The sequence below is a fragment of the Budorcas taxicolor genome, chromosome 7, assembly GCF_023091745.1.
Source record: "Budorcas taxicolor isolate Tak-1 chromosome 7, Takin1.1, whole genome shotgun sequence".
Classification (NCBI taxonomy): domain Eukaryota; kingdom Metazoa; phylum Chordata; class Mammalia; order Artiodactyla; family Bovidae; genus Budorcas; species Budorcas taxicolor.
In genome coordinates, this window is record NC_068916.1 from 16,403,208 (window position 1) to 16,463,327 (window position 60,120).

At 54.2% G+C, this 60,120-nt stretch overlaps 4 protein-coding genes across 10 annotated transcripts; all 4 read left to right on the forward strand.

Moving 5' to 3' along the window:
* The first annotated feature begins 367 nt into the window (after positions 1-367).
* TEX45 (testis expressed 45) lies at positions 368-5,440 on the forward strand. Its single transcript, XM_052642794.1, has 8 exons — positions 368-1,016; positions 2,457-2,563; positions 2,664-2,764; positions 3,035-3,147; positions 3,230-3,339; positions 3,690-3,891; positions 4,464-4,549; positions 5,213-5,440. Exons 1-8 carry the CDS (start codon positions 368-370, stop codon positions 5,438-5,440), a joined length of 1,596 nt encoding a protein of 531 aa, XP_052498754.1.
* A 6,968-nt stretch (positions 5,441-12,408) lies between these two features.
* Positions 12,409-16,499, forward strand: ZNF358 (zinc finger protein 358). 3 transcript variants are annotated; one of them, XM_052642527.1, is made up of 3 exons: positions 12,463-12,487; positions 14,362-14,467; positions 14,707-16,499. In XM_052642527.1, the coding sequence occupies exons 2-3, from the start codon at positions 14,395-14,397 to the stop codon at positions 16,422-16,424; spliced, it is 1,791 nt and encodes a 596-aa protein (XP_052498487.1). In that variant the 5' UTR covers positions 12,463-12,487; positions 14,362-14,394; the 3' UTR covers positions 16,425-16,499. The 3 variants fall into 3 exon arrangements, with proteins under 3 accessions (XP_052498488.1, XP_052498487.1, XP_052498486.1); XM_052642526.1 differs by lacking the exon at positions 12,463-12,487 and adding an exon at positions 12,914-13,010; XM_052642528.1 differs by lacking the exon at positions 14,362-14,467 and having other exon boundaries at positions 12,409-12,487.
* A 1,940-nt stretch (positions 16,500-18,439) lies between these two features.
* On the forward strand, positions 18,440-27,032 carry MCOLN1 (mucolipin TRP cation channel 1). Of its 3 annotated transcripts, none has more exons than XM_052642529.1 (14): positions 18,440-18,595; positions 20,342-20,547; positions 21,600-21,767; positions 21,854-22,019; positions 22,410-22,518; positions 22,744-22,840; positions 23,070-23,169; positions 23,372-23,478; positions 23,586-23,735; positions 23,862-23,963; positions 24,325-24,447; positions 24,792-25,007; positions 26,587-26,717; positions 26,820-27,032. In XM_052642529.1, exons 1-14 carry the CDS (start codon positions 18,565-18,567, stop codon positions 26,854-26,856), a joined length of 1,743 nt encoding a protein of 580 aa, XP_052498489.1. In that variant the 5' UTR covers positions 18,440-18,564; the 3' UTR covers positions 26,857-27,032. The 3 variants fall into 3 exon arrangements, with proteins under 3 accessions (XP_052498489.1, XP_052498490.1, XP_052498491.1); XM_052642531.1 differs by having other exon boundaries at positions 18,459-18,595; positions 20,236-20,547; XM_052642530.1 differs by lacking the exon at positions 23,862-23,963.
* Positions 27,033-28,597: 1,565 nt separating this feature from the next.
* Positions 28,598-51,303, forward strand: PNPLA6 (patatin like phospholipase domain containing 6). Of its 3 annotated transcripts, none has more exons than XR_008199727.1 (32): positions 28,598-28,875; positions 29,049-29,131; positions 29,318-29,415; positions 31,398-31,538; positions 31,627-31,786; positions 32,274-32,354; positions 32,569-32,697; positions 33,047-33,127; positions 33,216-33,387; positions 33,940-34,023; positions 34,581-34,690; positions 34,826-34,993; positions 35,081-35,158; positions 40,299-40,504; positions 40,744-40,875; positions 40,951-41,074; positions 41,442-41,555; positions 41,820-41,895; positions 44,031-44,171; positions 44,387-44,450; positions 44,729-44,897; positions 45,092-45,274; positions 45,444-45,562; positions 45,754-45,910; positions 46,213-46,329; positions 46,417-46,486; positions 46,920-47,036; positions 48,838-49,139; positions 50,322-50,438; positions 50,599-50,687; positions 50,779-50,888; positions 51,021-51,039. XR_008199727.1 is itself a non-coding variant. In XM_052644212.1 (32 exons), exons 1-32 carry the CDS (start codon positions 28,647-28,649, stop codon positions 51,093-51,095), a joined length of 4,143 nt encoding a protein of 1,380 aa, XP_052500172.1. In that variant the 5' UTR covers positions 28,598-28,646; the 3' UTR covers positions 51,096-51,303. The 3 variants fall into 3 exon arrangements, 2 of the variants coding, with proteins under 2 accessions (XP_052500172.1, XP_052500171.1); XM_052644212.1 differs by lacking the exon at positions 46,920-47,036 and adding an exon at positions 46,717-46,833 and having other exon boundaries at positions 50,582-50,687; positions 50,991-51,303; XM_052644211.1 differs by having other exon boundaries at positions 50,582-50,687; positions 50,991-51,303.
* The last annotated feature ends 8,817 nt before the right edge of the window (positions 51,304-60,120 follow it).

The following is a 60,120-nucleotide window of genomic DNA, read 5'->3' on the forward strand; positions in this document are numbered from 1 at the left end:
GAAAGTGAAAAGTGAAAGTGAAGTCGCTCAGTCGTGTCTAACTAGTAGAGACCCCATGGACTGCAGCCTACCAAGCTCTTCCGTTTGTGAGATTTTCTAGGCAAGAGTACTGGAGTGGCTTGCCATTGCCTTCTCCGAGAACCGTGCCTGGCACACTCTAAATGCCAAACAAGTGGTTATTTCTATCTCTATTTTCCCTGCGGGCAGGCAAAGGGGCTACACCTGTTTCTTTTCGGCGGGGGTGAGGGCCACACCACAGGGCTTGCGGGATCTCAGTTCCCCGATCAGGGTTGAACCCTGGTCCCTGGAAGTGAAAGCTAGGAGTCCTGACCACTGGACCGCCAGTAGAATCCTTAAACCTGTTACGATGTCTCCAACCCCGAGCCCACCTTGCGACCCGCTCATTCCTGTCTCCGCCTCCTCGCAGGTGGCACCTCCCCCCGCTACGGCCGCGGGCGCCCTCCTGCCGTGCCCAGTGTCCCGGCTGGACTTCCTCAAGGCCTCGCACTTCGCGCTGGGGCCGGACCCGCGGCTGCACGCGGACGCCAAGCAGCCCACATCGCACCGGGACTTCCCCGCCTACTCGGGCTCTATCCGTGGGCCACTGTGCCCGCCGCCGTCCTGCTCATCCCTCTTCCAAAAGGATGCGCGCTGGGCGGGCCAGGAGCGCCTGTCGGAGACGCGCTGCGCCTATGAGCCCCCGCCACCTGTGCTGTTGAGGGAGCAGGAGCGGGAACTGGCGCGGAAGCGCACACTCGCCACGCAAGCCGGTCACCTGCACGTGCACGCGGAAGCGCGCGCGCGCACCGGCCTCTCCACCGCGCGCGGCGACTACAGCTGGCCAGAGCCGTCGGAGCGCGCTCGCGAACACACCCGCGGAGCGCGCCTCATCTTCGACCGCGACTCGCTGCCGTCCGGCGACCGAGCCAAGCTGCGCATCCCGCCCACCACGTACCGGGAGTTCTTCCCGCTCCACGACCTTTGCCTGAAGCCCCGAGAGCCTGCCTGCCGCCTCTGTGAGTGCGCGCCCGGGCACCCTAGGCAATTTCACCGACACACTTATTCTCGCGGCAAACAGGGATTCTGCTCCTCGCCCCCAGTGGACACATGGCAGTGTCTGATGATCGTCTTTTTGTCTTTACGACGGGAAGGAGAGAATACTACTGTCAGGGAGTTGATGGAAGCCAGGGATGCTACTAAACATCTTACCTCGCATAGGGGAGCTCCCCACAGTAAAGAATTATCCGGATGTTGGCTTCCCTGGTGGCTCAGTTGGTTAAGAATCTGCCTGCCAATCCAGGAGACCCGGGTTCAATCCCTGGGTCAGAAAGATACCCTAGAGAAGGGAATTGCAACCCACTCCAGGATTCTTGCCTGGAAAACCCTATGGACAGAGGAGCCTGGCGGGCTACTGTCCATGGAGTCGCAAAGAGTGGGACACAACCAAGCGATTAACAGTTTCACTTTCATGTTAAATGTCAACAGCGCAGAGGCTGAGAAACCCTGGAACCTCCTTGAGCCTCAGTTTCTGCATCCATAGAATGGGCACATCTCCCAAAGCTCTCCAGGGTGCTTTGCTGTGGGCAGAGTCATGAAGCTGGTTTGGGGTTAAACAAATCTGCTAAGTGTCCTCCACCTCTACCACCCAGCCCTGCCACCTCAGTAGTTGTGTGACTCTGAGGAAGACAACCTCTTCTAGCCTCAGTTTACTCATCTGCAAAGTGGGTGCAGCAACCAGTTTTATAGTTACTGGTGAAGCCAAAAGAACCCCGAGTGCAGGAGGTGCCTGCCAGATAGCAACAAAGGGTCACTGTCATTTGTATGATTTTTCCAATTCTGTGACTCAGAGGAACATATAGCTTGTGCAAACTCAGCTCCCAACCAGAGACTGACCCTGGGTCACAGGAGTGACAACCTGGAATCCTAACCACTAGGCCATCAGGGAACTCCCTTATTGTCATTAAAAAAAAAATATATATATATATATATATATATATATATATATATATATATATTTGGCTGTACCGGGTCTTAGTTTTGGCTCATGGGACCTTTGATCTTCGTTGTGGCATGTGGGGTCTAGTTCCCTGACCAGAAATCAAATGAGCCCAGGCCCCCTGCACTGGGAGTCACCCCATGCACTGTAGCCCGCCAGGCTCCTCTGCCCATGGGATTCTCCAAGCAAGAAGACTGGAGTGGGTCTTCAGGGGATCAACCCAGAGATCCAACCTGCTTTGCCTGCGGCTCCTACATTGCAGGTGGACTCTATACCATGGAACTACCAGGGAACCCCATGGAAGTCCCTACTTCTTATTATTTTTGATGTTTTCCAGATAGGCCTTTGACTAAGCTAGTCTGGACTGCCCACCTGCCCTTCCCAGGCGAGGAATAGAATCCCAGTGGTCCTGAAGCTGCCAAGAATTGATCCTGTTCTCTCTCCTCTTGCTCATCCTCAGGTGGGCCCAATCCCCTCCAGTGGGAGCACAAAAGACAGGATGATAGCACCTCCTACCAGAGACAGTTCCAGGCCCTGCCAGGCCCACCTGTCTTGCCGTGTAAGAGGGTAAATTGAGACCAGGCTGGTGCTGAGGGTGGGGGGTCAGGGGGAGGAGCAGCAATGGGGACTGGGTGGTCTTGCCCTCCCCACTCCTGTCCACCCGCAGGCCTCCTCCAGCATAGGACTGGGAGACTTCAAGATTGGCTACAGGCCCATGTGCACAGAGCAGAAACAAGCCTATGGGCCTCCAGATCTGCCCCCGGACAGGTACAAAGGAACCATGGCCTTTTCTACCAAGACAGGGTGAAAGGGCTTTCAGTGATACGTGGGGTGGGTCACCTAAGTCTCTTGGGCCAGCACTGTGCCCTTGAAGTCTCCATCACCCACAGTCAAGGCCCACTATTGTGCCAGATCACTCACAATTAGCACCACACAGCTTAGCCATTGGGGAGCCTGTCCCTCCCTCCCTTTTCCTAGGAGTTGTAAGGGCCCAGATCAGATGGATCCACTTCCTGCTTCCCATCCCCTGACCTGCAGGTATGACAAGGCCCAGGCCTCAGCCCACATTCACTGTGTGAACATCCGTCCTGGGGATGGCCTCTTCCACGACAGGACCACCAAGAGGGAACACTTCTATGCCCGGGAGCCAGGTGAGATCCGGCTGCCTGCCCTGACCCCTCACTCCCACAACAGCCACCCAGCGTTGCTCAGGACCTACTCTGCCACTGGCAGAACCTTTCCTTCTTCACCATGACCAGACTCCGGAGTCACACATCCTGGAAGGAAACGGGTGTCCCGGTCCGGGGAGCCTCACCACCTCCACACACTTCTTCTACCGTCAGGTCAGCAGGAAGGCAAAAGGCTGCAGGGCGAGTCAGGGAAACGGGCTTTTCTCTGTTTCCCAGAGTGAATAATAGCAAGTGCAAAGGCCCTGATGTGGGAGGGAGCTGGACATGTGTACAGGGATCTCCTGGATCTATTTGCGGGATGTAGGGCGAGCCACTTAACCATTTCATACCTCAGTGGTTGTCTGTAAACTGAAATAACAGTACCAATTCCCAGCTCCATCACGTGGGACCCGGAGAGAGTGTGAGCCGTCCAAGGTCACACAGCTCCCGCTTCTGAACTTCATCCCCGGCCTTGGGACTTCCGTGACGAGAGGAGCTTCCCAGATGCCCTGTGGTCCTTACAGCCCCTGCAAACGAGCGAGCTAGCCAGCCGCCACGTGCCTCATGAGACACTGCAGAGTCACATAACCCTAGGGGAGCCGTCGCTGCTCGGACAGTTCTTCCAGACCTCCATGGGCACGGACTATTTACCCCCTGGGATGCCAAAGCCGCGGAAAGCGCCCAACCTCCACCTGCAGCGCAGCAACCTGCCGGAGGGCACCGGTGGTGAGCGAGGCCCCGCCCACCGTAGGAAGCCCCGCCCTACCCCCTGCTACCTCTGTGGTCCCGCCCCCAGCCAATCCCACCTCGCCCACTGCCGGCCTCTGGCTCCACCTCCTGAAGGGTTAGATCTCACGCCCTGGGCCAAGATTGCTAGCTCTGACCCTGAACAACCCCATGCCCTCCTCATCGTGACTCTCAACAACCCCCTCCATCCCTGCATGACTCCGCCCCTCTGGTATGGCTCCTCCCCTCTCCGTATCCACCCTCTCAAGACTCTCAGCTCTCTTCCTCCTCTGGCTCCGCCCTTTGACCAGCTAGTCCACTCTTCCTGGCCCCCCACCAGCCCCTCACCCCGGATCTTCTGCCCTTGCCCCGCCCCTGGCCACCTCAGTGGCCCCCTGACTCCCTTACCCTCCCTGCCTCCTAACGCATCCTCCTCCCCTGACAACTTCAGCGGAAACCCAGGAGTCGCCCTTGAATGCTTGTTGCATCCTTAGTCTCCCACGTCCTTTCCCCCTGGGCTCTGCTTTTCCTCCCTCAATCCCTCAGCTCAGCCACTCCACCCAAATCTCCAGACGTAGATTTTTTAACCACGAACCGGAAGATGCTGAAGCCACACGGAATAGCTCCAGCCTCTGTGACGGAGGAGCTGCTACAGCGGGTGAGGGAGGAGGAGAGGGTATCTCCTTAACCAGGTAACCTGTCAGATCAGAATTAGTCTCACATCTGCTCAGGGTCGGGATTCCCTGGTGACTCAGACGGTAAAGAATCTGCCTGCAAGGCAGGAGACATGGGTCGGATTCCTGGGTCAGGAAGATCCCTTGAAGGAGGGCATGGCAACCCACTCCAGTATTCTTGCCTGGAGAATTCCATGGACAGAGGAGCCTGGTGGGTTACAGTCCATGGGGTCACAAAGAGTCAGACACGAATGAGTGACTAACACTTTCACTTTGACACGAATGAGTAACTAACACTTTCACTTCACAGCTCAGGGTCACTCTAGGGTCACCCAAGGCTCAGGGGCCCATCACGGTCAGTTCAGGGGCAACAGTGGTGAGCCACAGTTACATTCCAAGCTGAGGGTGAGCTCAGAATCACCTAAAGTCAACAAGGCCATGGGGTCTCCCCTGGGGCCTGCACTGGTTTCTCTTCAGCTTCTCATCCAGCTCCTGTGTCACTCCAACCTTTAGCTCACCTCTCCAGGACCCAGTCATGGGCCAAACCGGCTGAGTCTCTCCCCACACTTTTATGTTCCCAGGGTGGCCTGGGTGGGTCAGCCGCCCTCCAGGCTGCCCTGCCAGGCTCCCCCACCCTGACTCCACAGTGCAAGTATAGCCACTTGGAGCCCCCGCTGGGTCAACAGCGCTTCTTCTCAACCCTAAACAAGGATGAATTTACCTTCAAGTACCAGGGCCCAGCAGTGCTAAGATGGGACGACTTCCAGGAGAGTCACTTGCCCCTGGGCTCTCTTCATCAGTGGGGCTGTGGGGCTCGGAAAGTGGACCCTCGGGCCCCCCAGACCCCTATCTACCCATGCCCTAGCCAGCAATAAACAGTGTTCTGGCAACCCATGTGTGTGTGCTCAGTCTGACTCTGTGCAACCCCATGGACGTAGCCCATCAGGCTCCTCTGTCCGTGGAATTTTCCAGGCAAGAATACTGGAGTGGGTTGCTATGCCCTCCTCCAGGAGATAGGGGGCTTGCGGGATGAAGGGTGGAGGTCGGGGAGAATGTACAAGAGAGAATGACTCCAGGGAGAAGCCCTTTTGCAGACCCTGGGTGTTGTCCCATTCTGGGCAGGGAGGCCATCCCAGTTTGTGCAAAGGCTTGGTGGTTGGACTCATGTAAGGAGTTTGCTGTCACAAGCTCTGAATGATGTGAGTGAATGAGGCAGTGTCATGAGACTGAGATCACAGACTCCTGGAACTGAATGGAGAGTCCAAATCCTGACTCCACCATGTCCTGAAAAGTATTCTTGGGCAAGTCATTTGACCCCTCTGAGCCTCTAGTTGCTTATCTATAAAATGGAGATAAATAATAGCTCTCTCTCATTGCGTGTGTGCCACGAGGTAAGTTGCTTCAGTCATGTATGACCTTTTGAGACCCCATAGACTATAGCCTGCCAGGCTCCTCTGTCCATGGGATTCTCCAAGCAAAAATACTGGAGTGGGTTGCCATGCCCTCCTCCAGGGGATCTTCCCAACCCAGGGATTGAACCTGCGTCTCTTATGTCTCCTGTATTGCCAGATGGGTTCTTTACCACTAGCACCACTTGGACACAATCTCTCTCATTAGATTGTTATAACTGAGAAATGTACACACTAGTCAGGTTGTGGCTGGGAGTTAAGAAAGGAGAGCTTCCCTTACAAGGATGAAGGAGAGGAGGGGGAGGAAGGAGCTTTCAATCCTTGAGATGCTGGCTGGGGCTCAGAGGGGGCATGAAGGGGTGGACATGAGAATGGCCCAGCAATTTACCCTGTTGTGGGCAGAGGCTGGAAGCTGAATGGTTGGTGCACTAGCTGGCTGGGAAACTGGCCCCCAGGTGAAAAGGGAAAAACAACAAAAGTCATCAGGATATAATCAGGTCCAAGGCGGGCAGGTGTTAGGCCAGAGACAGAATGAAAGGGGTAGAAAGGAGGAGGTTGGGGTGGGCCCTTGAAGCCAGTGGGTAACAGGGCTTAGCAAACATGTCAAGGACCAGTACCTTGCACAGCAACCCACCATGGCAATCTTGGCAGTCTGGTGCAATCAACACCAAGAAGTTGGCTCTGTCTGGAATGATCAGATGAGTCTTGGTGGCTGTGCTTGGGCCCTGCCTCGACAGGCTGTTGAGAATCTGGTTTCAGTGAATGAACATAGTTTCCTGACCCTGTAGACAGACCTTCACAAGACCCCCAATCCAATGGGCCACTAAAGGTCAGCCTCAAGCCTGGCCAGCAGTCCTTTCCCCATGGGCAATAATCCTGTGAGACCAGCCTGTCATTTCCACAGGAAGGAGAGGAGTCCAGTTTGAGGTCCTACTGGGACAAGATGGCCCTTTTGGCTGCAATCATGGTATCCACACTGACCATGAGAAGGTCTGCTAGAGGCCGGACAGTTCTTCTGTTTGCTTCCACTAATGATGCAGATGACACTCTTGTGAATTACTCCATGATAATAACAGGCTTTCTCAATGTCAGCATTATTAGCATTCTGGATAGGATCATTCTTGGTGGTTGGAGGCCGTCTCATGCATTGCAGGCTGGCCAGCATCATCCTTGACCTCTACCCACCACACGCCAGTAGTACATTCCTCCTCCCCCACCCAGTTGTGACAATCAAAGATGTCTCCATGCATTGCCAAGTGTCCCTTGAGGGGGGAAGTTGCCCCTGGTTGAGGACCACTGCAATAAACCCATTCTCCAGTGATTCCCACGACAAAATCAGGTGCTCCTGGTAAAGCTGGTCTGCTGCTTGGCCAGACTGTATGTACAAAGGGACTCATCCTCTTTGCCTTGCCTACCAGGAAGATCAGAAATTTTGCTTCGGTTCTGTGTAGCTCCAGTTGCAGGATTATGCATGCTCCTGCCTGGTTCTAAGAATGGTTTAAACTGCTGAGACACCAGATGAGAAATAAGAGGTAGGAGTTACAAGGAGGCAGATTTTTGCATTTTCTAACCAAGGAACTGACAAGTCCCAGTATGGGTTGCCAGGAAAGAAGAGAAACTGTATTCGAAATGTCTTCAGTATAAGAAGAAATTACATTATGATGATTCTATGTTATGGATTTATGTCTATCCCTCCTATATTCCACTTACTTTCCAAAAAAGGCATGTCATATGAACTATAAAAACCAAAAGGGCTTATAAAGCTAGATGAATAAAATAATCTTTTTTTAAATTTATGTATTTACTTTTTTTTACGATGCTCAGTCCTTACTGCTACTTGGGCTTTTCTCTAGTTGTAGCGAGTGGAGGCTACTCTCTAGTTGCAGCGCATGAGCTTCTCATTTCGGTGACTTCTCTTGTGAGCACAGGCTCTAGAGCTCCTGGGCTTCAATAGTTGTGGCATGAGGGCTCAGTAGTTGCAGTTCCCAGGCTCTAGAGCAAAGGCTCAATAGATGTGATGCATGGGCTTAGTTGCTCCATGCCCTGTGGGATCTTCCTAGACCAGGGATCAAACTCTTGTCTCCTGCATCGGCAGGCAGCTTTCTTTTTAACTACTGAGCTACCAGGGAAGCCCAGATGAAATAGTCTTGAATATGGGAAAACAGATGACTCTTTATGTATTTAGGCTATGCTTGGTCTTTGTTGTGACTCGGGCTTTTATCTAGTTGCAGTGTGCAGGGGTTTCTCTTGTTGTGGAGCACGGGCTCTAGAGTGCACATCCTCAGTAGTTGCTGCTCTCGGGCCTAGCTGCCCCTGCATGTGGGGATCTTAGTTCCTCAGCCAGGGATTGAACCCTCATCTCCTGCATTGCAAGGCAGATTCTTAACCACTGGATCACCCGGGAAGTCCCCAAACAGATGAATTTTTAAAGGAAAACATTCTTGTCAATGGTACTCATCACTAAGCATCAGACTTATCTCTTTCTGTCCTTCAGCAAATGATTTCACACTTTCACCTTCACTTTCATTATGTGAAAAATTGGGGAGAGCAACAGTTCCTCCTTCATGGAGGGTTACAAAGAATCAATACAATGTGCATGTACCATCTTAAAACAGGGCCTCACACTTGGCTGCAGCTCAATGAACAGTGCCTAAATTTTGTTAAGGTCTTAGGTATTTCTATTTCAAGTATCAGAAACCTAGCTCTATGTGCTCAAGCAGACAGGGATTTTATTGACTTAAGAAAGTCTGTAATTAGCAAGACTGCCAATTCCTTATCAGGCATGCTTTCTGCCTTGCTGCCTCTGAGTCCAAGCAGTGGCAAAAAACAAAACCAAAACAAAATCCAAATCCAAATCCTAATAGTTAGGCCCTAAAGGAAGAGCTGTCTCACATTAGAAAGTAAGGAACACTCTGATTGACCCATTTGTGTCACATGTCCAGCCACGAACCAATCACTGTGTCCAGAGGGATGGGATGCTGTGGTTGGATGCCCGGATGATTTGGTTCACCAAACCTCACCAGGATCTTGGAGTCTGGAGGCCAACCTTGGTAGATCCTGTCTCCTAGCAACAGACCTGTGCCTGCCCATCCCCGTAGCATCTATCTTGCCCCAGGTTACAATCTAGAGAGCAGACAGACTCAGCCAATAGGCTCGTCCCAATGAGGGTAATTGTGCCTTTAGAGACAGGCAGTGTTCAGTGTTTGAAAGTACCCACCAGATTTCTGATAATCCCAGCCTTATCTCCCCATCTCATTCCTAGTAACTTTGTTTTTTAACCTGGGGCAGAGAATTGAGCTCTGGCAATCTCACAAAATCAAAGAAGTGCTAACTTTGCTTTAAGAAGGAGCAGATAGAGGGAGTTTATATCTATCTTATAAGACCTTGCTGAAGACTTCATGGAAGCTCCCAGGTATTCCAACATCCTGATGTTTTCCTCAAAGGCACTTGAGCCACAGTCTCAGGTGACACACTGTTAGAGTGCCAAGATAAAACAGGCAACAATTTAACTAGCTATTTTTCTACATAATAGATGTCTGGTCTCCAGAAAAAGTCTCTTCTATGGGGTGTGACATACATCTGGGGAGGTTGTGCAGAGCACAAGGCCTGAAGTCCTATTCATAATGTATATATATATATATATGTCTGTGGTGGCCCTGGCCCTCTATTTTACCTTTGTTCAGCCAATTTCACAGTTTAAGTTATTTCCTTCAATACCCTTCCCTTTCCCGAAACTAATTTATAAATTAGTCAAGACTGTCATGACTGCAAGGAACAGAAACCCACTAAACTAGCTTAAATACCCAAGAAATTGGTTGGCTTGTGACACTGACAAGACTGGGGGCTTCAGGTATGGCTATATCCAGGAGCTCAACCTGGCTATATCCATGACCAACCTAGACAGCATATTAAAAAGCAGAGACATTACTTTGCTACCAAAGGTCTGTCTAGTCAAAGCTATGGTTTTTCCAGTAGCCATGTAAGGATGTGAGAGTTGGGCTGTAAAGAAACCTGAGTGCCAAAAAAATGATGCTTTTGAACTGTGGTGTTGGTAAAGACTCTTGAGAGTCCCTTGGACTGCTAGGAGATCAAACTAGTCCATCCTAAAGGAAATCAGTCCTGAATATTCATTGGAAGGACTGATGCTGAAGCTGAAACTCTAATACTTTGGCCACCTGACGCGAAGAACTGACTTATTGGAAAGGACTCTGATGCTGGGAAAGATTGAAGGTGAGAGGAGAAGGGGACAACAAAGGATGAGAAGGTTGGATGGCATCACCAACTCAATGGACATGAGTTTGAGCAAGCTCCAGGAGTTGGTGATGGACAGGGAAGCCTGTCATGCTGCAGTCCATGGGGTTGCAAAGAGTCGGACACACCTGAGTGACTGAACTGAACTGAACTGAGGAGCTCAACCAATATAACTACGGCTGTCTCTCTGACTCTCACCTCTACATCCTGACTTCAGTCTGCAGACTGTTCTTCCACACAACTGAGGAAGGTGGATGCAGGTAGAATGAGGTCCTGTGAACAGTTCATGATTCCAGAGGAAGAAAGAGATCCTCCAGCTACGTGGCTTCATCTCAGACCTCATCCTTGTGGCCAAGCGGGGAGGTTCTCAGGTTGATAAGTTTCAATTACAAGATCCTGGGGGCTGTGTTAGACACAGGTCTGTCTGGAGTAGTGGTAGGGGCTACACAAAGGGAAAACAAGAGAGAGATTGAGACTAGGCAGACAGAAACAACAGCTGTCTTTACAAGTATTACTGTAATGGGATCATCCAGCAGGATAAGGATCCAGGAACATAATCCAATTGCAGACTCAAGTGTCTCAGACCTGCTGTGGGCTTCTCCACAGAGGGATAGAAAGCAGGTCTCAGGCCAAAAGTCCAGCCCAGATCTAGAAGATTCCAGAAGGAAGAGCGAAGTCTCCTGGAGGCCTGACCTACATGCAAGGGTAGGTGGTGTCAAAATTCACCAGCCAAGGACCATCAGAAGCACTTGTTTCTGTTGTTGTTGTTTAGTTGCTCAGTCATGTCCGACTCTTTGCGACCCCATGGACTGTAGCCCTCCAGGCTCCTCTGTCCATGGGATTCTCCAGACAAGAATACTGGAGGGGGTTGCCATTCTCTTTTCCAGGGGATCTTCATGACCCAGGAATCGAACCCACGTCTCATGCACTGGCGGGTGGGTTCTTTACCACTGAGCCCCCAGAAAAGCCCCATCAGAAGCACACCGGTAGTCAAAAAAAGTTTGTTTTTTTTTAGCTTGTGCAGCAAGGAAGACCCCTTAGCAGGGTATCTCCAGAGGAGAGAGGTGGAGGACAGAAAGGCTTCTTATAGGATTCAGGCTTGTGCTGGAGAGTTTTAAGTAGAGTTGAAGAGGGTAGAGCAATTCTAGCCTGGCACTGTGAGGGAGCAGATTGGTGACTGGGTCTTTTGGTGATTCTTAGATGTAGGAGGATGGATGTGGGGTGGTCATTGGGAAGAAGCGGCAGTCATCTCTGTTAGTAGGAGGCACAGGGTATGTATTCATTTTTGAGGTTGCAGTGTCCTTGTGTCTATCTCAGCTCAGACGCGGTCACAGAGCGGCCTTGTGTGATGACTGTTTATATTCTGAGACCTGTTGTTTATGTTCTGGTAAGAACATCACAGCCCAGCTGCCAGCTGCCAGGGCTGTATTTCATTCCCTCTTCACAGGGATCTTCCTCTCCAGGTAAAGTATGCCCAGACTGCTTACTAGACCTGGCTTATAGAAGGAAGAACAGGCACGGGGAGCCCACCAGTGACAGCCCTGCATGACCCTGGGAGGAGAAGGAGGAGGAGTATCCCCAGCTCTTTTCCTCGGAGGAGGAGTCTTAAAGCGAAAACGCTGGACTGAGCAAAGATACCACAAGTTTGTAAATTCTCAGCGTCTGAACTATGCTGATGTGTGTTGCCCCTCTGCAAGAGACAGAGACTGTTCGGTGTTCCTGGAAACGAGAGAGAGAGAAAGAGAGACAGAGAGTCGGAGACACGGGCAGGAGGCAGAGGCAGGGAGAGAGAGGAGGAGGATGCAGAGACAGAGGGATAAAGGCAGAGAAAGTGACAAGAGAGGCCAAGACATGGAAATAAAGGGACGGAGGGACAGAGAAGGGACACACAGAGAGAGACGGGGCGGAGAGGGATCAAGAGCGGCTGGGAGAGAAGCAGAAGAGGAGAGGCGGCGGCGGGGACAGCGCGGGCGGGGCCCGGCGCAGACAAAGGGCGGCCGCGCGGCCGGGTGGCCGGGCCGGGACAAAGGCTGGCCCGGGGGGCGGGGGCAGCGATGGCGACGGCCGAGGCGGGCGCGGGCGAACTACAAGTCCCAGCAGCCCCCGCTGCGGCCCTCGGCCGGCCCCTCTCGCTCCCCGGGAGCGCCTGGCGGGGCCGCAGGGCCGAGGGGGCCGCCGGCGGGGCTGGCGGGCGGGGGGCTTCCTGCGGGCCCCGGGGGCGCCGGCGGGCGCGGCGGGCCGGGCAGGGGAGAGGGGCGCCGGGTGAGTGTCCCCGCGAGCGGGCCGGGCGGGCGGGGGCCGCGATGAGGGGGGCGGGCGCGGGGGGCCCCCAGCGCGGGGCGCGGCCCGGGGCGACCTCTGTCCTACCCTCCACCGCCGCCCCGCGCGCCCGCCCGCCCGGGGAGCGCAGAGCCTGGGGCGCGATGGGAGGGGGCCGCGCGACCTGCGGGCCTAGCGCGCCGGTTCCGCCGCTGCGGCCCCGGGGGAGGGCCCAGCCCAAGCTGGGCGCCGTCAATCGTCAATCGGGAGGTAGGGGAGGGGGGCACCCCTCGGCTGGGGTGGGGGGGCGTAAGTCCAGAACGCCCCCTCCCCTGGAGGCGATCCGGATCCCCCACCCCAGGAGCCCAGGAGTGACCCCAGGTATTGTTCCCTCAGACCCTCCAGCCTGGGGTCTGGAGTTCAGGAGACCCATCCTCCAGAGGGATCTCCCCCAGGACCCCAGATGTTGTTTCCCCTCACTTTCCAGTCTTGGAGTCCAGAGCACTGGAAGCCCCTTCCTCAGGAGGTGATCCAGGATTCCACCTGCCCCACAGGAACTCAGGGAAAGACCCCAGTTATGTCTCCTTGCTACTTGTAGCTCAGAGGTGGGAATTCAGGAGCCAATCCAAGGGTCTTCCCCCTACTGGGAAGCCAGGGGTGACCCATCACTGTCCCCCCACCCTCCATCATGGAATGTGAGGAGGTGAACTAGAAACTCAGGCCTCTCTGTGTGTGTGTATCCACTCCCAGCTCTGGGGTTGTGGCTCAGAAGGTCCCCCTCCCCCAAAGGAGAGCCAAAGTGCCCTCCAACGCACACCCACCCCCACCTCAAACCCCCTCCCAATAATAGATCTATTTGTTGTTCCCCCCACCAGGCCTAGCCATGGGCTGGGCATCACCTCCCCTGCAGATAATCCTGAGCTCCCCATGCTCCCCAGAAGGGGTCCCAGCTTCTTTCTCTGTCCCACTCCCTACCTCCAGCCATGGAGGTAGGATTCAGGATCTTTCTTCTCAGAGAGGACCATCTCCATGCTTCAGCTGTGGAGTCAGTCACTCAAGAAATCATTCCTTCCTAGGAGATGGCCCAGGGGTCCCTCCAGTAACCAAAGAGAAGCCCAGTGTGTTGTTTTGCCTACCCCGCAGCTAGGGGTTTTCTGGTGGTTCATATGGTAAAGAATCTGCCTGCAATGCAGGAGACCCTTGTTTGATGCCTGGGTGGGGAATATCCACTGGAGAAGGGGATTGGCTACCCACTCCAGTTTTCTTGCCTGGATAATTCCTTGGACAGAGAAGCCTGGTGGGTTACAGTCCATGAAATACCAAACAGCTGGACTGGACTAAGCAACTAACAAGCTAGGGGTTAGAATTCAGGATCTATCCAGTCGGGCAAACAGGTATACTGACACCTGTCCCTACTCTCCTGGATAATGGGTCCATGGGTCTCCCTGCCCCCCTCCAGGGTTCCCCACGCACACTCTAACTTTAGAAATCAGCATTCAGGATCTTCTATCTAAGACAACATAGGTGTTTTGACACTTAGTCATACCCCAGGACTGTGAAGTTTGGAATTCACATTGTCTCTTCCCCAGGAAGGGTCTCCCTGCGTGCCCCCAGTGACCCAGGAGGAGTACCAGATGTTGTCTGCCCCCCCACCACACACACACACACACTTATCCCCCATAGATAGAGGCTTCAGAAATCACAATGTTTCCTCTCTAGGAGGTGAGCCAAGTTCCCTACCAGGAACCCCAAAATATGCCACCCCAACAATGGGACTGGAATTCAGGCCATGTACTTAGAGCAAGCACAGGAACCGAGACACCCACCCTCTTCCCCTCAAAGGGGCCATGGTCAAGGGGACTGTCTCTCCTCCACAGGACCTGAGCTTCCCACCAGAGGAGGAGCCCAGGATGGAGAGAGGGGCGGAGCCATGGAGCTGGGTGCTGGAGACCTCTAGTGCTGGGTCCCCTGACTTCTATCCAGGTGTGGGGCTGAGAAGGGAGGCCCCCTCCCCATGTCCCACCAGGTCCCTCTACTCCCTGCCCTGGCAGGAGCCATGCAGTCTCCCTGTAGCACGAAACAGGAGAAGGATCTGTGTGTTTACCCCAAAGCGGGATCTGGGGTGCAGCCCAGCTCCCTCTCCCTTCCCTGCCCAGGCTCCAAAAGAGGCCCCCGGTTCCCCAGAACCTACTCTCCACTCACCCTCTGCCCTCACCCCATAGATCCTGCCCCAGAAGCCGGTACTTCCACACCAGGGATGAGGCGTTCCGTCTTAGTCAGGAACCCAGGCCACAAAGGCAGGAGGCCCGATTATGAAGAGCTTGACACGGACTCAGAAGACCTAGACCCCGACCCAGAAGAGCTGGACCCGGCTTCCGCAAACCCGGAGCCTGAGCCGGAAGACCTCCACACTGTCTCTGAGGACGTGGACCCCAGCTATGAAGATCTGGAGCCTGTCTCCGAGGCTCTGGATGCCGAGGTGGATGCTCCAGGCTCCATCTCGGGGATCCGTGACTCCGACCCCCAAGATCTCGACCCCCTGTCTTCAAGTTTCGACGACCCCGACGTCATCGGCCCGGTTCCCCTGATCCTCGACCCTAACAGCGACACCCTCAGTCCCACTGCCGCCCCAGACCTGGACTCCCTCTCCTCCGACCTCCCTGCCACTCCTGAGGTCCTGACCGCTGCCCCCGCGGTGCTCCCTGCACCTGCCAGCCCGCCCCGGCCCTTCTCTTGCCCCGACTGCGGGCGAGCCTTCCGCCGCAGCTCGGGGCTTAGCCAGCACCGCCGCACGCACAGCGGCGAGAAGCCCTACCGCTGCCCCGACTGCGGCAAGTCATTCAGCCACGGCGCCACGCTGGCGCAGCACCGGGGCATCCACACTGGCGCGCGGCCGTACCAGTGCGCCGCGTGCGGCAAGGCCTTCGGTTGGCGCTCCACACTGCTCAAGCACCGCAGCAGCCACAGTGGCGAGAAGCCTCACCATTGCCCGGTGTGTGGCAAAGCCTTCGGCCACGGCTCGCTGCTGGCGCAGCACTTGCGCACGCACGGCGGCCCGCGGCCGCACAAGTGCCCAGTGTGCGCCAAGGGCTTCGGGCAGGGCTCGGCGCTGCTGAAGCACCTGCGCACGCACACGGGCGAGAGGCCGTACCCATGCCCGCAATGCGGCAAGGCCTTCGGGCAGAGCTCGGCGCTGCTGCAGCACCAGCGCACGCACACGGCCGAGCGCCCCTACCGCTGCCCCCACTGCGGCAAGGCCTTTGGCCAGAGCTCCAACCTGCAGCATCACCTGCGCACGCACACGGGCGAGCGGCCCTACGCCTGCCCCCACTGCTCCAAGGCCTTTGGGCAGAGCTCCGCGTTGCTACAGCACCTACATGTGCATTCGGGCGAGCGCCCCTACCGCTGCCAGCTCTGCGGCAAGGCCTTCGGCCAAGCCTCCAGCCTCACCAAGCACAAGCGCGTGCACGAGGGTGCGGCTGCAGCTGCGGCTGCCGCCGCTGCCGCTGCCGGCCTGGGCCTCAGTCCTGCTTCGATGCTAAGACCAGGGCAGTCCTCTCTCCTGGGTCCGGATGCTGTCTCAGTGCTCAGCCCTGGCCCTAGCTCTGGCCTTGACCGTGACCCTGGCTCTGCGCTGGGCTCCCTCCCCAATCCCAACCCCAAACCCACCAGTGGCTCTAGATGTAGCCCCAGCCCTGATTCTCCCCTGTCTTCTGACCCTAAGCCTGGGCATAATGCCAGTTCCGACCTCCTGGCTAGCCCTGACCACAGATCTGGTCCCAGCCCCAACATAAATCCTGTGCCCAGCCCTGACTCCAACTCCAAGTCCCACCCTGACCGCGGCTCTCCCATCCGTGACACTGTCAGCCCAGCCCTCCCTATGGGCGAGAGTCCCAGGTGGGTGCAGGAGCAAGAAGCCCTGCTCGGGCCCGATGGCTGAAGGCCGTGCTGGCACCCACAGGGGCCTGGGAAAGCGTGTGTTGTGCAGTTAGTAAAAGCCTCCCACTGCCTCCTGGCTCTGTGTCATCGTTCTGCTGTTGCTCTTTTTTCTCTAATGTGCAGCCTGTTCCTGGGGAGATGGGAGGGCATTACCGGAGCGAGGCACACAAACGGAACCTTACTGTCCTGGCTCCCCCAAAAACATACTCCTGGCGGCAGCTTCCCCCAGGAGGTCTCATACTGGTCCATCTCAGCAGTCGCCATTCTCTGTTCCTCCAGACTTAGCCACCCCAGTCAGGGGCGGACTCACCCTGTGGTCTGGTCTATGCTGCTTCCTTCCCTTTTAGAGTTAACTTTCCCACGAGTGGTGGGATTTCTGACACATTGAATGTGTACCAGGTGCATAGCAGAGGCTGATACGAAACCATGTGGGCAGCCTGCCCTTTCTGCTCCCCAGATTTACCCCTTATCCTTCAAAGCCCACATTGCAGGTACACCACAGGACAAATGAGAGGTCACTCGCTTATGCATTCAATACACATGTGTTGATTGCTCAAGTCTCAGCAGGAAGCAAGATTAGCATGGCCTTGGTTCTCACAGAGCTCCCAGAGTTCAGAAACACTTAAAAAGCAACTGTAAAGTATGGTGCATTCAAGAAGCATAACAAGACTTCTGATTTAAATAGGGGACAGCTTCCCTGTGGAAGGACTTTGTAAATCCAATCACTGCTACTTCAGTACTACTGTTGGTCCAGTCTTGTGCTATGAATTTGCATTTTCTCACTTAATTCTTTTTTTTAAAAAGTAATTTTATTTATCTTTTGGCCACGCTGGGTCTTCATTGCTGTGCATGGGCTTTTCTCTAGTTGCAGTGAGCAAGGGCTACACTTGGTTGTGGTGCACGAGCTTCCCATTGCCTTAGTTTCTCCTATGGAGCACAGGCTCTAGGCAGACAGGCTTCAGTAGTTGTGATTTACAGGCTCTAGAGCACTGGCTCAGTAGTTGTGGAGCACAGACTTGGTTGCTCCCTGCCGTGTGGGATCTTCCCAGACCGAGATAGAATCTGTGTTCCCTGCACTGATAAGCAGATTCTTCATTACTGGACCATCAAGGAAGCCCTCTCATTTATTTCTCTCAGCAGCTCCATGAGACGGATAACTGAGTATTCCCCTTTGGCAAATGAGGACACTGAGGCACATGGCATTTAAAGGAGTTTTTCAAAGACCCAGAAGTGGTGGTTGGGAAGGTGTAGATTTAAACCCAAATTGCCTGCCTTCTTGCCTAAGGCAAGAAGATTGTACTAAGGCCCTGAGGCCACTGAGATGAGATAGGGGAGGAGGTAGGTGGGGCTGGAAAAGAGGGCTCCAGTAGATTGAAGTTTGCTTGTCATCCAAGAGAAATGGGAAGCTACCAGCAGATTCTGACAGAGGACTGATATCAATTATTTTTGGAAGACCCTTCTGGCTGCTGGATGGAGAAGGGAATGGAGGAGGATCAGAAGTAGGAGTCTAAGATCAGGGAGGTTGTTGCAGTGGTCCAAGCCAGGAATGTTGGGAAACTCTGGGCTGACAGCCATAGGAGTGGAGGAAAGTGGTCCTATTTAGGAAACAATTAGGGAAAGAAGTAGGATTAATGATAGTTCAGATGAGAGGGGGTTGAGAGTAAGGGAAGGTTTCTGGAAGGATGGAGCGGGCTACCCTTGAGACAGGATCATTAACCTACACCGCGGAGGGAAAGAGGTCAAGCATTAGACATGGAAGCCAAGAGATTGGCACTGGACGCCAGAACGACAGGGAGCCAGGACAGAGTCAGTCCTGAGTCCGCACGCTCACAGCCGGCCCATCCCCCAGCACATTGGCACCCTCGGCGCTAGGACCTCGCGACCGCCTAGAAGAAGCCCGCTGCCTTCCGAGGCACGCTTGCGCGCTGCTCAGGCAGGGGATGTCGTGGCGCAGGGGGCGGGACCGGATTTGGTCGCCTGCCTCCCAGGCCGCGATGGTCACGTGTCTGAGGCGCGAGTCAGCTGATGCGGGAGGGTTTGAAGCTGCACCGCCAGGGAGCGAGGCCGCAGTGACAGCGCGGGGCGTTCGGACCCCGGCTGCCCCGCAGCGCCCGGCGGAGTCCGGCGCTCCGGGCCCCGACATGGCAGTCCCCGTAGGCCCGCGCGGCTCAGGTGAGGGCGCAGACAGCCCGGCGAGCTCCGGAACGCGGGCTGCGAACCTGCGGACGGCTTCTCCTACCTGGGACGGTGGCGCTCCGGGTTTCCCTTTCCTCAGCTCCCATGCCCACCTCTCAGCTTCCCGGTGGCGTCGGTATGGACTGACGGCTCCTAGAGCCTAGGAGAAAAGGCAGAAAGGGCAGGCTGCCCACATGTGGCGGGTGGGCACCAGCTTCTCCCCTCTAAGTGGCGGGACTCCGGGCTGTGCTTTGAGTACCTTCAACTCAGGCAGCTGGCGAGCCGCCAGCTTCTCCGACTCGCGGCGGCGAGGGTCCCAGGATTTGCAACCCGAGCCTAGATTATGATTGCTCAGTTCTGCTGAAACTCCGACCGCGGCCCCAGCTTCTCCAGCCCCCACCCCCACCCTCCCGTTCCAACGTCAGACTCCCAGACTCTGCTTCCCCAGGCCAGGAGGCAAATGCTTCTAAACCCAGGCAGGACTGCTGGGGCGGGGTTGCCACTTTAAACCCAGGCGCCTAACTCAATTTCAGATCTCCAGACCCATGGAAGCTCCGTTGCCTCTCGTAGGGGAGGGAGCCTGAGGAATGCCCGTGTGTTGATCATCTCTTAAACCAGCTGCAGACACCTCAGAGATGTCCTAGTCATTGGAGCCTGGGGTGGATTAGCTGTGATCCCAGCCAGGGAGGTGACCCGCCCTCTGGCTTCCCATCCAGCTGTCTTGTAAACAACCACAACAGCATCTGAGTGCCAAAGGGATCTGAAAGTGGCCCTCCCTGTGGGACAGGTTCTGAGAGTGTCTACATTTCATTGTGGTGGCTGGGCTAGGCAGAGAGCCAGCCAGGCTTTGGAATGAAACAGGGTTCTTCCAGTGGGGATCATGGGGGTATGTCAGGGACTATTCTTGGCTGCTGTGATCAACTATGACCCTGGCAGTTGCTGAAAACTTGGACTTCCTCTTGGGCTGGTCAGGATTGAAAGGAATCAGTGATGCTTAGAATAGCCTCTATTTAGGAGTTCCCTGGGCTTCCCTGGTGGCTCAGAGGATAAAGCATCTGCCTGCAATGCGGGAGACCCGGGTTCGATGCCTGGGTTGGGGAGATCCCCTGGAGAAGGAAATGGCAACCCACTCCCGTACTCTTGCCTGGAAAATCCCATGGATGGAGAAGCCTGTAGGCTACAGTCTATAGTAGGCTATAGTCTATGGGGTCGCAAAGAGTCAGACTCGACTTCACTTTCACTTTCAGGAGTTCCCTGGTGGTCTAGTGGTTAGGACTTGGTGCTTTCATTGCTGTGGCCTGGGTTCAGTCCCTGGTCTGGGAACTAAGATCCTGCAAGCCCTTAGGCATGGCCAAAAAGAAGGGGGAAAAAAACAAACAAAAAAATAGAATAGCCTCTACTTGTTGAGGAACCACTGAGGCTTAGGAATGGAATGCTATCTAAGTATCACATCCGTAGCTTCCTAGTGAGAGAATTTATTGCCCCATTTTGCAGTCGAGGAAGCTGAGACTCTGGGAAGCTAAGTGCCCCGAGGCAGGACCAGGAATCAGTTCAGGCTCTTTCAAGTGATTTATAGTCTTTGACCAGCACTGTTGCAAATATCTGTAAAATGTTACGAACTTTCTGGTTTTCCTTAGATCTTCCAGAGTTCTTTCTTAGCTGGAGCTTGGGACCTGCCTCCCCTATCGGCAGGTAAACTTGTCTCGGCCTGGTCCCCACTTCCCCCTCCCTCCCATCTCACAGAGACTGAGCGGCTTCTGACACCCAGCCCTGGATATGGGACTCAGACAGGGGCTTCCCCAGCCCCTTCAACCCCTCCAGAAGAGGAAGATCTCCGTCGCCGTCTCAAGTACTTCTTCATGAGCCCCTGTGATAAATTCCGGGCCAAGGGTCGCAAGCCTTTCAAGCTTATGCTGCAAGTGGTGAAGATCTTGGTGGTCACCGTGCAGGTGAGACCTGTACCACTCGCCCCTGCCCCCAGAATTCCACCGGTGGGCCCTATTTTCCTTGAAGGGAAAAAGCCTAGAGTCAGAGCCTAGTCCTGCCCCCGCAGCAGCATCATGATAGTGACAGTGGCACTCATCAGTCGGAAGCCCTCTGGGGCCTGCACAGGAGCAGCTCCTTTAAGCTTCACAAATGCCCTCTAAGGTCCTGGTCATTGTTGTCGCCCTTTTTTTATAGATGAGACAAATGAGGCTCAGAGAGGTTAAGGGACTTGTCCAAAGTCACATAGCAACTAAGCCTTGGGAGCTGGCATGTGGACCCTGGCAGTCTGATGCTGTGCTGACCCTCAAAGAAAACTGATCTGGTGGCTGCAGAGATCACTGCCCTATCCTCCCTCCCCCAGGACCTGTGCTGGACTCCCAGGAGTCCATGATGAGTCAGACTCACCATGAGGGCTTCTGGTCTAGTGACTTTGGGTGCGTCACCATGCTTCTAATCTCCCGCCAGTAAAGGAGCCCAGTGAGGGGCTTCCCAGGTGACTCAGTGGTAAAGAACCCACCTGCTAATGCAGGAGATGCAGGTTTAATCCCTGGGTCGGGAAGATGCTCTGGAGGAGGAGATGGCAACCCACTGCAGCATTCTTGCCAGTGAAATCCCATGGACAGAGGAGCCTGGCGTTCTGCAGTCCATGGGATCGAAAAGAGTCGGACACGACTGAGCGACTGAACAAAGCAAAAGCAACCCAGCAGTGGTACTTACCCTGTGCAGTTCAGTCCAGTCACTCAGTCGTGTCTGACTCTTTGTGACCCCATGGACTGTAGAACGCCAGGCTTCCCTGTCCATCAACTCCTGGAGCCTGACTCTCCCCATAGGTTTGGGTTTAGCACAGCAGCTGGCACCCAGTACACATGTAATGGGCATTAGCTGTTGCCGTGAGTTCTATGAGTAGCCACTGTGTATGTATGGAGGGCCTGCCCTCATGGGGAGGGCCCTCTCTCTTCTCTCCCTCCACTCATGCACTGTGGGAGATTCCCATCATCCTTGTCCCTCCTGCCAGCTCATCCTGTTTGGGCTCAGCAACCAGCTGGCAGTGACGTTCCGGGAGGAGAACACCATCGCTTTCCGGCACCTCTTCCTGCTGGGCTACACGGATGGGGCGGATGACACGTTCGCAGCCTACACGCGGCAGCAGCTATACCAGGCCATCTTCTATGCCGTGGACCAGGTGCGGGTGGCCAGGAGCCAGTGGGCAGCTGGTCCCTCAGGGGAGAGCGAGCGGGGCTGACAGACCCTCCCCTCCTTTGCCCGCAGTACCTGACGCTCCCAGACGTGTCCCTGGGCCGGTATGCCTATGTGCGGGGCGGGGGCGGCCCCTGGGCCAACGGCTCAGCCTTGGCCCTCTGCCAGTGCTACTACCACCGGGGCCACGTGGACCCAGCCAACGACACATTTGACATTGATCCGATGGTCGTCACCGGTGAGTGGGCCAGGCAGGGCTCAGTGGTCAGGAGCCTGGGCTGCTAGGATTAAAATCCTACTTGAAAATCCCTCCTGCTCATCTGGAAGACAGGGTGGTGAGGATGGCGTGATGATTAGTAGGCTGCTTGGTGTGCAGACAGAGCTGCATGTTATGTTTCACTGTCATTCATTCACTAAACACCTGGGGCCACGGAGCGCCAGGCACTGGGGCCTGTGTACGGGGTTAGATAGGCTGGGCCTGACCCTTGTGGGGTAGACAGCAGAAACAGACAAATGTGGAAATACGAAGGGAGAGGAAAAGCAGGGAAAGGGGCTGTCGGGGACTCTGGGGAGACCTGCCTGTGCCTCCCCTGCCAGCAGTGTCCCCTCCCTGACTCCCTGTCCTCAGACTGTATCCGGGTGGACCCCCCTGAGAGACCCCCCGTCCCCCCCAGTGATGATCTCTCCCTCTCGGATGGCAGCGCCAGTTACAGGAACCTCACGCTCAAATTCCACAAGTACTGTCTGACCGATCGAGGGGGCTGGGGGTGCGGGGAGGCAGGACTCCAGGCATCTTCAGTGCTGGGGGAGGGGGCAGCCACTTCCCCACAAGCCGGGGCTGGGCAGGCCAAGCTAATGCTGCCACGTGAGCACTTCCTGTGCCAGCTGCAGAGTCAGTGTGGGGCAGAGCACTGGCACTCAGGCAGAGCCCACCCACCCCCTCACCCAAGCCTCCCCACCAGGCTGATCAACGTCACCATCCACTTCCAGCTGAAGACCATTAACCTCCAGAGCCTGATCAACAATGAAATCCCAGACTGCTACACCTTCAGTATCCTGGTGAGCCCACGGTCCCTGGGGTGTGGGTGAGGAACCAGCCCATGATGGGGTAGGGTGGGGGGCGGGGCACAGGACTCCTGAACTCTCGAGCTAGGGGACCCTGGGCCAGGGGCAGTGTGGGGCTGATGGGGGAGGCTGGGGCTGGAGAGATCATCCGTCCTGCAAGTCTGAGAGCCTTGGGTCTGCCGAGGTTTACCCTGTCCCATCTCATCTCGCTGCACCCCTGCAGATCACATTTGACAATAAGGCACACAGTGGGCGTGTCCCCATCAGCCTAGAGACCCAGGCCCATATCCAGGAGTGTAAGCACCCCAGCGTCTTTGGCCATGGTGAGCCCCCAAGCCCCGAACCAGTGCTACCCAGGGGCTCTGAATTTCTCTGGGAGCCCCGAGCCCCAGACCAGCATGGACCAAGCTCCCGACTCACCCAGAGAAACCTATGAGCCCACTGACCAGCCCTGAAGCCCCCCCGGGCCTGGGGCCTGGCCCAGTCGCCTCATCCCCAGCCCTGCCTTTGGCCCCCTCCCCACAGGAGACAACAGCTTCCGGCTCCTGTTTGACGTGATTGTGATCCTCACCTGCGCCTTCTCCTTCCTGCTATGCGCCCGCTCACTGCTCCGAGGCTTCCTCCTGCAGAATGTGAGAGCCACCCCCAGCCTCACCCAGCTCTGGGACCCTTGGGGCCTCCAGGGTGGTGAGCCTCCCCTGCCCAGACCGGCCCTCACCCCACCCGCCTACCCCTGCAGGAATTTGTCAGGTTCATGTGGCGACGGCGGGGACGGGTCATCAGCCTGTGGGAGCGGTTGGAATTTGTCAATGGCTGGTACATCCTTCTGGTCACCAGCGACATGCTCACCATCTCGGGTACCATCATGAAGATTGGCATTGAGGCCAAGGTGGGTCCTGCCCGCGCCCTGCCTCCCCACCCCATCTCCTTCCAGACCCTGGCCCCCTCTCCCACTCCCTGCCGATGCCATCCCCAGGGAAGGGCCAGATGGAGTTGACGCTACTCCCGCCCCTAGAACCTGGCAAGCTACGACGTCTGCAGCATCCTCCTGGGCACCTCAACACTGCTAGTCTGGGTCGGAGTCATCCGCTATTTGACCTTCTTCCATAAGTACAATGTAAGCTTCAGACATGCAGCCAAGGCCCTCTTGGTGGCAGCCACGTGTCCCTTAATTCTCACCCCCCCCAGATAAATCATAACCATATTGCCATCAACAGCCCCTGCAGACGACCCACCAGAAGCCTCTTCCCCATACCTGCCCCCCCACCCCCACCAGACATACCTGTCACTCTACATGGGCAGGGGCCTATGTGAGCCCACTTTCATCCCCAACCCCTTGCCAGCTGAATCTAGCCAAGGGGGTGTGCCCTCAGCACCCTGCGGCCCCTTCTGAGGCTCCCTGCAGCTTCACTGGTCACCCCAGCTGGCCTGTGTTGTAGGTACGCCCACACTGTCCCCCCCAACCCCTCCCTCCACAGATCCTCATCGCCACGCTGCGGGTGGCCCTGCCCAGCGTTATGCGCTTCTGCTGCTGTGTGGCCGTCATCTATCTGGGCTATTGCTTCTGTGGCTGGATCGTGTTGGGGCCCTACCACGTGAAGGTAGGGGCTGGCAGGGACCTGTGGGTGGCGCTCATGACCCACCGTCCAGGGGTCCCTGGTTCCCCTTCTTACTTCCCGAGTCCTCTGAAACCAGCAGCTCCATCTGCTGTTGATCTGGTGACACAGAACGACCCACCTTGATCCCTGGTCTCCAGCAATTCTATCCACTGTCCTCTCTGAACCCCCCCAGTAACCCTGGCCTTGACCCTTATTCAGTGATCCATCCCCCCTAGTTGGCCTTACCGTGACTACTAGTGCTCTGCCTGCTGTCCTGACTCCCCAGTGCCAGCCCCCGCCACGCCCCCCGCTTGCTCTGACCGCCCTACTGTGCTGCCCACCTGCAGTTCCGCTCGCTGTCCATGGTGTCCGAGTGCCTGTTCTCTCTTATCAACGGGGACGACATGTTCGTGACCTTCGCGGCCATGCAGGCGCAGCAGAGCCGCAGCAGCCTGGTCTGGCTCTTCTCTCAGCTCTACCTATACTCCTTCATCAGCCTGTTCATCTACATGGTGCTCAGCCTCTTCATCGCGCTCATCACAGGCGCCTACGACACCATCAAGGTCAGCCACCTCCCTGTGGGCCACCCCACACGCATTAGCACACAGCCCCAAACTCAGGCTGTAAGTCCCTCAAGGTTGGCCACAACGGGGTGAGGCGAGAAGGACCCTGGGAAAGAATATGGGAGATTCCACGAGGCCAAAGGAGAGGTTAGCTCAGAATTGGGGGGCCCAAGAGGGGCTGATACCATCCTTGTCACAGCTGCTGCATTCTCAGTTTTATCAAGGTGTGGGGCCAGGTAGGATTCCTGCATCTTTTACCAACAGGGAACCCAAGCCTTTGGAGTAGGAAACGGCAGCCCACTCCAATATTCTTGCCTGGAAGATTCCTTGAATAGAGGAGCCTGGTGGGCTATAGTCCCTGGGATTGCAAAGAGTCGGACACAACTGAGTGACTGAACACACACAAACCAAGCCATAGAGTTTCAGTGACTCGCCCAAGGTTGGCTACTAGGCAGCTGGTGAACCCGGCTCATCCCGAAACTGTGTGATTCCAGAAGTGCTGCTCCCAGCCCCTCTGTCTGTGGGTCTGAGGAATGATGGTGGTCCTGCAGGCTGCAGGGCCCAGAGCAGAACGTGGGCGTAACAGGTGGACAGATGTCACACAGCTGTCAGCAGACGCATCTTTCAGCAGATGTGTTTGGGGGCCTGTTTTGTGCCAAGCCTGGCGCCAGGTGTCTGTCCAGCACTGGTGGGCAGGATGGATAATGGACAAACCAGAGTATGGCAACCTACCGATGGGAAGCAGTATAAAAAGGAAGTACTGAAGGTTACAGAGGCCCCCTGCTTTAGACTGGTGTTGGGCTGAGTCCAGGCAAATTTCTAAAATGTGCTGTCTGGTCTCTGGCCACACATGTGACTAGTTACACTTTGACTTTCATGAAAATGAAACAATTCTAAATTCACTTCCTCACTCACAACGGGGCATAGAGCAAGCACTCAAATGCCAGTGCCGTTAGTAGCTACCAGATTTAGACAGCATAGATATCAAACCTTTCCATCATCTCAGAACATTCTGGATTGATGAGACAAGAGCCCAGGAGAAAGTGCACCAGGGAGAAGGAACTGCCAGAAAGGATTTGGAGAAGAGAGTGGTCCCATGAGGTTGGGAAGGGTGAAAAAGAGGCTGAAAGCCAGAACATCTCTGCCACTGGGAATGCAGAAGACTGCACCGGCCTGTGCCTGGACATACAGCCAGGCAACAGACATACTTCTGTCACTCAGACCCAAGGACCCCTCACAGCTCTTCCTCTAGCACTTAAAGATCACACGTGTGTATCAGCCTTGGGGGTACAAACCCAGACCTTGCTTCCGCTGTGTGCACCCAAGTCAGTAGGTGGTTGCCAAGCACCCAGATTGGGTCCAGCATGGCTCTAGGTGGTGGACCCACAGGTGGAGAGGGCACATTCAGTGGTCAGGGAATGTCTCCAGGTGAACCAGCAGGTGGAGGGCACAGCATGTACAAAGCCCCAGAGGAGGGAGCCTGGTTGGTCCACCAGGATCAGGGAGGAGATTCAGATGGTTGGAGAGGAGGGGGAGGGCAGGGGTGTCTTTCATGCGGGTCCCGGGTCTCTCTCCCCAGCACCCAGGCGGATCGGGCGCAGAAGTGAGCGAGCTCCAGGCCTACATCGCACAGTGCCAGGACAGCCCCACCTCCGGCAAATTCCGCCGCGGGAGCGGCTCCGCCTGCAGCCTCCTTTGCTGCTGTGGCAGGTTCGAGGCTGGTTTGGCTCGGGTTTGGGATTGGCTGGTGGAAGGGAAGCGAACGGAGGGAAGCGATGCTTTCCACCTCCGCTAACACTTCCCCTCCTTCAGGGACGCTTCGGAGGAGGATTCGCTGCTGGTGAATTGACTCGGACCCGGACTGCTACTGGACATTAGCCCCCTCACCACCACCACCCCCGGAGTGCGGAGACCCAAGCTTATTTATTTTACCCTTTGCTTTTAAGGCCGGCTGCCAGTCGCGCCCCGTGAGGGCCTGGGCCAGTCGGGTCGGACGTTGGACAAGGATAGGGTGGGTGTTAAATAAACGGGAAAATAAACTGGTTCTCATTTGTGGTGGGAGGGGCATCCCCTGCGCCAACTGGTCGTGGGTCCCTTTAAAGCGTCGCCAGACTCCGCGCGACCTTCCAAGCATGGCGGGGGGCGGGGCTGCGGCGCGCCCTGCGATGAATAATTTAAAGGGGCCGCGCCTGCGTCGCTGGGCGGAACGCTAACGGAGTTGGCGAAGGGTGGACCCCAGCTGCGGCTCCTGGGTGAGTCCGGGTTTCCTTGGCACCTGCAGGGACATCCTCTCGCGGGTTGTTAGCGAGCCCTCGGCTTTCCTAAGATCTGTCTTCTGTCTATTCCCGGTAGCTCTCGACTTCCCGACTCTTACCCCGCTCCCCCAGCTCCCGGCAGGTGTTTTCGCACCGGTAGCCAGGTGCATCCTCGGGTGGGAGGAGACCAATCCCCTGTGAATTTTCCAGGTACGGTCTCAAGGGCCCAGTGACTCCCCCAGATTTCCATTAATACTCTGAGGTTGCCAAAACAGTCTCAGCTTCCCAGGAAAGTCACTGATATTCCAGCATTCTTCAGTATCACGCTCCAACGACTCCAGGGATGTGCCCAACCAGTTCCGATTTTCCCAGTAATAGTCTTATATGCCTCGCAATCTCTCGATAACTTTCTATTGACCCCTGGTAACTCCAGGGTCCCTGGTTACGTCTCCCAGCAATGGTCCCAGCCTCGTTCCCCGAGTCCCAGGGATGCTCCGCACCATCAGAAAACCCCTAAATTTTACTATTACGTGACAGTAAATCTCCAGCATCAACCAGTAACACTTTGCGAGCCCACCCCACTCCGAGCATCCCAGGATGCTACTGACACCTCGGCATTGCATCACGACTCCTTGTGAAGGCGCTCCTGGCAGCATTCCGGTGGGAGCCAGGCATCTCCCCAGCCCCATAACTCGGGCCCGGTTTCCCTGGGGTGCGGTATCTAGTGTTCGCAGAAGGTGCAGGGGTGCGGCCTAGGGATCAGATCAGGATTGATCCTGCAGAGGGGGGCCACCTGCTGGAGAAAACCGTGTCCCTTGGGGAACCTGTTCTCTGGCTGCTGATAGTAGGTGTCCGACCGGCTGCCCTTTAGCCCCAGGGTGGGGCTGGACGAGTGGGGCGTCAGGCCGGCCTGATGAGTAAGTAAGGAGACCCTGGTGGGGACCCAGGGACCTACCTCACTCCCTAGCTCGGGCCCCGAACTCAATTTGCATCACCCTCCAGGCGTCCCCAAGCCGGCAGAGAAACCTCCCGACAGTAAGGGTAAGAAGAGGGCAGGGCTTGCTGCAGGGGAGGGCCGGACCCAGAGTGACGACTTGCCCGGGTTGTTCCGGCTTCTCATTCCCCAGGAGTGCCAGACGTGCAGCCCTGCCTGAAGAAACGGATGGACGCTCCGCTGCAAACCGGAATGGTAAGGGTTGGAAGGCGTGCGCCGCCGCGGGGACTACGATTCCCGACGTGCTTAGCGCGCATAATCGCGGTCCCGCGATAACTAGGCTGCGTCTGTTCAGGCTGAACTACGTTTCCCGGCGTGCACTGCGGGCCGCCGACCCTGCAGAAAGAGTTGACTCCCCCGGGGAGGGAGCCGCGCTGGCCCATTTTGCAGATGGGGACGTCGAGGGCCGAGCCGACTGTGATCTCCGGGGCGGACTTGGCTCCGTTGGATGGAGTCCCAGGCGTCCCGGCCCCCGGGGAAGGCTTGGCGGGGCCGGTATGCGATGCGCAGCCTGTGCCGTTCGTCCCGCAGGTGCTGGGCATGATGATCGGGGCTGGAGTCGCGGTTCTGGTCACGGCCGTGCTTATCCTGCTGCTGGTCCGGAGGCTTCGAGTGCCGAGTGAGGACCCGGAGGGCCTTTGGGGGCTGCCGAGGGATGGGAAGATGAAATGTCTGGGCCCCTGAGTCAGTAGAGATGGGATGTGCTGGAGCCCGCACGCAACGTCCCCATCTCTCGCCGTGCGGAGTATGCGTATAGCTCAGAATGCCCCTCTCCGCACTTACTATCCCCAGAAACCCCAGCCCCGGACGGCCCCCGTTACCGATTCCGGAAGAGAGACAAAGTGCTTTTCTATGGCCGGAAGATTATGCGGAAGGTAAGTCTGGGACCCTCTGGGGCGGCCTTTTTGGCCACACAGAGGCCCTGTCCTTTCCCTAGTTATACTTCTTAGTAAGCCCGCCGCCCTCCTTGATTAAGGGCCTTGGATTTGCCCCCGCCTCCCTAGGGTCTGAACTGACAGTGGATGCATTCCTCTCACCCCCACCCCCCTTAATTCTCCCAGGTGTCACAATCCACTTCTTCCTTAGTGGATGCCTCCGTCTCCACCACTTCCCGCCCGCGCATGAAGAAGAAACTTAAGATGCTCAACATTGCCAAGAAGTAAGGCTGTGCTAGGTGTACCCGGGGCTATGTTCAGGGCTTTTTGAGTGATCAGCCCACACTGAAGCGTGTCTCGGGCTTCTTTGAACCCCATGGACTGTGTCTCAGGAGTCTTTCCACGTCTGTGGGACTGTTTCAGAGCTCTCCCCTACCAGACAGGCTGTTTCTGTTCCTTGAGGGCTCTCTCAGTGATGTTTCTCTACTACAGAAGTATCTGTGAGTTATTTAATCCCCAGTTACTACCTCTGGCTTTGGTGTCTCAGTGGTAAAGAATCCACCTGCCAATGCAGGAGATGTGGGTTTGATCCTTGAGTTAGGAGATCCCTTGGAGAAGGAAATGGCAACCTACTCCAGTATTCTTGCCTGGAAAATCCCGTGAACAGAGGAACCTGGCAGGCTACAATCCATGGGGTCACAAAGAGTCAGAGACAGCTTAGCAACTAAACAACCACAATGCTACCTTGGATGTCTTGCCTTGGTCAAATCTCCCCACGTGAGAGGGCTTATTCCAGGGCACTCCAGGGTGTTTCTGGGACCTGCTGGAGGGGCTGTCTCTACCTTTTGTTCTCCGGAGGGTAACAGTCCCTCTGCTACTGATGTAGCAGTCCCTCTACATCAGAAAGCATCTCTCTATGTCACCTTCGTTGCAGTTCTACTACTGGGAGACTACGTCAGGGATTTTTGTTCCCTAGGAGTCATCTCAGGAATCTTTTCACGCTACAGACAGGAAGGACATCTCAGGACATGTCATCATAAAAGGGCTACCTTGGGGTTTCTGAGCAAGGCTCTCCCAGAGATCTTCTAAGCTGAGAGCTGGCTGTGGGGTCTCCTGACAATGGTAGGGTCTACATGAAGGTCTGTCTCAAGTGTTTCTTCACACTGAGGCACTATGCCAGGGCTGACCACAATCAGTAAGTGTGCTCTCCCATGACTTTCTATGACTTGAGCAGAAGGGCTGTCTCTAGGTCTTCCACAATGAGTTGAGGGTCTGTCCAACTCCTAGGGGGCAGTTTCATTGGCTGCACAGCCTTGAGGAGCTACCCTGATGTCACCATGACCTTCAAAGGGCTATCTCAGTTCTCTGTGACCTGGATAAGGGCTAGCCCAAGGATCTTCCTGATCAGAAGGGGAACCATTGTGCTATTCCTCTGTTCTGTGGAGTTTAACTCAGTTTGAGCTCATTCTAGAGGGTCTATCTTGAGCATTTTGTGACCAGTGGAAGGACTGTCTCAGTAATAACTATGCCTTGCAGGGAAGAGCTGTCTGAGGTCCATGATCAGCAGAGGAGCTGTATCTGGATTCTCTGTCTGTAACCAGAGCTATCTCAAGAGCCTCTGTAGCCATCCAAGGGGCTCTCTCAGGGCTGTCTGAGGCTTGGGAGGAAGGGCTATCTCAGGGATTGTTATAAAGACCAGAGAGGCTGCATCTGGGGTCTTCTGATATAACAGAAGCTACCCCAGGGGTCTGCCTTCATGAGGGAGGCTGTATCAGGAGTCTAGTCTGTGATTGCCAGTTGATAGACTATATCTGGGGTGCCATGATGAACATAGATGCTTTTGCTGGGGTCTCCTCGTATCTTGGAAGCTATGTCAGGAGTCTGCCCAATGAGAGGTTCCATCTAGGAAGCCTGTGACTAGTGGAGAGTGACCTCAGAGTTTTACATTAGGGGTCAGCAAGTTTCTTCTTTTATGGGCCACATCTTAGGCTTCGCAGGCTGCATACAACGGTAATGTAACGACTCAATCCTGCTATTGCATCATTAAAGCAGTCACAGATATGTGTAAATGAATGAATGTAGCTGTGTGCCAATAAAACTTTACGGACAAAAGGAGGTGGCTGGCCTGATTTGGCCAGTGGGCCAGAGTTCGCTGACCCCTGCTCTAAGGACCCCAGGAAGGGCTCTGTGGGGGCAGAAGGATCTGAGGTCTGCCTGAGCCTTCTTCCTGCTCCCCACTGCCCCCATCCCCCTCTCCTCCCACTAGGATCCTGCGCATCCAGAAAGAGGCGCCCACGCTGCAGCGGAAGGAGCCCCCGCCTGCTGTGCTGGAGGCTGACCTGACCGAGGGCGACCTGGCCAACTCCCACCTGCCCTCCGAGGTGCTCTACATGCTCAAGAATGTCCGGTCAGTGTCAGGGTACAGGCAGGGGCGTTGCAGAGCTGGGACTGACCTGACCTCCGCATATCTCCATTTCCCCACCGTCCCTGTCCAGGGTGCTGGGCCACTTTGAGAAGCCACTCTTCCTGGAGCTCTGCCGCCACATGGTCTTCCAGCGGCTCGGTCAGGGAGACTACGTCTTCCGACCTGGCCAGCCGGATGCAAGCATCTATGTGGTACAGGACGGACTCCTGGAGCTCTGTCTGCCGGGGCCTGTGAGTACGCCACCCTGGGGGGATCTGCAGGGCAACGAGGTGGGCGGCAGGACAAGCAGGGGTGCCACAGACACGGGACAGGCAGTGGTTTTGGTAAGCAGGGTTGGTGGTCTTTTTTTTTTTTTTTTAATTTGGGCCGTGCTGCATGGCTTGCAGAATCTCAGTTCCCTGACCAGGGATCAAATCCAGGCCGTGGCAGTGAAAGCACCAAATCCTAGCCATTAGACCACCAGGGAACTCCCCAGGTTGGTGGTCCTTATGAGATGTACAGGCAGGAGTCAGGAAAGGATGCCCCGGGGCGTCTGGGGTGGTCAGCACAGTCACTGGCTAGTTAGTGATGCTGGTCGGAAGGTTCTTGGGGTCAGGATGTCAGCGATCACCAGGCTACATGAGAATGGGGGCTAGTGGCTTGGTCAGGGGGGCAAGATGCGGGTCAGCAGGGTAAGGGCAGCACTGGTCAGTGCCCACCCCACTTTGTGTGTCTCAGGACGGGAAGGAGTGTGTGGTGAAGGAAGTGGTTCCTGGGGACAGTGTCAACAGCCTCCTGAGCATACTGGATGTCATCACTGTGAGTCACCAGTACGGAGGGGTGTGGGGACAGTAGGAGGCCACACCCACCGGACTGGGTAGGAGAGGGTCACCCCAAGAGCCCCCATCTCTGATGGGTTTCTGATGTTTCCAGGAGTCCCTCAAGGAATGGCATTGGGAAGGGGCCAGGGGAAGCAGGCAGAGGGCTCTCACCACCCCAACCGTGACTCTCCTTGTGCCCCCTGTGCCCCCAGGGTCACCAGCACCCCCAGCGTACTGTGTCTGCCCGAGCAGCCCGAGACTCCACGGTGCTGCGGCTGCCAGTCGAGGCCTTCTCAGCAGTATTCACCAAGTACCCCGAGAGCCTGGTGCGGGTGGTGCAGGTGAGTGGGCGGTTCACTTCCTTCCATGACCCCCGCCCGTCACAGGCTCCTGGGGGCTGGGACCCAGCTGCCAAGAGGCGCTCACGATGGGCTTATCAACTCTGAGCAGCCAGACCTCACCAGCTCCTCCTCTGAGCCGCCTCCACCCCATCTTCCCAGGCTTCTGCCACCTGATTGTGGGTTTCTCCCTGGCTCCTGTGGCCCTGCCCAGCCCCTTCCTGCTCTGATCTTGACCTCTGACCGTAGCTCTGTCTCCTTCCCCCCATCCATGGCCCCACCCCCGAGTGCTAGGTCCCCACTTTCTCCCAGGGCTCACCCTCTTTCTCCTTGGCCCCCTCCTCTGCCGAAGATCATCATGGTGAGGCTGCAGCGGGTCACTTTCCTGGCGCTTCACAACTACTTGGGACTGACCAATGAGCTCTTCAGCCACGTGAGTTGCCTGCAGAGCACCAGGGGCCGGAGAGGTGAGTGACACCTGCCTCCCCCGGACATGCCACAAGGATGCCCTCTGCCCCTAGGAGATCCAGCCACTGCGCCTCTTCCCTAGCCCGGGCCTCCCACCCCGCACCAGCCCAGTGCGTGGCTCCAAGCGGATGGTCAGCACTGCAGCCTCAGAGGAGCTGAGGGAGACCCCTGGCCGGCCGTCTGACCCCACTGGGGCCCCACTGCCCGGGACTGGAGGTACCCAAGGTGACCGCTGCCTGGCCCCCAGGAGCTCAGGTTGACCCAGCCCCTGCCCCTCAGTGCCTGTCTCAGTTCCTCAGGGACTCCCACCTGACCTGCCCAGCCCCGCAAAAGTGAAAGTATTGGTCGCTTTAGTCATGTCTGACTCCTTGTGATTTCATGGACTATGGCCTACCAGGCTCCTCTGTCCATGGAATTCTCCAGGCAAGAATACTGGAGTGGGTGGCCGTTGCCTTCTCCAGGGGATCTTCCCGACCCAGGGATCGAACCCAGGTCTCCTGCATTGTAGGGAGACTCTTTACCATCTGAGCCACCACGGAGGCCCTCAGCCCCCCAAGAGCCCTTTCAACTAGGTCTCCAGGTCTGCCTCCTGCCTGGTCCCCCAGAACCCCTGGCCTCAGTCCCATGGGCCCATTGGAATTGCTTTTCGTAGTCCCCCAGTCCCCAGGAACTCTGAGCTGACCCCTCCTCAAGCTCCCTTCAGTTCCTCACCCCCTGATTCTAGCTGTAGACCTGGGGGCTCCAAGGGGCCAGAGCCTAAATATATGTCTCCTCCAGGGGACCCAGTGAAGCCCACATCCCTGGAAACCTCCTCAGCCCCCTTGCTGAGTCGCTGCATCTCCATGCCAGTGGATATCTCAGGTCTGGGGCACCAGGTGGAGCTGGGAGAGGCTATCAAATATCATTTATTTACTTCCTTTTGCCTGCAGTGGGTCTTTGTTGCTGTGCACGGGGGCTACTCTTCATTGTGGCGCACGGGCTTCTCATGCAGTGGCGTCTCTTATTGCGAAGCATGGGCTCTGGAGTGTGCACTCAGTAGTCGTGGTGCCTGGGCTTAGTTACTCGGAGGCATGTGGGATCTTCCTGGACCAGGAATAGTACAGGTGCCCCCTGCATTGGCAGGAGGCTTCTTAACCGCTTGGTCACTAGGGAAGTCCACCTGCCTCCCAGTCTTGATTTTTCTCATCCACAAAATAGGAATATTGGGAGCATTTCTCATGTCTTTTTTTACTGTGGGTCCTTGTTGAGATGGTGCTCTCCCCACTGTAGTGAGAAGGGTTGCAAGGGAGAGAGAGAGGCGATGGATTAGTCCATGTCTTTCCGGCTGCTGCCTGGGATAACGTTATGTAGTGTTTGCTTAGATTCCCACTATGGTTACTCTCATCTTTATTGCATTTATTGCCCCTCATCCACCGCAGGCTTGCAGGGTGGCCCCCGCTCAGACTTCGACATGGCATATGAACGGGGCCGGATCTCTGTGTCCCTGCAAGAAGAGGCCTCAGGGGGGTTCCAGGCAGCTTCAGCTCGGGTAAGGCCTTGCCCTCTTCCCCTGCCCCTGCGTCCTGACTCCAATCCCCTCCTGGAGCCCTGGCCTAGCCACAGGTGGAGTCTCCCAAGGAGGAAGGTTAGGGGGAGCATGGAGGTCATAGCCCCTGCCCCACAGACTCCCAGTCAGGAGGCCCGGGAGCAGCCAGCAGGCGCCTGTGAGTACAGCTACTGTGAGGACGAGTCGGCCCCCGGCAGCTGCCCCTTCGGGCCCTACCAGGGCCGCCAGACAAGCAGCATCTTTGAGGCAGCAAAGCAGGAGCTGGCCAAGCTGATGCAGATTGAGGTGGGCAGCCCAGGGCGTCTAGGGGACCAGGTAAGGGGGGTGGTAGGCGTAGGTGGGCTGTCTCAAGCCCCTATCCTTCCTCCCCAGGACCCCACCCTTCTGAATAGTCGAGTTCTGCTACATCACGCCAAAGCTGGCACCATCATCGCCCGCCAGGGGGACCAGGTGAGTCTGACCCTTGACCTCTGACCCTGCAGCTCTGACTTGAGACCTCTCTCTCTCCCTCTCTGATCTCTGATCCTTGCCTTTTCACCTTACATGTAGACCTCTCAGTCTGTGATTTCCAACCCCTAACCTTTGGATCCTATGATTCTGACCCCCAGCCCTCCCTCCCCATGTTCTGTGGACCTATTGACCTTTCCCCTCCAAACTTGAACCTTTTACACCAGGACCCCCACCCCAAGATCTCTCTTCCCTGCCCTTAGCCATTCCTGCAACCTCCATTTTTCTGACCTTCGAAATCTACAACATATTCTGATGCTCTATTTCTTATCCTAGATCCCTGCTGGGATGGAGGAGGGGTGGGGCTCACTAAATGGGTGCCGGTGTGAATTTGGCCTGGAGGCCAAGAACCAGCTCCGTGAGCCCCACGAGCTGGATTTCATTGTCCCTTGATGACACGCAGGAGGTGGAGGAAACCGTAGCCCACTAATCTGCCCATTCTCCAGATGGGGAAACTGAGGCCCTTTTGTGACATCACAGCTGGGGAGCACAGGGGAGGAGGGTTAGAGAGGGAGCCAGACTTGCAGCCCTTGGGTGACCTTGGGTGAATCATATAGAAACTTCTCATCTTTCCCACCTGTGGAATGGCGGGGAGGGGGTGCGGCTCATAACTACCTGCAGGAACTGTTGTGAGGATCAAGCAGGAAGTACTCAGTTCTGAGCTGCTAGGGTGTGTGCAAGGGTGACCAGTCAGAGGGAGGCGTGGTGACGGGTGGGAAGGTGACAGTAAGGGTGACATGACTTAAGTGCTGAAACTGCAGCAGCGCCCCAGGCTCAGGAGAGGGAGCTCTGCGCTTGGAGGAGGGGATGGCCTAGCTGTTAGCTCGCTGGGTGATGCTGCTTTTTACTTTAATTAGATTCTAGTTGATTTGTTATATCACGTGATCATTTTGATTGTATTGTTACTTTGAGCTGCTCAATGCAGAATGGGCTCCTTCCTGCAGAGTACATTTGGTGCCAGCTGTTTGAGGTACTTGGAGGCCTGGCTGAGGAAGTGTGGTCACACCATGGCCCTTGCAGGGGCCCCTGGGCCCTGCTTATCTGAGAACCTCTGCTGAGCTCAACTCAGCCCAGCCCAGCCCAGCCTGCTAACATATCAGCCTGGTGTGCAACCATCCAAGGCTCCTCAGGGTCTTCAAGATGTTGTTAGGGACAAAGCTGGTCTGCTGTGCCCCCTCCCAAAACCACGCACAGTTTGGCCCACCCCCCTGGGATATTTGGCCATGTCAAGACTTTTAAGCTTTTCTTAAGTGTTTTTGAGATTAGATTTTATTTATTTACTTATTCGTTTATCTGGCTGTGTCTGGTCTTAGTTGTGGCACACAGGATCATCCTGTGTCCTGTGGGAGCTTTTGTTGCAAGGCACAGACTCTTTAGTTGTGGTGTGCCAACTCAGTTGCTCCACGGCAAGTAGGATCTTAGTTCCCCAACCAGAGATCCAACCCGTGTCCCCTGCATTGCAAAGTGGATTCTTAACCACTGGACCACCAGGGAAGTCCCACAGGGTGACATTTTTGATTGGCTTGGGAGGGTGGTACTGTCACCTAATGGCTAGACACCAGGGATGCAAAATGCACAGGCCAGCCCCCCACAACAGAATTATCCAGTCCAACATGTCAGTAGTGCCAACGTTGAGGAAACCCTGCTTTCCACAAACATTTCCCAGAGTATATTTCACAGAACACCTCTATCACAAGGGATCTGAGTGCAACAGGTTTGGGGAATGTGGGCTGTTTTAGTCCTTCTTGGAAGTGCCCAGTGAACTCATTAGCATATTCAAAGCTCTGAGAAGTGGGGGGGGTGGGGGGATGGGGGGTTGGGGGGGTGGCGGGGCATGTTTCCCAATCTGAGGATGAATAGCAGCCTAATACTAGTCACTCCCATTGTATCCCAAACCCAGTCTGGGAATTCTGTCTTGGAAGGCATGTGTGTATGTCCCCCACCCCTCCCAAGGATTCTTGCAGTGTTTTGGGTGCTCATCAGGGCTTTGTGGGCTGTCGTACAGGTTTGTGCGCTGGATGAGGAAGGAACGTTTCTGTCTCTAGGCAGTTTCAGTTCCTTATTTAAGAGGGTGGTACAGAGTGGTGTCCAGCTGGGCAGGCTAACCAGAGGAGAAAGGAGTATTTGCTGTCTGTAGGAGAAGGCAGTGGCACCCCACTCCAGTACTCTTGCCTGGAAAATCCTATGGACGGAGGAGCCTGGTAGGCTGCAGTCCATGGGGTCGCTAAGAGTCGGACACAACTGAGCGACTTCACTTTCACCTTTCACTTTCACACACTGGAGAAGGAAATGGCAACCCACTCCAGTGTTCTTGCCTGGAGAATCCCAGGGACGGCGGAGCCTGGTAGGCTGCCGTCTGTGGGGTCGCACAGAGTCGGACACGACTGAAGCGACTTAGCAGCAGCAGCAGGAGGCTTGCTGTAGGGCCAGGAAACACCAGCAGGGGTCCCCTGCCCTTGAGAAGCTCACAGATAGACCTTTCACTCAAAGGATGATACAGATTGTTGCTAAGTCATATAGGTCTCCTGCTACAAAGGGGATGTCCTCAGTTCTACAGCATCTGATTTAGGCAGAGCAGTGTCTCTGAGGAAGTAACCTCCAGTGAAGGAGGAAGAGCAAAGAGAAATTAACTAGGTGCAAGGGGGAGGAAAAAACATTCTAGGCAGAGAGTACAGTTTGTGCAGATGTCCTGTGGTGGAGCTGTCCCATCTGGAAAACAAAGGAAAACCAACAAGGTTGGAGCGGAACACAGGAATTGAGAGCAAAAGGTTTTTTTTTTTTTTTTGCACCAGTCAGCTTGTGGGATCTCAGTTCCCTGACCAAGGATTGAACTTTGGCTTCAGTAGTGAAAGTGCCAAATACTAACCACTAGACCATCAGAGAACTCCCCAAAGGGGATTTTTTTTTTTTTTTTGGCTGATAATTTTAGAGATGTAAATCACACATTATACAGTTCACCCATTTAAAGAGTACAATTCAGTGGTTTTTAGTATATTCAGAGTTGTGCAACCATAACCACTGTCAATTTTAGAACTTCACCTTAAAGAGAAACACCATACTCCAAAGCCATCGATCTCCTACCTCCTAATGAGCCACAGCCCTAAGCAACTACTGATCTTATGTTTCTGTAGATTTGTCTGTTCTGGGCATTTCATATAAATGGAATCCAACAATATGTGGCCCTTTGTGTCTGGGATTCTTTCCCTCAGTGTGATGTTTTCCGGGGTCACCCATGTTGTGGCATGTGTCAGTGCCTAATTCCATTACAGCTGAATACTGTTCCATCATAGGAATGAGCCACCTTTTGCTTCTCAGTTCATCTGCTGATGGACACTGAGTTATTTCCACCTTTTGGCTAATATGCATAATAGCATGATTCAGGTATGAACATTATGTACACATGTCTGTGTGGATATGTTTTCATTGTGTCATAGGAGTTGAGTTAGTTGCTGGGTCATATGGCAACTCTGGAGAAGGAAATGGCAACCCACTCCAGTATTCTTGCCTGGGAAATCCCAGGGACAGAGGAGCCTAGTGGTTACAGTCCATGGGGTTGCCAAGAGTCAGACACGACTGAGCATGCACGCACAACACAATGGCAACTCTATTTTTGAATCTGTGAGGACTGTTTCCCAGTGGCTGCCCAATTTTACACTTCCACCAGCAGTGTATAAGGATCCCAGTTTCCTACACCTCTCTGACACTCTTGGATTCTAGCCATCCTACTGGCATCTCCTTGTGGTGATTTGCATTTCCCTAATGATTCATGCGAAGAGTTGACTCATTGGTAAAGACCCTGATGCTGGGAGGGATTGGGGCCAGGAGGAGAAGGGGACGACAGAGGATGAGATGGCTGGATGGCATCACCGACTCAATGGACATGAGTCTAAGTGAACTCCAGGAGTTGGTGATGGACAGGGAGGCCTGGCGTGCTGCGATTCATGGGGTCGCAAAGAGTCGGACACGACTGAGCGACTAAGCTACTGAATTTAACTGAACTGAACTGGGAAGTCACGCTGTTCCCTCCGGGGCCCACTTAGGCAGGTAAGCGCTTAGTCACTGACTAAGAGACTGAACTGACTGACTGACTGACTAATGATTCATGGGGCTTCCTAGGCACGCTAGTGCCTGCCAATGCAGGAGACATAAGAGATGTGGGTTCGGTCTCTGGGTTGGGAAGATCTCCTGGAGCAGAGCATGGCAACCCACTCCAGTATTCTTGCCTAGAGAATCCCATGGACAGGAGCTTGGCAGGCTACAGTCCATAGTGTCACAAAGAGTAGGACATGACTTAGTGTGCAGCATGCAGTGATTTGTAATGTTGAACATCTTCAGAGGATCACTAGCCATTCATATAACCTTTGGAGAAACATCTATTTGGAGCCTTTGCCCATTTTAAAAATTGAGTTATTTGTCTTTTTAGTGTGGAGTTGTAAAAATTCTTCACGTATTCTGAATACCAGACCCTTAGCAGATAGATGATTTGTAAATATTTTCTCCTAGCCTGTGGGTTGTCTTTTCAGTTGATAGTGCCCTTTGAAGCTCAAAAATTTTTAACTTTGATGAAGTCCAGTTTATCCGTTTTTCACTTTGCCACTTGGGCTTTTAGTATCATATCCAAGATTCCATTGCGTCCATGGTCCAGTGTGGCCATGACTGACTCCTGTGTTTTCTCCTTAGAGTTGCATAGTTTCAGCTCTCACATTCATGTCTTTGATCCATTTTGACATGATGAAAGGTGAGACTCCAACTTTGTTCCTTTCCAGGTAGCTATGCAGTTGCCTAGCACAAGCAAAAAGGACCTAAGCTCAGCCACGCTCCTATGTAGCCAGTCTTCCCAGCCTCTTGCTGGCCCTGTTGAAAAGAATTCCTGCCTCTTAATCTGGGCTGAAATGGGTGATCTATTAGCAGCATCTGTTGTGGGTGCTGAATGGGAATATAAATACATGTGCTGCTCAGCTCAGTGCTATGGAAGGCCTTCACTACCTCCAACTTTTCTTTCCTTAACCTTTTCCGAGCGCACAGACCCGAGGTGTGGGTGCGGTGTCGCCCGGGTGCCCATCTCCTGGCCCCTCCCTCACAGGATGTGAGCCTGCACTTCGTGCTCTGGGGCAGTCTGCACGTGTACCAGCGCATGATCGACAAGGCGGAGGACGTGTGCCTGTTCGTGGTACAGCCCGGGGAGCTAGTGGGACAGTTGGCTGTGCTCACCGGCGAGCCCCTCATCTTCACGCTTCGAGCCCAGCGTGACTGCACCTTCCTGCGGATCTCCAAGTCCAACTTCTACGAGTACTGCCTGGGACCGATGTTGGGGCGGGGGTGACTCAGGGGGTCCCCTGACCAACTCCATTCTGCCCTGCCTGAGGCTATGCCTCTGACCCTCCACACTTTTCAATGGCCCTTGAAAAGCTGTTTTCACTTTTTGAGCCCTTCCTGTCCCACCCCCGAGGCCATCACCCAACTCAACACTCCCTATCGGCTGTTCCTGGGCGCCCCCCAGCCCATGCGCCCCCTCCCTTTGCCTGCAGGATCATGCGTGCACAGCCCAGCGTGGTGCTGAGCGCCGCACAAACTGTGGCCGCCAGGATGTCGCCCTTCGTGCGCCAGATGGACTTCGCCATCGACTGGACGGCGGTGGAGGCAGGACGCGCACTGTACAGGTGAAGCCCCCGCCCCTACCTCTTCCTTCAGGTCCTGCCTACCTGCCTACTCTGACACCCGCACCCCCACCCCAGGCAGGGCGACCGTTCAGACTGCACCTACATCGTTCTCAACGGGCGGCTGCGTAGTGTCATTCAGAGGGGCAGCGGCAAAAAAGAGCTGGTGGGCGAATACGGCCGCGGGGATCTCATAGGAGTGGTGAGCGTGGCCCCACTCACTGACCTCTAACCTCTCCCAGTCCAGGTTCCCCCCACCCCCAACATATACTTCATCCCAGGCAACAGGATGGGGCACTAAACGCGCGCCCCACCCCTGCCACCCGCCTCTAACCTCCTGTATTCCACTTTCTCCAGCTGCTTTCCATGGGGCGGGGAGATGGGGGCAACCTCATCAGCGTAGTGGGGGACCCTCACCCGGTGTGGAACCCTCTCCTGGCCTGTCTTTCCCCGAGCTCCGAGATGGATAGCGAGGCTTGGTTCCGCCTTCTGTCTGCACCGACAGTCGGCCTTCCCCTTACCTATCAGCCTCCTGGCTCATGCAGCCCTAGTCATGCGCGGTCCCCTAGGTGGAGGCGCTGACAAGACAGCCACGTGCCACGACGGTGCACGCGGTGCGCGACACAGAGCTGGCCAAACTCCCCGAGGGCACCCTGGGCCACATCAAACGTCGATACCCGCAGGTGCAGCTCGCTGGGCTGGGGGCTGTTCTCCTAATCGGGGTGGGACAGATGAGTGGGGGTGTGGCCCTAGAGGAGGCGGGGCCTAATGGGTGGGGCGGGGATTCGGGTGCGGATGGAGCCCTGGGAAGGAGCTGAAGCCTCCAAGTGAGGGGCGGGGCTCATGGGGTGGGGCCCAGGTAACGGACCCAGGCGCCCTGGTCAAGAAGGAAAAGGTGCAGAGTTGCTTCTGCAGTCTAACTGGACCCCCGGCCTCCAACGCCCCAGGTCGTGACGCGCCTCATCCACCTGCTGAGTCAGAAGATTCTGGGGAATTTGCAACAGCTGCGAGGACCCTTCCCAGGTGGGAGCCTGCAAGCGCCCGGGAATACTAGGGGGGTGTTCTCCAAGGCCACAGAACGTGCTGGGGGAGGGAGCCTTGAGCCCAGGGCATGCTGGGAGGTGGAGTCCAGCGTATAACCTGCTCCGGGTGGAGCTTGAAGCAGGAAATGGCAATCCGAGTTCTGGTGCGTGCTGGGAGATGAAGTTCGGGTTCCTGGGCATGCCAGGAAACGGAGTCCTGGAGCCAGGGCTGCTTGTTCAGTTCGGTTCAGTTCAGTGGCTCAGTCGCGTCCGACTCTTTGCGACCCCATGAATCGCAGCACGCCAGGCCTCCCTGTCCATCACCAACTCCCGGAGTTCACCCAAACTCATGTGCATTGAGTCAGTGATGCCATCCAGCCATCTCATCCTCGGTCGTCCCCTTCTCCTCCTGCCCTCAATCCCTCCCAGCATCAAAGTCTTTTCCAATGAGTCAACTCTTCGCATGAGGTGGCCAAAGTACTGGAGTTTCAGCTTCAACATCAGTCCTTCCAAAGAACACCCAGGGCTGATCTCCTTTAGAATGGACTGGTTGGATCTCTTTGCAGGATGGATGTTAGTGGAATCTAAAGCGTCAGTCATGACGAGAGCTGTGGGTCTTAGGGGCAACCTTGGTTCTGGGTCAGAGCTGGCTGGAGGATGGAGTCTACCTACTAGGAAAAGAATACCTAGACTAATGTGTGCTGGGAAGTGTAGTTTGTGGGGTGGTGTTTGGGGCCTAGAGTATATTGGGAAGTGAATTCAATAGGTTACCAACATGGTGGGAGATGTGGTTCCTGGTCCTGGTGGATGCTGGGAGTTGTATTTCTCAGTTTCAGTGCATGCTGGGAGGTGTGGTTCCCTTCCAAGGCATACTGGGAGGTGAAGTTTCCCAGCTATGATACACTGGGAAGTGGTCAGATTCGAGGCGTGCAGAAATATGGGCCCGAGGTTTTCGGTTATGGTGACCTGACCCTGGACTAGCCTAGGCAACCTCTACTTTCCTTTTTCCCCCGGGGGCTTCTGCCCAGTCAGCCCTGACACCTGAATCTCTGGGGTGGGGCCAGGGTGAGCCCTGGCAAGGAACCGTCCCAGGGTCTTCCCCGACAGACATTCCCCCTAGTCCTACACTCTGTGCCCAAGTACACTTTCACTCCCACTCTGCTGGCAGGACCACACTTGATGTGATTCTGGGGCTGCTATGGGGGCAGGGACTTTAAAAATCTCAGACCCCTGAGAACCTCTCTGTGATGCTACAAAGATTGAGTTTCTAGTGAGCATCTAGTGTGTGCTGGGCATCCTGCAGGGTGGTGGGAAAGTACACAAGACAGACAAAGCCCCTAGAAGGGTTTATGGCTTGGCTTGCAAGATAACAGTTTTTAAAATACAAAGAAAGAGTACATCAGTTAAGGTACTGTGTAGAAAACAAAAGAGAGTCTTGATGGGGCGTGACTAACCTAAGGAGGCAGGCTTTTCTGAGGACAATGAGCAGAGACTTGATAAATGAGATGGGACCAGATACTGACAGGACTCCAACAGGGTTTGGTGGTGTTGAAACACTTCAAGGGGAAAAGTGAGTGAGGGGGAGGAATGGGCTAGGGCAAGTCTTGTAGGAACCAGAAAGGCATTTGAACTTGTTTAGATTGTTACAATCTGAGCAAACTCTGGGAGACAGTGAAAGACAGGAAAGCCTGGCATGCTGCTTGGGGTCGATATTTTAGTCTAAGGTGTATGCAGAGAAGCTGAGACGCAATAGGTGGGTCAGAAACATCTTTATCTCAGTCTAGTTCTGTGTTCAAGTCCTCTTAGTGGACAGAGACTCCCCCCCAGCCCCCACCACCCCACCCAGGTGAGAATGGGTAGGGGCGCAGATCAAGTCCATGTAGGCAGAGTGGAAAACAGAAAGGGTTATACAGTTGTGTAATGGATCCCCCTGAGGAGATTGGGCCAAAACTGAGGATCAGATAGCCAGATCTTATCAAGGACAGTGGTTCAGGCTGTGAGACCATGACCTTCAGTACAGCATCACTAAGCCTCAGCTGAGGGACAAGGTGAAGGGATTTCTGAGAAGGTGGGGGAGAGCTGACCTTTCCAAACACAGGACCGCACAGCAAATACCATCCTTTGGGGTCTCAGCAGGCTCGGGACTAGGTGTCCCCCCCCACTCGGAGCTCACCAACCCTGCCAGCAACCTGTCAACGGTGGCAGCGCTGCCCGTGTGTGCCGAGGTGCCCATGGTGGCCTTCATGCTGGAGCTGCAGCACGCTCTGCGAGCCATTGGTCAGCCACGGGCAAGGGCAGGCCTCTGGTCTGCGTGGGGCAGGGCGCGTGTGGGTGGGGCATTGATCAAGGAATGGAGATGCCTTGCTGGGTCAGGGTGGGGGTAGAGCTGGAACAAGGCCCTGTAAGCCAAGTAGGTGGTATTCTCTCATGGGAGAGGCCCACCTCTGTTGGCCCAGGTTCCTGAACACCCTTCCTCACTCATCCATCTCCAGGCCCCACGCTCCTCCTCAACAGTGACATCATCCGGGCCCGCCTGGGGGCCTCTGCACTGGACAGGTGTGTGTTGGGGGTATGGGGACGGGGAGCACAGGGATGAGCTCAGAACGTAGGATTCCTTCAGTCTCATTTGAGTTCTAGGCTGTGAAACAAGGAGCATGGGCCTCCATCTCTCTGGCCACTGCGGAGACAGTGGGGTAAATCGGTCTCTAGAGGACACAGTCATGTCTAGGCCTTGAATGTCCACCTCCACGTCCCCACAGCAGTGGAGCTACATGGTCTCTGAGGGCAGGGACCCCTGACCAGCCCCAAGATGACCCTCCCCACTCCCACCCTAGCATCCAAGAATTCCGGCTGTCAGGGTGGCTGGCCCAGCAGGAGGACACGCACCGCATCGTGCTTTACCAAACAGACACATCGCTGACGCCCTGGACCGTGCGCTGCCTCCGCCAGGCCGACTGCATCCTCATCGTGGGCCTGGGCGACCAGGAGCCCACGCTCGGCCAGGTCCGGAGACCAGGCACAGTGAACCCCCACCCCTGGGATCCCGCCCCAGGCCCTTGGGTGCCTGTGCTGGGCCGTGTGCACCTTTACCAGTGGGGCTAGGTGACCAGGAACCCAGGGGGCCAGGTGTGGGCGGCGGGGAGGAAACCACTGGTGAGAGTGACTTCCGTCCTCCTCACTCCCACTCCCCCATGCAGCTGGAGCAGATGCTGGAGAACACGGCAGTGCGGGCCCTCAAGCAGCTGGTCCTGCTGCACCGCGAGGAGGGCGCAGGCCCCACGCGCACTGTGGAGTGGCTCAACATGCGCAGCTGGTGCTCGGGACACCTGCATCTGCGCTGTCCGCGCCGCCTCTTCTCACGCCGCAGCCCGGCCAAGCTGGTGAGGGGTGCTGCGGCGCGCAGGTCCACTGGCAGAACCCTTCGAAGGCGTGGCTAATGGAGGGGCATGGCTTAGAGATCAGAGGGGCGTGGCGGTGTGTTGAAGGTCCAGAGGGTGCCTCCTACACCCCCCCATCCTTATGCACCGTGTCTCTCTCCCCTCATACCAGCACGAGCTCTACGAGAAGGTTTTCTCGAGGCGCGCAGACCGGCACAGCGACTTCTCCCGCCTGGCGCGGGTGCTCACAGGCAACACCATCGCCCTGGTGCTGGGCGGGGGCGGGGCCAGGTGAGGGGTGTGGTCAGTGCCGCCAGGGGTGGGACCAGGTGCCTTGAGGGGTGGAGCTGACTCCTTGAGCGAGATCCCACAGGGACTGGGCTAGCAACACGTTCCTTGCGAGTGGGGGAGACTGGAGGAGAGTCCTGGGGGTGGGGCTTAGGGGATTCCCAGCAAGTCACTGAGTTTCCTCCACCGTACAGGGGCTGCTCACACATCGGGGTGCTGAAAGCATTAGAGGAGGCGGGGGTCCCAGTTGACCTGGTGGGCGGCACGTCCATCGGCTCCTTCATCGGGGCCCTGTACGCTGAGGAGCGGAGCGCCAGCCGCACTAAACAGCGGGCCCGGGAGTGGGCTAAGGTGTGCGTTACCGGGAGAGGGTGGGAAGGTGATGGGGAAGGGTCCCCCCACCCCAGGAGCACCCTGAAAAACCTAACCTCAGAGGGGCTTCTGGACTTCTCCTGACCCCCCCCCCCCCCGACTTAATCCTGTGAAGCCCATCCCATTCTTAAACCTCCAGAACCTTGGATGACCCCTGTGACTTCCGGGCTAGTGATCCTAGCCCCCAACTCCCAGCTAGAACAATCAAGACCCTTAGGGACCTACTAGTCAGTGACCCCCAAGTGACTTCTGTTTGACCCCAGCTCGCCCCTCACCCCTAGAGCATGACTTCGGTGCTGGAGCCCGTACTGGACCTCACTTACCCCGTCACCTCCATGTTCACGGGGTCAGCCTTCAACCGCAGCATCCACCGTGTCTTCCAGGACAAGCAGATTGAGGTGCATACTTCCCCCATGCCCGCCCCACCCCCACCTCTCCCCATAGGCATCCCCAGTCCTCCTGGATCGCGGTCCCTGTTCCTGCAGGACCTGTGGCTGCCATACTTCAACGTGACCACGGACATCACCTCCTCGGCCATGCGTGTCCACAAAGATGGTGCGTGCCCCCAGGCGGCCCAACCACCACCACTGGGGCCGTTTGGGGAATGGGTGCTGGGGGGGCAGCCAAATTGTTAACATGAGTGACCATCCCTCCTGGCCTGATTGCTGAGCACTAACTGTCACCCACTAATGCCCCAGAGGGCCCCAGGTATGTCTGTCCTGGGGAGGGCGGGGGGGTAGGGAGACTTGTCGGGCGCCTCACCCCCTCACCCCCCGTCCCCGCAGGCTGCGTGTGGCGCTACGTCCGGGCCAGTGCCTCCTACTGCCCCTACCTGCCCCCGCTCTGTGACCCCAGGGACGGGCACCTGCTGGTGGATGGGTGCTTCGTCAACAACGTGCCAGGTCAGCGAGCCCATGGGGCTGGCCAGGCCTCTGAGTGCGTCTGAGTGTGCCTGTGCGTGTCTGTGTCTGTGTGTCCCGCTGGGCAGGCTCCCTGTGGCGATACGTGCGTGCCAGCATGACGCTCTCGGGCTACCTGCCGCCGCTGTGTGACCCCAAGGACGGGCATCTCCTCATGGATGGCGGCTACATCAACAACCTGCCAGGCAAGTAGCCACCTGCTCGTCCCCCTGTGCGGACACACGGGTGAGCTCACAGCCAGTATGTGCATGTGTAGGATGCACGCATGTGCTGTGTTGGACATGCATGTACACACATAGATGGGTGGGGTGCCTCCACCACCAGCTTTCTCTCATACCTGTTGACTTTAAGCATGCAGGTAAGAGGCAGGGGCATTTGCAACTTAAAATTCCACACACACAGAAGCGTGCAAACACAAGCAGACAACTATGCTGGCTACACAGACGCTTGAGGTCCCATAAGCCAGGGATCCACACAGTTCACTTGCGCACCAAGTTCGGCCCCCTGCCTGATTTTATAAATAAAGTTTTATTGGCACACAGCCACTCCCAGTCATTTACCTTTTGTCTGTGGCTGTGTCTGTGCAGCAGAGTCAAATAGTTGCATCAGAGACCACTCGGCCTAAAAAGCCAAAATAATTTTTCCTCTGGCCTTTTACGGTTTGCCAACTCTGGCACAGGCAGCCCATGTAGATACATGCACTCACATAACCACATTCACGTGAGCAGGTGTGTACAAACTCTGGTGGACAGGCATGCATGGAGGCACAAGGAAACATACACAGACGTTGATCTAGGGACATGTGAAAGGAATACACACAGTACTGGGTGTGTGTACAGAGGTATACCCCACCCAGAGGTGGGTGTATTCACAAACATACAGACAAGAGTTGCATATATCTGATAAGGGTGCATACTGCATGCACGCACACACAAAAACTTGTGAGGGACACAGGCAGTCTGATGGAGACTCAGGTGTCTTTGGGGAATGGGCGTGGCTATAGGACCTGTCCATAGGCACCCCCAGAGCCACACAGGGACCCTCACTGGGGCACACAGACTGTGACCACAGCACCCCACACACACTGTGCCATCACTCCACCCTTTACCCTTTCCATCCTGCTCCCCTGAATCTCCTTGAACCAGCTCTTTGCTCTCTGTTTCTTGCATCAGTCTTGAGGTCTCTTACTCTGCCTGGATTCTCTTTCCTTCCATATCTCTGGCCACTCGTCTCTGTCTCTTTCTCCCACCTGTCTCTGTTGCTGGCTCTCGTCCCCTGTGTTTCTCTTCCCTTGGCTCTGCCTCCTGGCATCTTTTTTTGTTTTTAGCTGCTCTGGGTCTTCCTTGTGGTATGTGGGCTCTTTGGTGAGGTATCTAGACTTCCTCTAGTTGCAATGGGGCTTCCCCAGTCGTGGCACAAGGGCTTAGTTGCCCTGTAGCATGTGGGATCTTAGTTTCCTAACCAGGGATCGAACTCATGTCCCTTGCATTGGAAGCTGGATTCTTAACCACTAGACCAGCAGGGAATCCCTCTCTGGGTGTCTTTATTCCCACATCTCCCTATCAGTTTTCTTCCACCCCTGTCTCCCTGCATCTTGGACCCTCTGTCTGTTTCCATGACTCTGACCCCTTCACCTTTCTTTCCTGATGTCCTTACTATATTCTCTCTCTGTGTCACTCTCCTTCCATGTCTCTGTTCCCCATGCATCTGACTTCATGTCTCTCTCCACAGTGATTTCGTCCCTGTACTCCATCTTCTCCATTCCCTTGGCCCTGGTTCCCCAAACCCCAAAGCGCCAACACCCAACCCCACTTCCCACACATCATCAGCCCCTACGTCCACCCATACATACCCCTTTGCATCCCTGCATGTCGTTCACATGGTTTTTTTGCATGACCATGTGAGTGATGGTGTTTGTGGGACTGGGTTGATCTTCCCTGCCCCGGTACTGGTGGGGAGCCCCCAGCTGACTCCCTGGCCCCACAGCGGACATCGCCCGCAGCATGGGTGCCAAGACAGTCATCGCCATCGACGTGGGGAGCCAGGATGAGACAGACCTTAGCACATACGGGGACAGCCTGTCTGGCTGGTGGCTTCTGTGGAAGCGGCTGAACCCCTGGGCAGACAAGATCAAGGTTCCAGACATGGCAGAGATCCAGTCTCGCCTGGCCTACGTGTCCTGCGTGAGACAGCTGGAGGTTGTGAAGTCCAGCTCCTACTGTGAGTACCTGCGCCCACCCATCGACTGCTTCAAGACCATGGACTTCGGGAAGTTCGACCAAATCTATGTGAGTTGGTGGGAGCCGCCTGGTGACAGTGTGGTGGGCCGGCAGGCCTTTACTCCTGAAAGCCCCAAACCACAGAAGGGGAAATAGTCTAGGGGTCTATTTGGGATCTGGGGGGAATAGAACGGTAATCAATTAGTGATGTCTACAGTGAGTGTCACAAGGGGGCGTGGCTGCACATGCGCTATGTATGAACTACCAGGCAAGTTGCACTGCCTGAAGCACAGTGTAGAGATTTCTAACACCATTTCTGTGTTGGTGGGAATAAGCACCACGGTCAGTTAGTAATGTCTGCTACAGGTTTGTGATGCGCTGAATGGAGCAGTGTGTAATGTGCCACTGGTCCAGAAAAATGGATCATAGTGCATGCCAAGAGTAAATGATCAGTAGCTGGGGACTTCCCCTGTCCAGTGGTTAAGATTCCGAGCTTCCGCTCCAGGGGGCGCAGGTTCAATTCCTGGCTAGGGAACTATGATCCTGCCTGCCGCATAGTGCGGCCAAAAAGAGAAGAAAGAAAGCGTCAGTAGCTGCCTGTCCAGTGCGCTGAGTAAAATATGTCTGATGCCCTTTCCAGGCTCACTGGGAAGGCAAGCCATGATGGATTAGTGATGTCTGTAGTGGGCATGGGAGATGGCGATATTTAGGGGTATCGCACATATTTGCAAGGGCTTCCCTGGTGGTTCAGATGGTAAAGAATCTGCCCCCAGTGCCAGAGGCCCAGGTTCCATTCCTGGGTCAGGAAGACCCCTGGAGAAGGGAATGGCTACCCACTCTAGTATTCTTGCCTGGAGAATTTCATGGACAGTGGGGACTGGTGGGCTACCGTCCATGGGGTCACAAACAGTCGAACATGACTGAACGACTAACACTTATTTGTAGAGCTTGAAATAAGCTTGCACACTGCCACCTGTGTCCTTTGACAGCTGACACACTCCGTGGGGCCGAGTGGGGAAAGAAATGTGCTAAGAGGGATTAGTAATATTTGGCAGGGGCACAGGATCGAGGGCATGGGGGTGAGTGTGCTAAGTACACCCAACTCTGAACGTTATGTAGTCTCAAATGCCAGCTCCTACAGAGCAGCAGGCTTCTGAGGGGCCAGGGGAGGGGCAGGCAGGGTGGGGATAAGCAGAGAGGAACATTCTGGGGGTTGCGCACATGGCCCCAAGCCCCCTTCATTTCCTGCAGGATGTGGGCTACCAGTATGGATCAACCGTCTTCAGTGGCTGGAGCCGGGGCGACATCATTGAAAAGATGCTCACGGACCGGCGGTCTGCCGACCTGAACGAGAGCCGCCGTGCAGACGTAAGCTTGCGCCCTCCTCCATCGGCAGGGCCCCTCTGACAACAGATTCTCCCCAACCCCAGTTCCCTCTGGACCCCGCCCCCCTCCCCCCAACACACACACCTCAGATGATCGCCGAGAGCCTCATCCACGTCACCCGGCAGGTGCTCGCCTTCCCCAGCTCCGGCTTCACCGACTTGGCGGAGATAGTGTCCCGGATCGAGCCTCCCACCACGAGCTACGTTTCGGTTTCCGACGGCTGTGCTGATGGTGAGGGACCGAGGGCCACCCTAGGAGGGTGGGGACAGTGTACGTGGCCAGAGGGGTCCTGAGCCGCGTCAACTTCACCCATGCCATCCAGGGGAGGAGTCGGACTGCCTGACGGAGTACGAGGAGGACGCGGGCCCCGAGTGCTCACGGGACGAGGGGGGCTCTCCGGAGGGCGCAAGCCCCAGCACTGCCTTGGAGATGGTGAGAGCGGCGTGACCCAGGCCCCCCCTCCCCGCCGCCGGCGCAGTGGGGAGACTCTGCTGACGTGCCCCCCTGGCCTGGGCTGTGTGATGACACATGCAGGGCGTGGGGGGCCACCCCTTGTCCCCACAGGAGGAGGAGAAGTCGATTCTCCGGCACCGGCGCTGGCTGCCACAGGAACCCTCCACCCCTGCTGCGGATACCTGAGGACCTCCAGAGGGGTCCCCGCCTTGGGCTAGACAAGGGGTGAGCCCTGTGGGGGTGGCTCACTCCCCTTCTGCCTGCTGCTATGCCTGCGACCCCTTGGGTCCCCTTTGACCCCCAGGGTCCGCACACTGGCCTGGCCTGTCCCCCCTCCCTGGCGTGGGGAAGGGGCAGCACTGCACTGATGACCCTCGATCAGTCACACCAATAAACCTTCCCCTCTTGGAAGTGGCCTTATGTCGTCTTTGGGTTCAGGGGGCACCTCACTCCACCTTTCATGCTCAGGATGGCTGAGGCTGGCGCTGGAAACAGCCTTGAGCTTGTCTCAGTGACCAGTGCTCCCAGCCTTGGGCTGAACATCCCCCACTCCCAGTGGGAGTGGCCTGTAGTCCCACTCAGTGCAGGCTCTGGACCACACGGCCTGCACATGCTGTGTGCCTGTCTGGGGATCACAGATGCCCATTCTAGCACCCCTCACTTTCCATACTAGGTTCCCACAGTCTTTGCCCCTTGACTAGTCCTACTGTGTGCAGAAGCTCCATGGCTTCTATGTGTCCCTATTGTGTGTGCTCCTGGGCCTGGTCCCCAGAGGATGTCCCATGCATACACGCATGAACGGGGCTCAAGAACTTTACTCTCAGAGGCTCCCAGCCAGTTTCCTCTACTGTGTGCTGCTGGCCTGTTGGGGCTCCCCATCACTGTCTCCCCTCCCCGGAGCCAGAGTGGGGATGTGACAATGGCTGGACTCATTCACAAGACTAGCTTGCAGGCTGCAGGGAACCCTGGATGATTTTTTGTTTGTTTGTTTAGGTGTGTGTGTATGTTTTATTATAAAATATACATAGCATAGGAGACTTCCCTGTCCATCCAGTGTTTAAGACCCCATGCTTCCAATGCAGGGAGCATGGGTTCGATCCCTGGGTGAGGAACTAAGATCCCACAGGCCATGTGGTATGGCCAAAAAAAATAAATTTTATATGTATATATTTTTTTCTTTTTAACTGAAGTATAGTTGGTTTACAATGTTGTGTTAGTTTCCAGCACACAGCAGAGTGATTCAGTTATATATAAGCCATACATTCATTTTCAGATTCTTTTCCCTTACAGATTGTTATAAAATACTGAGGAGAGTTCCCTGTGCTATACAGTATGTCCTTGTTGGTTATCTGGGTTTTTTAATAAAGTGAGAGAGAATGTTTTTGCTGACTCACTATATCTGGCTGCGTCAGGTTCTCATTGTGGCGTGCGTAATCTTCGTTATGTCATGGGAGATCTTTCGCTGTGGCACAGACTCTAGCTGCAGAGCACAGACTTTACTAGTTGTGGCACATGGGCTTAGTTGACCCTGGGCACGTGTGAAGTGAAAGTGTTAGGACCCCGTGGACTGTAGCCTGCCAGGCTCCTCTGTCCATGGGATTTTCCAGGCAAGAATACTGGAGTGTGTGGCCATTTTCTTCTCCAGGGGATCATCCCATTTGTTTAAAATGTATTCTTTTTTAAAATTTATTTATGGTTGCTCTGGGTCTTCATGGCTTTTGGCACAGGCTTTCCTCTAGCTGTGTGGAGCAGGAGCTGCTCTTTGTTGTGGTGCATGGACTGCTTGTTGCTGTGGCTTCTTGTTGCGAAGCACAGGGTTAGGCACACAGACTTCAGTAGTGGTGGCTCGTGGGCTTAGTTGAAATCTTCCTGGACCAGAGATTGAACTTGTGTGCCCTGAGTGGCAGGTGGATTCTTATCTACTGCCTCACCAGGGAAGCCCCCACTTGTTTATTTTCTGTTTTTATTTCCATTACCCTAGGAGACAAATCTAAAAAGATCTTTCCGTGGTTTCTGTATAAGAGTGTCCTCCCTATGTTTTCCTCTAGGAGTTTTATAGGATCCATTCTTGTATTTAGGTCTTTAATCCTGATTTTCTGATTTTCCTTTCGTGTATGGTGTTAGAGAATTTTCTAATTTCATTCTTTTACAGGTAACTGTCCAGTTTTCCCAGCACCTCGTATTGAAGATTGTCTTTTCTCCTTTGTATATTCTTGTCTTCTTTGTTGTAGATTAATTGAGCATAGATGCATGGGTTAAAGCCTCTTTTCTATGTAAAGAGACACATTCATAGGTTCCAGGAATTAAATTTTTGGAGGGAATAGAAATTATTTTGCCTACCATAAGTTCCTAGGAGAAGAGAATGGCAACAGCAACCCACTCCAGTATTCTGGCCTGGAAAATTCCATGGACAGAGGAGCCTGGCAGGCTACAGTCCATGGAGTCACGAAGAGTCAGACACGACTGAGTGACTAACACTTTCAATTTATAAGTTCCTAAGTTCACAAGCTAAGCCAATAGGAGACTCTCAGTGAATAATGGTTGTTACTAAGGTGATCAGTAGGTCATTATTGACATTATGACTATTTATACCTAGAACTTCAGTATCTCGAGGGTGGGAACTTAGTCTCCTGTGTCTCCATTGTTGGATCAATGATGTCTCCCTTTGGGGGAACAACGTCGCAGCATGTCAGCACCATGGACAGCGAGGGTGCTATCCAAGGTGCTCCCAAGGCCCACCTCCCCGCTCTGCCTTCACCTCCAAGCCTCCGACATCCCTGCCCCCTCCAGATCCCGGGGAACACATTAAGCTGAAAATTAAGCCCCGGTTTGTACCCTGCCGACATCTACACCATAACTGCCCGCCACTCCATGCTCACTTGCTCCTCCAGTTCCACTAGCATTTCTTCTACAACTCAAACTCTTCATGGATTCCTGCCTTAGAGCTCTTTACTCTGTGTAGTTGAATATGTCTATTTTCAAATATTGCCTCTTCAGATTGTCTGAAAGTACTGTCTAAACCAGTTTCCCCACTCTCACTGTCCTGTTTTCTTGCCTTTTTTTCTTTGTAAAAAAATATTTTGGCAGCACTGTGCATCATGCATGCTCTTAGTTCCCTGACCAGGGATCAAACCCGTACTCCCATATTGGGAGCACAAAGTCTTAATCAGTAGACTTCCAGGGAAGTCCCCTCCATGCCTTTTTAAAAAAATATTTTTTTTATTTATTTATAGCTGTGTGGGTCTTTGTTGATGTGAGGCTTTTCTCTAGTTGCGGCGAGCAGGGGCTACTCTCTGGTTGCAATACACAGGATTCTCACTGTGGTAGCCTCTTTCATTCCAGAGTGTGGGTGGGCTCTAGGGAGCTCGGGCTTCAGTAGCTGCAGTGTGTGGGCTCAGTAGTTGTAGCTCCTGGGCTCTAGAGCACAGACTCAATAGCTATGGTGAATGGGCTTAGTTGCTCCACAGCATGTGGGATCTTCCCAGACCAAGGATGAAGCCTGTGTCTCCTGCATTGGCAGGCAGACTCTTTATCACTGAGCCACCAGGGGAGCCCCCTTCCTTGCCTTTTAACCATACTCCCTGACCACAGTTGCTTTGCTTGTTTATCATCTGTCTCTTTTTGCTCAAATATAAGTTCCAATCCTGGAGGAACCTTGTGTAGAAGAGCTTTTGGCCCATAGTAGGATCTCAGTAATGTTTGTCTAATGAGATCAAGCTCTGGGGTTAAAGCAAAGATAGCTGAAATGTCCCTTATGCCCTAGGAATCTCGAGACCCCACTTGGAAGCTGCATAACATCCTCTTTCCCTTAAGCACATATGAGCACCACCAGCAGCAATAACAATGACACGTTTTGGAGAGAATTTCTATATATCATGTCTTGTGCTGATGGATACATATTCTTTCTTTGAACTCTCACAATAGCTCCATGGGCGATGTATATTATTATTATTATTATCCCATTTCATAGAAGAGATAACTGATGCTCAAAGAGAGGATTAAGTGACAGAGTTGCTAAGAGATGGAGCTGGTTTTCATATTCAGAAGCTTAACCACCAACTTATACTATCTCCCTGGGAAGTGGATTCATTGAAGTTTCCTTGCTAGGCTGCATTCCTGTGGACAGCACTTGATCCTCAGGAAAGAAGTTCTCTGTTGCCCTGGAAAGAGTCCCCTGATCACCCAGCTCCCTTCTCTCACTGATGCTGGGAAGGCTGGGACCCCTGGCACCTTGGAGTTGAAATGGAGTCTGTAATGGGATGATTTTTTGTTGTTGTTGTTCAGTTGCTAAGTGGGGTCCAACTCTTTGTGATCCTGTGGACTACAATATGCCAGGCTCCCCTGTCCTTCACTGTCTCCTGGAGTTTGCTCAGATCCATGTCCATTGAGTCTCTGATGCTATCTGACCATCTCATCCTCTACCGCCCCCTACTCCTTTTGCCTTCTATCTTCCCCAGCTTCAAGGTCTTTTCCAATGAATTGGCTCTTCGCATCAGGTGACCAAAGTATTGGAGTTTCAGCTTCAGTGTCAGTCCTTCCAATGAATATTCAGGGTTGATTTCCTTTAAGATTTACTAGTTTCATCTCCTTGCAGTCCAAGGGGCTCTCAAGAATTTTCTCCAGCACCACAATTAAAAAGCATCAATTCTTCTGTGCTCAGTCTTCTTTATGGTCCAACTCCCTCATCCATACATGACTACTGAGAAATCATAGCTTTGACTATATGACCTTTGTCGGCAAAGTGATGTCTCTGCTTTTTAATACACTGTCTAGGTTTGTCATAGCTTCCTTTCCAAGGAGCAAACATCTTTTAATTTCATGGCTGCAGTCTCTGTCCACAGTAATTTTGGAGCCCAAGAAAACAAAATCTGTCACTGCTTCCTCTTTTCCCCCTTATATTTGCCGTGAAACGATCGGACTGGCTTCCATTATCTTAGGTTTTTCACTGTTGAGTTACAAGCCAGCATCCCCCCAAATCCATATATTGAAATCCTCGTCTCCAGGACATCAGAATGGAACTTTATCTGAAGATGGGGTCTATAAGAAGCAATAAAGTTGGAAGGAGATAATTCAGATGGGTCTTAATCTATTATGTGACTGGTGTCCTTAAAAAAAGGGGGGCGGAATTTGAACACAGACACACATAGAGGAAAGATGATGGGGAGACACGGGGAGAACATCACCTAAAAACCAAGGAACCCCTGAGACTGGGAGAGAGGCATAGAACAGATTCTCCCTTACTTCCCTCAGAAGGAATCAAGGCTGTAGCATCTTGATCTTGGATTTCTAGCCTCCAGAACAGAGATAATCCATTTCTGTTGTTTAAACTACCCAGTCTGTGGGTCCCTGGCTATGCAACCCTATCAAATGAATAGAGAGCCCTTGGTTGGACCCAGGTGCATGAGGTAGATGGGTTAGTTTATCTGTCAGGAAATTTAGATTATGCTAACCAGGGTGCATAAAATTTAGATTATGCAGATGACACCACCATTATGGCTGAAAGTGAAGAAGAACTAAAGAGCCTCTTGATGAAAATGAAAGAGAAGAGTGAAAAAGCTGGCTTAAAACTCAACACACAGAAAGCGAAGATCATGACATCCGGTCCCGTCACTTCAAGGCAAATAGATGGGGAAACAATGGAAACAGTGATAGACTTTATTTTCTTGGGCTCCAAAATCACTGCAGATGGTGACTGCAGCCATGAAATTAAAAGACAGTTGCTCCTTGGAAGAAAAGTTATGACCAATCTAGACAGCATATTAAAAAGGAAAGGCATTTCTTTGCCAACAAAGGTCCATCTAGTCAAAGCTATGGTTTTTCCAGTGAACTTTGGTGTTAGAGAAGACTTTTGAGAGTCCTTTGGACTGCAAGGAGATCAAACCAGTCATTCCTGAAGGAAATCAGTCCTGAATATGTACTGGAAGGACTGATGCTGAAGCTCCAATACTTTGGCCACCTGATGTGAAGAACTGACTCATTGGGGAAGACCCTGATGCTGGGAAAGGTTGAAGGCAGGAGGAGAAGGGGCAACAGAGGATGAAATGGTTGGATAGCATTACTGACTCTATAGACATGAGTTTCAGCAAACTCTGGGAGTTGGTGATGGACATGGAGGCCTGGCATGCTGCAGTCTATGGTGTTGCAAAGAGTCGGACATGACTGAGCAACTGAACTGAACTGAACCAGGGTGCCTAAAGAATACAAAATTAATTTCTCACTCCCAGGATATATCCATCACAGATCCACTGGGGATTCTTTCCCATGTGCCTTCACTCCATGACCCAGGTGATGAAGCAGCCACTGCCTGGAATGTGTCAGGACACCATAGCAGAGGATAGGAACTCTCTGGAGGGCTTTGCGCCAGCCATTCAATACTCTGGCCCAGGAATGACACAGCATTTCTGTTCACTTCTCATTGGCCAGAACAAGTCACGTGGTCCCACCCAACTAAGAGAGGGCAGGAAAGAACAGCCCTACCCTGTGCTCAGAAGAGACAGCATTGGAAACATCTGATGTACATTCATCACTAATAAAGTTAGTCAGATTTCACTGGATCTTCTTGAGCTGTTTTGGCTACTTCTCTCTATGCCGGAGCTAGAGCTTCAGCTAACACTAAGAAATCCTGGGGTTCCAGAGGCCTGACCCGAACTCACAGAAGCTGGACAAGAAGAGTGGAGCTAGAGGAGGCTGATGGAGCCAGGCTCACAAGAGGGGTGTGTGTGTATGTTTCTAGCCAGGTCTCTGGAAATGCCCATATAGAGATTGGACAGCAAAGTGACAACTATGTTGGACCCCAGACATCTGGGAAGTTGAGTTTAAAAGACTTCTTATACATAGAGTTAGCTTATGGCCCAGCAATACCACTCCTAGGCTTCTACCCAAGAGATATGAAAGTATATGTCCACAGAAATGTTGTACATGAAAGTTCAGGGCATCATTCTTCATAATAGCCAATCAGATGCCCAACCACTGATGACTGAATAAAAACATTGTGGCATATCCATACAATGGAACATTTATTTGGACCTAAGCGGCACAGTGGTAAAGAATCCCCTTGCCAATGCAGGAGACACAAGAGATGCGGGTTCGATCCCTGGGCTGGGAAGATCCCTGGAGTAGGAAATGGCAACTCACTCCAGTATTCTTGCCTGGGAAATCCCATGGACAAAGGAGCCTGGTGGGCTACAGTCCATGGGGTCACAAAAGAGTCAGACACAGCTAAGCACAACAGAACAAAAAAGAATGACGTACAGATACATGTTACAATGTGGATGAAACTTGAAAACATTATGCTAAGTGAAAGAAGCCAGATAAAAAAGGCTACATGCTGTACCATTGCATTTGCGGGAGTGCTTCCATTAATATGAAATAACTGGAACAGGAAATCCCTGGAGATAGACAGATTAGCAGTTGTCAGGGGTTGGTGGAAGGGGAAGTGTGGAATGACTGCTAATGAGCTCGGGGTTTCTTTCTGGGGTAATGGAAATCTTCTTTTTTTTTCCACCCAGCTTTTTTTTTTATCAAGGTATAATTGACAAAATTATAAGATATTTTAAGTGTGCCATGTGATAATGTATACACTGAGAAATGATACTCTCCATCTAGTTCATTAATACCTCCATCACCTCTCACATTTACTTTTTTTTTCTTTTTTGGTGAGAACGCTTCAATTCTAAAAGTTTCAGTCATACAATACAGTGTTATTAACAGTAATCACCATGTTATACATTAAATCCTCAGATCTATCTATTCACCTTCTAACTGAAAGCTTATACTCTTTACCAACATCTCCCTATTTATCTCACCCCCAGCGTCTGGAAACTTCTTTTCTCCTCTCAGTTTCTATGAGCTCTACTTTTTTCCTTTAGATTCCACATATAAGTGATTGCAGGACTCCCCTGGTGGTCCGGTGGTAAGACTCCGTGCTTCCATGACAGGGGACATGTTTCCATCTCTGGTCAGGGAACTAAGACCCAAGTGCTGCATTGAGCAGCCAAAAATTCTTAAAAAGTAAGTGATTGCAGTATTTGCCTTTCTTTGTCTAGTTTATTTCACACAGCACAATGCCCTCCATGTTCATCCATGTTGTTGCAAATGACAGAATTTCATTCTTTTTAAAGGCTGAATCATATTCCATCCCCTATATAGTGGGGAAAAAAATACATATCCCATTTTCCTTATCTTTTCATCCATCAAGGAACACTTCGGTTGTTTTCATACCTGGACTATTGTGAATAATGCTGCTATGAAATAGGAATGCAACTATCTCTTCTGGAAAAAGGTATCATTTCCTTTGGAAGTAGATCCAGGAGTGGGATCGCTGGACCATATGATAGTTCTACGTTTAATTTCTCGTGGAAACCTCACTACTGTCTTCCACAGTGGGTGCACTGATTTACATTCCCACCGACAGTGCACGAGGGTTCCCTTTCCTCCACATCCTGTGATAGAAATGTTTTCAAATTGATAGTGATGATGGTTGCACAACTCGGAACAGACTAAAACCTATTGAACTGTACACTTTCAGTGGGTGAATTGAATAGTATATGAATTAGGTCCACAGACAGGGCAGGGGACCTTTGGGAACAGAGGACTTTGTGATCAAAAACAGGGACCTGGGGGAATTCCCTGGTAGTCCAGTGATTAAGACCGCACACTTCCGCTGAAAGAGGCATGGGTTCAGCCCCTGTTCGGGGAACTAAGATCCTGCACGCTCTATGGCACAGCCAAGAAACAAACAAAACAAAAACCAACCAAATAACAGCAAGAAAAAAATAGGCACTTGGACATTTCTCCAAGGGGGTGAGGAGCTGCACCTTGCCAGCAGGTTGATTCAAATTCCTCATCTGTGTCTTTTACATAATTTTTGTCCCCAACTCAAAGGGTTGCTTTGTGATGTAAGTAAAATGGAACAGAACTTCCTAACAGGAGGGCAGGCAGGTGAGTGTGCACACACACACACACACACACACAAACACACACACACACCCCTCCCTGGATCACCTCATCTCTCTACCACCTACCACCAGGGGGCGATCCTGCCATAATGTTTGGGTGTTTGGCCCCCACAGCTGGCTCCCTCAAGGGTGGAGCTTTCCTCTGCTGGCTCCGCATGGGTTAAGTGTGGAGTCCCAAGCTGACTCCCTTTTTTTTTAAGGGGTGCTTTTTCTCATTATAAAATGATTATCAATGTGCTTAGCATAAAATTTAA

What these genes read in the sequence shown, in the direction of transcription:
- TEX45 (XM_052642794.1), top strand. Translation starts at nt 368, where the DNA reads ATGTCTCCAACCCCGAGCCCACCTTGCGACCCGCTCATTCCTGTCTCC. An exon ending in CTGTCTTGCCGTGTAAGAGG is followed by an intron (nt 2,564 to 2,663) that starts GTAAATTGAGAC and finishes GTCCACCCGCAG; the next exon opens with GCCTCCTCCAGCATAGGACT. An exon ending in CTTCTATGCCCGGGAGCCAG is followed by an intron (nt 3,148 to 3,229) that starts GTGAGATCCGGC and finishes TGCCACTGGCAG; the next exon opens with AACCTTTCCTTCTTCACCAT.
- ZNF358 (XM_052642526.1), top strand. Translation starts at nt 12,948, where the DNA reads ATGTTGTTTCCCCTCACTTTCCAGTCTTGGAGTCCAGAGCACTGGAAG. An exon ending in GGAAGCCCCTTCCTCAGGAG is followed by an intron (nt 13,011 to 14,361) that starts GTGATCCAGGAT and finishes TCTCCTCCACAG; the next exon opens with GACCTGAGCTTCCCACCAGA. An exon ending in GTCCCCTGACTTCTATCCAG is followed by an intron (nt 14,468 to 14,706) that starts GTGTGGGGCTGA and finishes CTCACCCCATAG; the next exon opens with ATCCTGCCCCAGAAGCCGGT.
- MCOLN1 (XM_052642529.1), top strand. Translation starts at nt 18,565, where the DNA reads ATGGCAGTCCCCGTAGGCCCGCGCGGCTCAG. An exon ending in AGATTGGCATTGAGGCCAAG is followed by an intron (nt 23,736 to 23,861) that starts GTGGGTCCTGCC and finishes TCCCGCCCCTAG; the next exon opens with AACCTGGCAAGCTACGACGT. An exon ending in CTCCTTTGCTGCTGTGGCAG is followed by an intron (nt 26,718 to 26,819) that starts GTTCGAGGCTGG and finishes CCCCTCCTTCAG; the next exon opens with GGACGCTTCGGAGGAGGATT.
- PNPLA6 (XM_052644212.1), top strand. Translation starts at nt 28,647, where the DNA reads ATGGGGACGTCGAGGGCCGAGCCGACTGTGATCTCCGGGGCGGACTTG. An exon ending in GCATACTGGATGTCATCACT is followed by an intron (nt 32,355 to 32,568) that starts GTGAGTCACCAG and finishes CTGTGCCCCCAG; the next exon opens with GGTCACCAGCACCCCCAGCG. An exon ending in TCAAACGTCGATACCCGCAG is followed by an intron (nt 41,556 to 41,819) that starts GTGCAGCTCGCT and finishes CCAACGCCCCAG; the next exon opens with GTCGTGACGCGCCTCATCCA.